This window comes from Nomascus leucogenys, chromosome 9, assembly GCF_006542625.1.
Source record: "Nomascus leucogenys isolate Asia chromosome 9, Asia_NLE_v1, whole genome shotgun sequence".
NCBI lineage: Eukaryota > Metazoa > Chordata > Mammalia > Primates > Hylobatidae > Nomascus > Nomascus leucogenys.
In genome coordinates this window covers 92,963,463-93,035,359 of record NC_044389.1, presented here as the reverse complement: position 1 = coordinate 93,035,359, position 71,897 = coordinate 92,963,463, and the positions used below count along the sequence as shown (strand labels likewise).

The window sequence follows — 71,897 nt, the reverse complement described above, 5'->3', positions numbered from 1 at the left end:
ACTTGATTTGCCATTCCCCGCTCAGGACCTACCTGGAGGCTCTCATGCCATTTCTCTACTCCAGGCTGGAGTGCAGGGGTGCAATCACGGCTCGCTGCAGCCTCGATCTCCTGGGCCCACACTGTCTTCCCAGTTCTGCTTCCTGAGTCACTGGGAACACAAGTGCACACCACCACACCTGGGCTGCTTTTTAAATTTTTTGTAGAGACAGGGTCTCACTATGTTGCTAGCCTGATCTCAAACTCCTGGGCTCAAGCGATCTGCCGGACTCAGCCTCCTGAGTAGCTGGGACTATAGGTGTGTGCCACCATGCCAGGCTTACCTCCTATCTTTCAAGTTTCACCTTCTGCTGAAGACTGCTTCATTCATGTAAGTTTTTTATATCAATTTTCTGACAGGGGGTGAGGAGAGGGATTTCAATGGCCCGTTTACCCTTCCAAGCCTACTCATGCCAACCTATGAATGTATTGTCCTTCCAGCTGGGGCTGGGACAGGGGATGACGAGGCCATGCAATATGTGTACCTAAAGGCTGCCCTTTCAGGAGGTACGGGGGGTGATGCATCTTCTTTAGAAGCAATTGTGGTTATAGCAGGCAATGTATTTGACATTCCTAGTTTATTTTCATCAACAAAAGTAAAGCCCTAGCAATGTAAGAATAGATACAAAATATATACAGTAATGTAGCTTTTTTACTTGATATTTTAAAATATCAAAGTGCTAGGATTATAGAATATATTATAGAATATATAGATATAGATAGATAGATGATAGATAGATAGATACATAGATAGATGGATATGGGCTAGATGCAGTGGCTCATGCTTATAATTTGAGCACTTTGGGAGACCAAGGAGGGAGGATGGCTTGAGGCCAGGAGTTCTAGACCATCCTGGGAAACACAGTGAGACCCCACCCCCACCACCATCTCTACAAAAATAAAATAAAATACCAAGCATGGTGAGGCACAGCTGTAGTCCCAACTACTCGGGAGGCTGAGGCAGGAGGATGGCTTCAGCCCAGGAGGTCGAGAGTGCCATGAGCTATGATTGCACCACTGCACTCCAGCCTGAGCTACAAGTGAGACCTTATCTCTAAAAAAAAATTTTCATTGAAAAAAGAAGATATTCTTTTTTAAAAAATAGCTCTGATTTGAAATGCTTATTTGATTCAGCTGTGGAGCATTATTTACTGACTCAAGAAGTTAATATATTCTTTAGAAGTATTAGTATTCTAATAGTCTATTCCTGCAAGCAGTAAAAACCAGAACATAATTGTTTAGTTTTGTACACCTGAACTTTGATGGAAAAGAGGCTTGGGAGACGAGAAGGCATGGAGAGGCTGCTATATGCTCCAGCTGCAGTGTCCAGAATAGATGTTAAGAATTTCCAACTGTCTTCTGCATTATTTAACATGAATCTAACACAACTTTTCCTTTGGCTCAATGGAAAACAGGTTTCAAGGGAGCAAAAAAAGTGTTTTTATCTTCCTTAGGTATTTCTGCGCAGTGAGAGTAGGAATTTTCCCACCTTCTGAATTAAAGCAAGATTACACATTTCCATCAGTCATATCTAGCAAAAAACATAGATGACATCCTTGATTTCTTCCATCCCCTTCTCTCCTGTTTTCAGCCAACCCATCATCAAGTCCTGATGGTTCTACTTCCAAAACATATCCTGAGTCTGACCGTGTCTCTGCATCTTCACAGCTATCACCTCTGTCCTAGCCTGGCTGCTGCAACAGACTCTAGATTAGGAATGCATCCAGCAGCAAACGGAAAGTTCAACTCTGGTTGTTTTAACAAATAAATGTTTATTTGTCTCAAATAAAAATAGTCCAAGGGAAGTCAATCCAGGTCTGGAGCAATGGCCCAACAATGCTATCAGGGACCCAGCTCTATCTTTCCTATTATCCTTAATGTGGTGACTTTTGTTCTCATACTTGTCACCTCACGGTCTCTATGTGGCTGCTACATAGCCAGGCATTGCATTTGGGCTCCACATAGGAAGAAGGGTAAGGGCAGAGAATGATTTCCTTCAGAAGTTATTTTCTGTCTATTCAGGAAGGGAAGCCCTTGCCAGAAGACACCGACTCCCATCTCATCAGCCAGAACTGGGTCCAAACCAATTCTTAGACCAACCAATATCCAAAGGACTAAAATTACTGGGGTGGTGATATGGTTTGGCTGTGTCCCCACCCAAATCTCATCTTGAATTGTAGCTCCCACAATTCCCACATGTCATGGGAGGTACCCAGTGGAAGGTAACTGAATCACAGGGTCAGATCTTTCTCATGCTGTTCTCGAGATAGTGAATAAGTCTTCTGAGATCTGATGGTTTATTTATAAAGAGAAGTTCCCCTGCAAAAGTTCTCTCTCTTTGCCTGTTGCCATCCATGTAAGATGTGACTTGCTCCTCCTTGCCTTCTGCCATGATTGTGAGGTCTCCCCAGCCATGCTGAACTGTGAGTCCATTAAACCTCTTTCCTTTATAAATTACCTAGTCTTGGTTATGTCTTTATCAGCAGCGTAACAACAGACTAATACAGGTGGGATATAGTAGACTCATTACACAATATCTCCCCCAGCCTTCTTCTACTGTGCCTTCCTGTATGAGAAGCTAAAAACTACCTTTCCCAGGCTCCCCTGCAGCTAGGGAATGGAGTGGAGTGGGGAGAAGGGTAGGGTACACCTGTCTATTTTGTTGATGTTAATTAGCAGAGGTAGGGTGGTTCTGAAGTGATTAAATAGGTGCTTCTTTACCTCTTCTTTGTAAAATGATTTGAGTCATTATTAACTCCATTAAGTTTGTCACGTTTTGGCTTTTGCCTCCTGCTATTTCAATAAAAACTGTTGCAAAATTAAGTAACCCACAATAGAGCACTTCATAGCATATATGGTTGACGAGTGGTGCCTGAAGCAAGATAAATTTCTCTGGTCTCAGAACCACAAATTACCAGGCTTCTTTCTCCAAGGGCACAGCTGCTGCTGCTGGTAATGGTGGTGGTGTGTGTGATTTCTCTAAATCATCTAGGCACTGAGAATTACGACTAATGGTGTTTTTTTCCCTCTTGACCCTCAAGTAGTTTTAAGGCAAATGCATGGCTTTTTTCCTGAAAGTATGGTCTTCTTTGTGTATATTTTGTGTGGTAACCTCTCTTCTGATTCTGTCTTTTCTACTCTTATTTCCCTTTTTCTTGGTTCCCTTACTTATTTTTATTTCACTTTGTTGCATATGTTTTTTCCACATGGCAGAAACCTTTTCTGGAAATAGATAGGATTATAAGACTATGGCTGCTAAAGGAGAAAACTATTAAGTAAAGACATCTGGCTTCCTTTCCAACTTGGGCCTGGCAGAATGGCTCCTGCAAAGAAGGGTGGAAAGAAGAAAGGTTGTTCTGCCATCAACAAGGTGGTGACCCAAGAATACACCATCAACATTCAGAAATGCATCCATGGAGTAGGCTTCAAGAAGTGTGTTCCTTGGGCATTCAAAGAGATCTGGAAATTTGCTGTGAAGGAGGTGGGAACTCCAGATGTGCGTGTTGATACCAGGCTTGACAAAGCTGTCTAGGCTAAAGGAATATGGGTGTCCCATACCCATCCATGTGTGGTTATCCAGAAAACGTAATGAGGATGAAGATTCACCAGATAAGTTCTATACTTTGGTTACCTATGCACCTGTAACCACTTTCAAAAATCTACAGACAGGTAGGATATGGTGGTCATGCCTATAATCCTAGCACTTTGGGAGGTTGAGGCAGGCGGATCACTTGAGCTCAAGAGTTTGAGACCAGCCTGGGCAACATGGTGAAACCTCACCTCTACAAAAAAACACAAAAAATGCCGGGCGCAGTGAAACCCCATCTCTACTAAAAATACAGAAAAATTAGCCAGGCGTGGTGGCCCACGCCTTTAATCCCAGCTACTTGGGAGACGGAGGCAGTAGAGTTGCTTGAACCTGGGAGGCGGAGGTTGCAGTGAGCCGAGATTGCACCACTGTGCTCCAGCCTGGGCAACAGAGTGAGACTCCATTTCAAAAAAAAAAAAAAAAAAAAGCCAGGTGTGGCGGCTCACACCTGTAATCCCAGCACTTTGGGAGGCCAAGGCGGGTGGATCACCTGAGGTCAGGAGTTCAAGACCAGCCTGGCCAACATGGTGAAAACCCATCTCTACTAAAAATACAGCTGGGTGTGGTGGCATGCATCTGTAATCCCAGCTACTCTGGAGGCTGAGGCAGAAGAATCGCTTTAACCCAGGAGATGGAGGTTGCAGTGAGCCAAGATCATACCACTGCACTCCAATCTGGGTGACAGAGCAAGACTCTGTCTCAAAAAAAAAAAAAACAAAAAAACACACACACACAAAATTAGCCGGGCATGGTGGCACATGCCTGTGATCCCAGCTACTTTGGAGGCTGAAGTGAGAGAATTGTTTGAGATTGGGAGGTCAAGCCTGCAGTGAGCCGAGATGGCACCACTGCACTCCAGCCTGGGCAACAGAGCCATATCCTGTCTCAAGAAAAAAAAAATTATAGTCAATATGGGTGAGAACTAAGCAATGATTGTTGAATACGTGAAATAAAATTATAAAACCACAAAAAAGTAAAGACATCTGAGCTCCCAAATTAGAAAAACTATCACTAATGCTACATATCATAAGTAAAAATTGGGGAATAAACACTTTATGGCTATAAAATAATGTTAGTAGAATATTTTAAGTTGGTCTCAAACACGAATCTCTACTTTCTTTCTCAAAAAAGAAAAAATACAGACTTTCCTCCATATGCTTGCCATAAACTATGAACAGGATGAGTGTAAAAGATGGTCAGTATTGGCCTTAAACCATATTACTATAGTGAGAATGACTCCACACATCACAGAATTTAACTGGACATGTTTGCACTAACACTTTAAAGAAGATAAATGCATATAGAAATGTTCCGAACACTGGTAGACAGCACTGCCAGGTGAGAAACCCACACCCAAATGACAGCAGTGACATCTGAGATGATTTAGAGTGGGACCACAAGCTAGACTGTGGAGCGATGTGTGGGCAGCAGGCAGTGGTTGCACACAGCCCTGCTCTGACTGCAGTGTCCTGGCCCCAACCAGAAGCTTCCCAGGCTGTCATTTTTTTTAAAACTAGATGAGATTCCTTTACAGCATTTGAAGGATTCTGCTGTTGTCAAGCCAGTTAAAAATGTGATTGGCCATCCAATTAACAAATTCAAAAGCACACAAATGTCTGTTTTATGAAATGCAGTAAGACGCAATGATTCAGCCTCATGGCTTTCTAATCAGAGCAAAATTTTTACCCCAAATAATAATTAACCTGCTTCATCAAGTTTGTTTACTAAACAGTTCCTCTAAAAGGTTTCTGTTTCCCATTCCACTCCCAGTTCAAGTTCACTCTCGAATGCATTTATTAGCATTGAGTCCATTCAGAAGAGTGAGCTGAAGGCCATTTAAGAGGCATTCTCTTAAATTGAGAAAATCTAAATTTTGAGTAAAGGAGAATTATTGAATAAGGGAGTAACCTGTTGGAGACTTCCCTCCTTAAAATCAGTCCTTGCTTCTCCACCGCATTCACAATAAATTCCCAAACCCGGCGGGCATGGTGGCTCACACCTGTAAACTCACCACTTTGGGAGGCCGAGGCAGGCAGATCATTAGGTCAGGAGTTCGAGACCAGCCAGTTTGAGACCAGCCTGGCCAACATGGTGAAACCCCATCTGTACTAAAAATACAAAAATTAGCCGGGCATGCCTGTAATCCCAGTTACTCGGGACGCTGAGACAGCAGAATCGTTTGAACCCAGGAGGTGGAGGTTGCAGTGGGCTGAGATCATGCCACTGCACTCCAGCCTGGATGACAGAGCAAGACTCCATCTCAAAAATAATAATAAAATAAAATCCAAAACACTTGGTATGGCATACATGATTTTTTATTATCTGAACCCTGTTCTTCTCCCTAGCTGCATCTCTGGTCACTCCTCACTGCCCTACAAGATGGGACCATACTGAATTACATGTGGCTCCATAAATACGCCTCACACTCTTTTGCCTCTAGGTATCTACACAGTAACCCCGGAACTGTAGCCTACCTCCTCTGTCCACTTTTCTTGCCTGACGACTGAGGCCCATGATCTTCACCTCCACCAGGGAACCTTCTTTCACCCCTATTTTTTTGGTACCTCATTGTATCCCATACTCGGTTGTACTCCTTAAGCTGTCCTGAAGTTGTCTGTGTACTCTTCTGGCTCCAACTGTAAGTTCCTTAAAAGCAAGGATTGTGTTATGTTTATCACTACATCTCTAGCACCCAAAAGAGTCCCTGGAACACAGGAGGTGCTACATACATATTTGTTGAATGAATGAAAGCTATTATTCTGAAGGAAACAAAATACTTGCATAAATAGTTTTGCTGTATTTGGGGAAGAAAGCATTAATTTATGGACACAATTTATGTCTTATCAATTTCAGGTTTCCTAAAAAGTACCTAAAAAGTATCATGCAAGTTGGTAATCCTACTACTTGCATTTTTATCCCATGCCAAATTTATGAAAACTTCATCATAGCTTAAATGAGAAATGTGTAAATCAAAATATTCTTTTAAAGAATAAAAGTGCTTTCTAAATAGAGCTCACTATTAAGTTAAAACTTGAAACAACTCTTAGTCATAGTTCCCTGTAGAATAGGAGACTAGCTGGGTGCAGTGGCTCACAGCTGTAATCCCAGCACTTTGGGAGGCCAAGGCAGGCAGATCTCTTGAGGTCAGGAGTTCAAGACCAGCTTGGCCAACATGGTGGAACCCCATCTCTACTAAAAATACAAAAATTAGTGGGGCATGGTGGCGCACTTCTGTAATTCCAGCTACTCGGGAGGCTGAGGCAGGAGAATCACTTGAACCCAGGAGGTGGAGGTTGCAGTGAGCCGAATTCGTACCACTTCACTCCAGCCTGGGTGACAGAGCAAGACTCCATCTCAAAAAAAAAAAAAAGCAAGCTAGTTGTATTTTTATTTTCTAAAGAGTGAAGGGCTCTTTTGCCAGCTGAGAAGAAAAATATCAAGAATAAAAGCTGTCAGTCTCTTCTCTGACCTGATGGTGATAATAATGATGATGATAATAATTTGTCATTGTTAAATGTGTACTAGATACCAGGCACTTTAAATGACTGAATTACTTCATTCAGTTCTTACAACAGTACTACGATTACCTTCATTTAAAGATGAAAAAATAAGTTTTGGAGAAAGATTCATGCACCTGTGAACACTCAGTAACTAGTAGACTCAAGACTGAAGCCCAGGCAGTCTGACATCAGAGCTTACTTAGATCTTTACTGACTTCTGGAAAATGAAATCTCACATTAAGAAACATAAGATGCTGGCTGGTGCAGTGGCTCATGCCTGTAATCCCAACACTTTGAGAGACCAAGGTGGGAGGATTCTTTGAGACCAGGAGTTTGAAACCAGCCTGGGCAACATAGCGAAACCCCATCTCTACCAAAAATAAAAATAAAAATGTTAGCCAGGCATGATGGCGTGCACACTTCTGTAGTCCCAACTACTTGAGAGGCTGAGGCAGAAGGATCACTTGAGCCCAGGAGTTAGAGGCTGCAGTGAGCCCTGATCGTGCCACTGCACTCCAGCAGCCTGGGTGACAGAGTAAGACCCTGTCTAAAAAAAAAAAAAAGAGCTACGTCTGAGTTTTGGTGAACTCCTACTCTATACATTATATAACATTACCAGTTATTGAGTAGAACATGGTCTAAAACTGGGTGTTCTGGGCTTCCATTCAATGGATTTTAGTTGTGAAAGTTTTAGAAATTATGTTCTATATTGTGTATCTACTGCTGCAAAACAAGTTACCTCCAAACTGTACCAGCTTAAAACGACATTCTTTATCTCCCAGCTTTTGAGACTGGGGACTCTGGGGGCTGCATAACCAGGAGGGCAGTTCTGGCCCAGAATCTTCCATGAGGTTACAGTCAAGCTGATGGCCAAGTCTATTTCAAGGGTCTACTGGTGCTTAATGACTCCCTCATGCAGGTGTTGGGAGGCCTCCATTACTTATGGGATGCTGGGTTGGGGCCCCAAACTCATCAAAGAGGAAGACTTCCTTGAGTTCCTTACAGCACAGGCCTCTCCATATGGCAGCTCACAACATGGAGGCTGGTTTTCCTCTGAGTGATCCTTGAGGCAGCCAGGGACGGGGCAGCCAGAGACTGGGCAGCCAAAGGGAAGGAAGCAGCAGTCTTGTAAACCAGTCTCTGAAGGGATGCTTCATGGCTTCTACTCTGTTTTAGTCATTAGAACTGAGTCACAAAGTCCTGCCCCGACTCAGGGGATTTTGCAAAGGCATGACTACCAGAGATGAGGGTTACAGGGAGCCATCCTAGAGGTTGCCTACCACATATGCTCTTTTTATTGAAACGGTCTCCCTCTGTCACCCAAGCTGGAGGGTGGTGGCTCAATCATAGCTCACTCACGGCAGCTTCCAACTCCTGGGCTCAAGTGATCCTCTTGCCTCAGCCTCCCAAAGTGCTGGGATTACAGGCATGAGAGACTACACCTGGCCCCCCACATGCTTTAATATGCTAAGAAGAGGGGAATGTCTTAGTTTCATCCTAGGTTTCCATTTGTTAGTGTTGGCTTTTTCTCTTTAATCAAATGATTAAAAGATTAGAGCCAGGCACGGTGGCTCACGCCTGTAATCCCAGCACTTTGGGAGGCCAAGGTGAGGTCAAGAGTTGGAGACCAGCCTGGCCACAAGGTGAAACCCCATCTCTACTAAAAATACAAAAATTAGCCAGGCGTGGTGGCACACGCCTGTAATCCCAGCTACTTGGGAGTCTGAGGTAGGAGAATCACTTGAACCTGGAGGCAGAGGTTGTAGCAAGCCAAGATTGCACCACTGCACTCTAGCCTGGGCGACAGAGTCTTACTAAAAATAAAATAAAATAAAAATTCGATAGACTTCAAAGATAAATCTTAGCTAACGAAAGAACCCTTTAACTAGAAGACAAGATTGGAAAGATAAGTAAAATTTAAAATATTTTCAATTCACAGTTACATCACAACACTAGTAAATTTCTTCACAAATATTACACTCTATCCCGCCTGCCCTCCTTTTTTTTTTTTTTTTTTTTTTTTGTTTGTTTCTGTAAAGACAGGATCTCACTATTTGCCCAGGCTGGTCTAGAACCCCTGGCCTTGAACTATTCTTCCGCCTTGGCCTCCCAAATCGCTGGGATTACAGATATGAGCCATTGCACCCAGCCCCATTCTCTCCTCATACAGTTCAAACGTAGGTCCAAGCTATATTGGGTCCCAATATAGTTTGCACTATATAAGAAATAAGCAAAGAGCACTTTAAAATAACTGTAGGGTGTCAATTCCTGAATACAATTGGGTGTCTCTCATACTTCTACTTTATGTCTGACTAATTTCTGAAATCAGTATGACAAGTATCAAGGCAGAGACTCCTTCAGAACAATCTCAGAAACATATATTTAAGATAAATTTGAGAATAGGAGTGTTATGGTCTTACATAATACTATTAATCCTTTTAAAGGTATTTTAAATTAGCTGTTTTAAAGATAAGAGAAATATACACTTTAAACCTAGTGGTTAAAATGAAATGGTGATGTTTCCAAATTTTAAATAATTTTGGAATGTCACATGTTTTCATGCTTGGAAACTCAGTCTCTATAACTTACAATGACATTATCAGAATAAGTAATCTTTTGTTCTGCAAGTTTATTAATGACCATGACCAAAAACCTTAAAATTCTGATCTGGAATAGCATGAGTCTCATTCATAAGTGTGGATGTATGAGTCCGTATAAGGGACTATAAGATGTTTGCCTTTGACATTTTTTTTTAATTGTGCCACTCATGCCAGGCTGGAGTGAGTGGCACGATCTCGGCTCACTGCAACCTCCAACTCCCTGGTTCAAGTGATTCTTCTGCCTCTGCCTCCCGAGTAGCTGGGATTACAGGCACGTGCCACCACGCCCAGCTAATTTTTGTATTTTTAGTAGAGACGGGGTTTCACCTTGTTGACCAGGATGGTCTCCATCTCCTGACCTCATGATCTGCCCGCCTTGGCCTTCCAAAGTGCTGGAATTACAGGCGTGAGCCACTGCACCCAGCCAGCTCTTGACTTATTATAAGGTGAAAATTATACATGCTTCTGAATTTTTTCTAATTAATCAGTTAGTCATTATTATCAACTGACATGTAAGTTTAACCCATGAACCCTAAAGTCAAAAAATAATTCTTTTCTTTTTCCTATTGCAGAAAATTTGTTAGCATAATTTTTTCCAATTGTGAAATTCTTAACAGTATTGTAAACGTTATAAACATGTTGCAACTGTAGTACCTAATGCTGCACCTAGAACACGGTAAAGCTTTTCCAGCTTCATCTGTGACCTCCAGAAATCAAACCTGAACTAAGGCTTTTCCAGGCTGATAAAAATTTGCCATTTTTATAATAATATTTTTATGATGATTGTAGAAATTTAGACTTAGTTTTGACTTTAGCAGGAAAAGAAAGTATCCTCTTCCTTATGTCACCTAATTAGATAGTCATCTTGTATAAAAGCTATGAAAGTTTTACAATACTATTTGGAAAAACAAAAAGAATTACATGTTGAACATTTTTATTGCCTTTAATATCCAGTCATGTGAAGCCTCATTAATTTACATCTTGTGAATTTTGAGTTTGCTATAATTGTTATTATAAACGTATTTTCACCTTTCTTTTTTTTTTTTTTTTTTGAGATAGATTCTCTATTGCCCAGGCTGGAGTGCAGTGTCATAATCTCGGCTCAATGCAGCCTCTGCCTCCCAGGTTCAAGCAATTCTCCTGCCTCAGCCTCCCAAGTAGCTGGGATTACAGGCACCCATCACCACACCCAGCTAATTTTTATATTTTTAGTAGAGATGAGGTTTCTGTCCAGGCTGTTTCATCTGGCCTACTTTCACCTTTCAATTATCTATTAAAAGGGCTTATAACTATTTCTTACATATAAATTAGATTCCACATAAAAATGTTTTTAGGCTGGGCATGGTGGCTCATGCCTGTAATCCCAGCACTTTGGGAGGCTGAGGCGGGTGGATGGCTTGAGCCTAGGAGTTCGAGACCAGCATGGGCAACATGGCCAAATCTCATCTCTAAAAAATAAAAAAATAAAAAAAAAAATAGCTGGACATGGTGGCACGTGCCTGTAGTCCCAGCTAGTGGGGAAGCTGAAATGGGAGGATCACTTGAGCCCCTGGAGGTCAAGGCTGCAGTGAGCTGTGATCATGCCATTGCACTCCAACCTGGGTGACAGGCGTGAGACCCTGCTCAAAAATAAATACATAAATAAATAAATAATGTTTTTATACTTCAGATAAACTTCTTAGGACTCTGTAAGTATTTTATTCAGGAGTACCTATGCTTGCAGCATACAATAGTCTCCAAAGGATTGCTACCCATCAGTATTTATCAACTTAGCACTGAGAGAAACTATCTTAGTGAAGATGCATTTCTTTACATTGTAATTGAGTCTTGCATAGCCTTCTTCATAATTTTTTCTTCATGATTTATCTGGTTTTATTTTCTAAAAAACTTTACATTATTATTCAATAAAATATGTTGACGAAATCTGTAATTCAAAAAAGGCTTCATTTCAGACAAAGGCAGATTACTAGGCTTTTCTAAATAGTGTAAAATTAAGTTTATCAAATGGTCTTCAATTTCTAATTTTAAGCTGATTTTGTATGTTAAGTGAATTTTCAAGAAAGAGTTACCAAAGTATGGTTTTGTTTTTATTTTCATTGTAGAGGGATCATATCCCCAGAAATCACTTTAAAATTGGCCAGGTGTGGTGGCTCACGCCTGTAATCCCAGCACTTTGGGAGGCCGACGCAGGGAGATAACCTGAGGTCCGGAGTTAGAGACCAGCCTGGCCAACATGGTGAAACCCCATTTCTACTAAAAACACAAAAATTAGCCGGGGTGGTGGCAGGCGCCTGTAAACCCAGCTACTCAGGAGGCTGAGGCACGAGAATCATTTGAACCCAGGAGGTGGAGGGTGCAGTGAGCCGAGATCGTGCCTCTGGACTCCAGCCTGGGTGACAGAGTGAGACTCTGTCTTAAAATAAATAAATAAATAAAAATAAAAATAAAATTGAGTGATATAGGTAGACAATAGGCATTCAGTTCATTTCAAAATGGTATGAAAAATAAAATTAGATGTATATGTTATGTAAACAAAATTTTAAAAAGAAATTAGTTTATATTTAACTCAGAGTTATAGAATATACCTCTGTACCCAACCAATCCATCCAACAATAAGTACCTATTGAATATCTATTATGTATCCAGCCCTTGACTAGGCTGCTATTTGGTGATTATGTAACTATAGCTAACCATAATTAAATATCACTATATAAATATATATTCCTGAATTCAAACAGCTTATAATTTAGTTAAGTACAATTAAACGTCAGAGATCATTTTAAATGAAATTAAATTAAGAAAAGCCTTGTAAATTATAAATGCAGTTTAAGAAAGAAAGCAGTTAATAAGTGCCAATGTTCTACCGTAAAATTACAAGGGGAGGGTGAATTTCAAGTAGGCAGTTAAGAGATGAATAGGATTTCCACAAGAAACTTAGAGCAAAAAGGTGGTATCAGCTGGAGGAAGAGAAAAAACAAAATAACAGGAGTCGGAGTTAACAGGGTTCACTCCCATGCAGTGAGGAGTTTACCCGGATAGGATTGAAGGTTCTTCTTGGGAGTGGTAGAAGTTACATTTCGATAGCCACAGGAGGATTTCACTGAAAAATGACGCAGAGGAATTCAGATTTGACACAGAAAGGAGTGGAGGCCCACTACAGGTTCTCAAGCAAAAGAGTAACAGTGAGAGTATATTTTAAGGAAGCTTTCCACCATTGTCTTAAATAGAAGTGTAATTAATGAAATAATTAAGAGCATCTTATTTGGCAAAGATATTAAAAGAAGATAGAAAAATAAAAGTAGAATCACTTAATTTCTGTTTGCTCAAGTTCAATTACATTGTCTTTATTCCTTCCAAAAGAATAAAGATGGCTGGGTGCGGTGGCTCACACCTGTAATCCTAGCACTTTGGGAGGCCGAGGTGGGCAGATCATATGAGGTCAGGAGTTCGAGACCAGCCTGGCCAACATGGTGAAACCCCATCTCTACTAAAAATACAAAAATTAGCCAGGCATGGTGGCGCAGGCCTGTAATCCCAGCTACTTTGGAGGCTGAGGCAGGAGAATCACTTGAACCCAGGAAGCAGAGGTTGTGGCGAGCAGAGATCATGTGACTGTGCAACAGAGCCAGACTCCATCTCAAAAAAAAAAAAAAAAAAGATTTGAAAATAAAACATTAGAAGGAGAGCAAAGTCCAAAACAAGTGGGAAGAGTGTAACAAAGGAGCTATTTCCACAATGCCGTACACAAAAAATATTGATTGAGTGCCTTCTACTTGCAAAGTACTTGATATGAGGCTATGGAACATAAACCACATCCAATTCATGTGTCCAAGGAGCTTACAAGATAGAAGTGTTAAGGAATGCGGCTTGGTGCAGTGGCTCAGGCCTGTAATCCCAGAACTTTGGGAGGCCAAAGTGAAGAAGGCCAGGAGTCTAAGATCAAACTGAGGAGCACAGAGAGATTCTAACTTTACAAAATTAAATTAAATAAAAATTAAAAATTAACTGGGTATGGGATTCCACGCCTGTAGTCCCAGCTACTCAGGCAGCTGAGACAGGAGGGTTACTTGAGCCCGGAGTTCAAGGCTGCAGTGAGCTATACGTACACCACTGCACTTGAGCCTCGGCGACAGGGCAAGGCTCTGTCTCAAAAAAAAGTATTAAGGAATGTATATCGGACATTTTTATAAATGTCATAACAGAGGTGCAGGTAAAATCCTGCGAGCATTCACAGAAGAATAAAATCACCTTTCAGGTACATGATTCGGATCAGGTTTCATGGAAGAGGCAAAACTTTTCGTAAATCTCAAAATGGGTATGTTGTCAGAATGGAATGGCAAAAGAGCCTGGTAAAAGTAATGTTTATTCTGTGTAGTCTGTGTCTGCTAAAATTCCAGAGTTACTGTAGAGAAAGGGAGAGAATGGATTTGGGAGCCAATAGCAGTGTCTGCCACACCTGGCTCATATGTATACAGACTGCAGCAGGAAGGCAACGTCTGGCTACGATGCACAATACATGTGTGTCCTTGGTATAGCTCCTTAGCAGGAATATTCTGGCTAGTAAAATAAAAGAGTTGCTCAGGTGGGATAGCATGGTTGTTAACGGTGGAGGGTGTCCAGGTTCTTGGCATCTTGAACAAAGAATTCGTCAAAACGCACAAACAAAACAAGGAAGGAACGAAGGGATTTACTGAAAACGAAAGTACACTCCGGCCGGGCGACGTGGCTCACGCCAGTAATCCCCGCACTTTGGGAGGCCGAGGTGGGCGGATCACGGGGTCAGGAGATCGAGACCATCCTGGCTAACACGGTGAAACCCCATCTCTACTAAAAATACAAAAAATTAGCCGGGCATGGTGGCGGGTGCCTGTAGTCCCAGCTACTCGGGAGGCTGAGGCAGGAGAATGGTGTAAACCCGAGAGGCGGAGCTTGCAGTGAGCCAAGATCGCGCCACTGCACTCCAGCCTGGGCGACAGAGCGAGACTCCATCTCAAACAAACAAAAAATACCAAACAAACAAAAAAAAAGAAAGTACACTCCACAGTGTTCGAGCGGGCAGCTGGCCTGAGCATAGGGGCACAAAGGCCCTGTTACAGTTTTTGTGAATTTAAATTCCCTCTACTTAGGGCACACCCTATGTAAATGAAGAGGATGAAGTGAAGTTACAAAGTCATTTCCTCAGTGTATGCCCTTTGGAGAGGGTATTTCCTGTTATAGCTGAAGTGTGAATCTGGCCTTAGGTTCCCCGCCTCCGGACCCTATTTTCCTGCCTCATGGTGAATGTGTTATGAGGTTACCAAGATGAGGAAGACAGGAAAACAGAAATGTATCTAGCAGAGGGGCAGACCTGAAGGAGTGGAGAATATCGTGTGAGATTTCCCCCACCTTTTTCATTCTTGGCTGTGCCCTGTCGCCTGCCGATCCTCTTTTCATATTCGGTCTGGAATGCTAAAACCTCCGTTTCCTCATTCCCTTTGTTATCTCTATATCTTTTTCCGTAGAAATAAAGATTTGAACTTTAGTATGAGCCGTACTTTTGCTACAGACCTTCTATTATCCAGCTACAGTGTTGACATACTTAATCTCCTTTAATGGGACAAGTAATGAACTCAATTAGCTGGAAAACCTCCATGCAAAGAGAACAGACAACTCTTACCATATAATTCAAAGACATTTCCCTTGATTCACATTATTCCTGCATTAAAGACCTTCTATGACCCCGAATATCAGTTGGTTACTCGCTAAAACTGACAGTAGAGCAATTTCACCTTAAGCAGATTTACTTTACGAAACACTAATATGTAATTAATTGGACTGAGAATTTGATTTTCATACTCTCAAGCAACAATTTTTTATTATTTAAAAACAAAACACTTGACATTCTAGAAGGGGCTACAAAGACCTCCCCAAAGGTCAATTAGTCCTACAACTGATTACCTAAATATTTAATAGCACTCAAACACAGTACTAAATGGGCTCTAATTTGTTTGTGAAAAGAAACAATGCCACTTTACACAGGGCTGCCAAGTTTTCAGTAAACAAACAGAATATGGTCTTGGGAAACTGATGAATCTAGTTTAAAAATGCGACAAGATCTTCCCGTGCTCCTTCCAAACATGGCAGTGATTTTCCACTAATTTTCTTCCTGATGCTTTTTTTCTTTAGGTCTACATGTTGATGCACCCCAAGGCTCAGTCTTTCAATCAGTCTCTTCCCTAAGTTGTTCTCAAGTAATCTCCAGGTTTGACAAACTTCCTTTATATTGACAACTCCCAATGTTATACTTATAGCTCACACTTCCTCTCTGAACCGCAGTCTCAAATATATCCCTGCCTATACAGCATGGCATGAATGTCTAGCAGGCATCTCAAATTTAATGTGTCATAAATGGAACTTCTGATTTTCTCCGTAGCTAAAAACTGTAAATCCCACTCTCTTCCCCATCTCAATAAATGGTAACTCCCTCCTTCCAAACTGCTCAGGTCCAAAGCCTTGGTGTCATCCTTGGCTCTTCTCTCTTCTCCTGCACCCCCACATGTAACCTGTGAGGAGGTCTTATTTGTTCTACCTTTATAACCTATCCAGACACCAGTCCCTTCTTACCACCTCCATCATGATGTATACACTGCCATAATCTCTCCCTTAGATTCTTGCAATAGTCTCCTAACTGGCTTTCCTACTTTAGCCGCTCCTCCAACCCTTACACCTAATGTCTACTTTGAATAGAGCATCCAAGAGGAGCCTTTGAAAATCTTCTCTGCTCAAACCCTTCCAGTGTATTCCCATCTGGGATAGAGTCAAAGTCTTCATGGCTGTCTCAAAAGTCCTGGATTGGTCTTCCGCTGTGCTCTGCCTGGTCCCCCGCTGTGCTCTGCCTGGTCCCCCGCTGTGCTGTGCCTCTGCTCTGGCCATAGGGGCTTCCTTGCTATTCTTCCAACACTCCAGGTGTACGCATTCCTGGAGATCTTTGCCATTGTTGCTCCTCTACCAGGAATACACTTTCTCCAGGTGTCTTCCTAGATATCTTCAGGTCTTGGACTAAAAGTCATCTTCTCAATGAGTCTTTACCTGACTAGCTTATTTAAAATTGCAACTCCCACCTTCACCCCAGCACTATCTTCCATCCCTTCTTTACTTTTATCTATCGCACTTCTCATCTTCCAATATATATTTTACTTATTTATTTGTTTATTGTCTGTCTCCCCTCACTAGCAGGTAAGTTCCATGAAGGCAGATAATTTTGTTGGCTTTAAACACCTAGAACAAAGCTTGGCATAAAGTAAGTACTCAATAGATTAATGTTAAATTGATAAATAAGTAAACAATGATTATTTATGACTAACTAGGGGAAAAATATAATTAACCAGGATGTTTTCATGAAGGATAGACTCCCTAAGAGCAGTCACTATACCTTTTCCTTGTTTCTTTTTTTTTTTTTTTTCGAGACAGGATCCCCCTCTGTCACCCAGGTTGGAGTGCAGTGGTACAATCACAGCTCATTGCAGCCTCAAACACCTGGGCTCAAGCGATCCTGCCTCCTCAGCCTCCAAAAGGGCTAGGATTATAGGGGTGGGCCACCATGCCTGGCCATTTTCCTTCTTTTTGGCCCCATCATCTAGCACAGTTGTGTCATATTGTAGATATTCAATAAATACTTATTGAATCTAGTTGAATATTTGTTGAAGAGCACAGACTGAAGCTTGTGTTCAAATCCCAGCTTCTCTGGTTATTGGCTGTGTAAGCTAAGGAAAAGCACTTAACTTCTCTGTGCCTAGAGTCTTCATAAAATAGGAATAATAATTATAATAGTAATGATATATGGGGTTGTGTGAGGATTAAATGAGTAAATATACTTAAACTACAGAATGGTGCTTGGCACAAAATAACAGATGATGATGATGATGATGACGATAGTCCTATGAAACTCATCATGAAATGGCAATTTCCTGGTTAAGCTTAAACCATTTATGTATTTTAAAAGTGAAAAGACTACATAAATTGAATGAAATAACCAAGTAGCATGTCACTCCCCAGCTGAAAATCTGTAAATAACTACTACTGCCACTGTGACAAAATCCAAACTTCCAATCTTGCATTCAAAGCTTTCTACAGGCTGGGCACAGTGGCTCACGCCTGTAATTCCAGCACTTTGAGAGGCTGAGGTGTGGATCGCTTGAGGTCAGGAGTTCAAGACCAGCCTGTCCAACATGGTGAAACCCCGTCTCTACTAAAAATACAAAAATTAGCCGGGCATGGCGGTGGGCGCCTGTAATCCCAGCTACTTGAAAAGCTGAGGCAGGAGAATCGCTTGAACCCAGGAGGTGGAGGTTGCAGTGAGCCAAGATCGCACCACTGCATTCCAGCCTGGGTGACAGAGTGAGACTCTGTCTCAAGAAAAAACAAAACAAAACAAAACAAAAAAACCTTCTACATTTGTACCCAACATTTAACTTAAAAGTTAGAGGAACAGAAAACCAAATGCTGCATGATCTCACTTATAAGTGGGAGCTAAACACTGAGTACATAGGGACACAAAGAAGGGAAAAACAGACACTGGGGTCTACTTGAGGATGGACGGAAGGAGGACAGTGAGGATCAAAAAACTACCCATCAGGTACTACGCTTATTACCTGGGTGATGAAATAATCTATACACCAAACCCCTGTGACATGCAATTTACCTATATGACAAGCCTACACATGTACCCCTGAACCTAAAATAAAAGTTAAAATAAAAAGATAACAAGATTTTTTCTTTTTCAAATACCAAGGAAAGTAATTCCCCACAAATGTATAAGGATGATTTTTTTCTAGGGATGTAAATAATGCCTCCTATTTTATAGCACAGTTTGATTTTCCTTCTTTCTTTTTTTTGAGACAGATTCTCACTCTGTCGCCCAGGCTGGAGCGCAGTGGCACGACCTCGGCTCACTGCAACCTCTGCTTCCTGGGTTCAAACAATTCTCCTTGCCTCAGCTTCCCAAGTAGCTGGGATTAGCCGCTTGCCACCACACACAGCTAATTTTTTGTATTTGTTTTAGTAGAAACGGGAGTTTCACCATGTTCACCATGTTAGCCAGGCTGGTTTCCTGACCTCCGGCGACCCGCCCACCTCAGCCTCCCAAGGTGCTGGGATTACAGGCATGAGCCACCGCGCCCGGCCAGCACAGTTTGATTTTCAAAGAACTTTTACATAGTCAACTTATTTACAACAGTGACCACACTAAAAAGAAACCAGAATAGGAGTTACCCTCATTAGGAAATATGAGGAAAGTAAGATTCAAAGAGAATAAACGATTTATTTGAGGTTTCATAGCTAGCAATTGGTGTATTCACGATCAGAAAACTGATTCTTGTGAGACTAAATTCAAGGATTCCTTTTTTTTTTTTTTTTGAAATGGAGTTTCGCTGTGTCACCCAGGCTGTAGTGCAGTGGCGCGATCTCGGCTCACTGCAACCTCTGCCTCCGGGGTTCAAGCAATTGTCCTTCCTCAGCCTCCTGAGTAACTGGGATTACAGGCACGCGCCACCACGCCCAGCTAATTTTGTGTGTGTGTGTGTGTGTGTGTGTGTGTGTGTGTGTGTTTTTAGTAGAAACGGGGTTTCACTATGTTGGTCAGGCTGGTCTCCAACTCCTGACCTCGTGATCCGCCTGCCTCAACCTTCCAAAGTGGTGGAATTACAGGCGTGAGCCACCACGCCCGGGCCAATTCAAGGACTCTTTTACCACAGCCTTCTATTGATAAATACTGAATTTAACAAGTAGGTTTCAAATTCCTTGTAGTGCTAGGCACATAATAGATGCATACTATGTGCTTACTAATTGTTTAAGGTAAAAAAAAAAAATGTATTCTTTTCCTCTGGCTTACCAGATTTGTCACAGAACAAAGATAATTCATATTATTTGGCAGAAAATAAATTCACCCCCGAATCTTGGTAACTATCCTACTCATTATTTCAGCACTTTTTTTTTTTTTGAGACTGAGTCTTGTATCCTTGCCCAGACTGGAGTGCAGTGGCACGATCTCAGCTCACTGCAACCTCCACCTCCCAGGTTCAAGCGATTCTCCTGACTCAGCCTCCTGAGTAGCTGGGACTACAGGCATGCACCACCATGCCCAGCTAATTTTTCTATTTTTTTTTTTAATAGAGATGGGGTTTCACCATGGTGGCCAGGCTGGTCTCCAACTCCTGACCTCGTGATCCACCCATCTCGTCCTCCCAAAGTGCTGGGAAATATGGCGCCCGGCCATATTTCAGCACTTTGTAAAGGTGTAAAAGCAATCGTAATGGGCCCATGATTTCTACTGATATTCTTATTTATCATTTGTCCTTCTAACAAAAAGTCACCTTATCTATCTCCCAGGAGTTCTGCAAGATCAATGCCTGGGTTTCATGACTTGAGACATTTTCTTCTGAACCAACGACTAAATCATCAGACCTTATAAGATTTTGTGTTTCCTTCTATATGTGTGATTCTAATCCCCCTCCTCCTGAATTTGAAGGATCAGAGATTTGACTGTAAATTGCCTTACACAAGGGTTTAAAACCTTACGTTTTAACATTCCATTGCATACTCCTAGGTATAATAAAATATAGAAAGTAGCATGATATTTATATTCAATGACATATGTTTAAAAAAAAAATCATGTTTGTGACTGAGCTGTGAACAACAGCCTTAGAAGAATTTGAAAGAGTCTATATAACAGATTTTTATCTTTTCTATTTCAATCACACTGAGATAAGTAGTTTCTCTAAAGCCTAGAAACATCCAGAAAACCTGTTAGTGTTTCTAAGCCTGATATGAAGAGACATCACAAGCTTTTTGGAAAAAAAGAACTTTAGCCTTTTGGCCCTTTGGGTCATTTAAAGGAATGGGTACAGTCTTTTAAAAGTGGCTCAATTGCCTGCTGTGATTGATCTCATAAAAAGGGTGATGTTGGGCTGGGCGCAGTGGCTCATGCCTGTAATCCCAGCACTTTGGGAGGCCAAGATGGGTGGATCAAGAGGTCAGGAGATCGAGACCATCCTGGCTAACATGGTGAAACCTCGTCTCTACTAAAAATACAAAAAAATTAGCCGGGCATGGTGGCGGGCGCCTGTAGTCCCAGCTACTCAGGAGGCTGAGGCAGGAGAATGGCGTGAACCCAGAAGGTGGAGCTTGCAGTGAGCCGAGATCGCACCACTGCATTCCAGCCTGGGTGACAGAGCGAGATTCTGTCTCAAAAAAAAAAAAAAAAAAAAAAGTGGGGGGTGATGTTTTCTCCTACGGGGTACTTATGATGATCTTCCTGGCTTTCCAAGGTAGCTACTCCAGCAAAATTAACCTACAGGGATTTCTTTTTATTTTCTTTTTTCTTGTTTGTTTGTTTGTTGAGACAGAGTCTCCCTCTGTCGCCCAGGCTAGAGTGCAGTGGTGTGATAGAGTGGAGGCTCATTGCAACCTCCACCTCCCCAGTTCAAGTAATCCTCGTGCTTCAGCCACCCAAGTAGCTGGGGTTACAGGCATGTGCCACCACGCCCAGCTAATTTTTGTATTTTTAGTAGAGACAGTGTTTCACCATGTTGGCCAGGCTGGTCTCAAGCTCCTGGCCTCAAGTGATCCACCTGCCTCAGCCTCCCAAAGTGCTATAATAGGCTGAGCCACTGCGTCTGGCACACCCTGCAGGTTTTAAAACATTAAAAACCAGGAAGCTCACTTCCCTCATCCTCTTCTCCCCAGACTCTACTATTGTTCTTTACATTTCATTTATCAAGAACGTATGACGAAAAATGTGATCCAATAAAGGGAAACACACAGCACCTAAGTTTAGTGGACACCATGTTGCAAAGTTGGACAGAGAATACATTGTCATTGTTGTACAGGCTGCCACTGTAAACTGTTACTCCCTGGCACCTCCACACTAGGGCGGGAGTCCAAACTTGTGAGTGGCAGCTAGCCATGCCAACAGATGGGCACAGGGATGATAGCCAAGGGACGATGTATGTGCATCAAGTATAGGTGTCCAGAACAGGAATTCCAACTGAGAAGATCAAAATGACTCTCAAACTTATGGTTAATAGCTTGTCAATTCATGACTGGTTTAATATAAATGAACTGGAATTGAAGAGAATTGACATATTTTGACAGAACCTCAAATTTATTTTTCATAAAAATATAAATTCAACTTAGACATTTGCAGTAAATGGCTTAGTGGCATTTTCTGAGAAGAAAATGCTTCCACTTTTCCATTTTTCATGATTGTTAACCTTCCCTTAAAGATATATAGCACTGGACTCTTTTCTAAAACTAGCTCATTACTTTCTCATTTGTTATTAACTCCTGAAATGCATTCAACTCTAGTACTTCAATGTCACCTATAATTCTTAAGGAAATTTGTCCTAGCAGATCAATTAAATTCAATTTCCTAACTTGATCTGTTAAATCTCAAAAATGCCGGAGATCTACTTTACATTTTTCTTAATGCAGGAAAGATAATCCTAAAGGGATACTTTATCAGTGCTTTAAATTTTTATTTCTAGTAATAATTTCAATATCTCAAATCCTAAAATTACATAATTTGAATTACACATGGGAGGAGGGACATGCAGGATTGAGATTTAGAATCCCTTAAGATCATTAATTTGAACAGAGAAGAGAATATATGGCTTATTTCACTTAAACTTATATTACTTAATGTCTCGTATTAATTATATTGCTTATATTACTTACATAATATTATATTATACTTGCTTGGATTACTTCTCTGTACTTTTTTCCTAATTAGTAGAATTAAGGAATTGGACTAGGCTACCTCTGAAGTCCTCTCTAGCTACAAATTCTCTATTTCTCATGCAAACAAATGAAATGATGCTCTCCTTTCAAGCTAGGAATAGAAATTCTGAGTGGAAGTCTCTGCATGGCTTATTGTAACCCCAAAAGAAGACAGAGCATGATGATGACTGCTATACAATCCAAACTGCTCTGGATGGCTAAGCTTTTTAGAAGTAGGGAAGTCAGGATTTATCCTGAGACTCTCAAAGATCTTCCAGAAACAGGTTTCCCCATCACCCAAAACTTCTCCATAATAATATTCTAAATTTTTTATTGAAGAATAATATAAGCAGAAAAGTGTATAGCTATAAACTTTCATAAATTGAATATATGCACAAAAACAGCAACAAATCAGAAAACAGGCCAGGTGCTGTGGCTCACACCTGTAATCCCAGCCCTTTGGGAGGCTGAGGCAGGAAGATCACTTGAGGCCAGGAATCTGAGGCCAGCCTGGGCAACATAGTGAGACCTTGTCTCTACTAAAAATTTTATAAAAGAGGGCCTTTCTGCTCCGAAGACCCCTCTCTCTCAATAGAGAGAGCTGTTTTTCTTTCTCTTTTCTTCTGCCTATTAATTCTCCGCTCCTAAACTCCTTGTGTGTGTCTGTGTCCTAAATTTTCCTGGCGCGAGACGACGAACCCTGGGTATATACCACTGACAATGTTACCGTATCATATTGGGGACCTTGTCTGGGATACCAGGGTACAGCATTTATCGAAATAGTGAGTAGAGGAGCAGATTCCAACTCTGTCCTTTCATTTGGGACTCTTGGCCTCCATTTTAAAACCAAATCAAACCAAATACTGGGCCCCCTTCAGCTATTTAAAAATGATTAGCCCAACTGCCAGCCTTGCAAGACTTGGGGGACAGGCTTACTGGGGAAAACATGGAGAATCCCCCAGCACCCACGGGTTGCTGGGCATGTTGGCCATATTTGAACCGGCTCCCTTTCACGGAGAACTTAGCCGTGGCGTGGGCTGGAAAACCAGGTCCTGGAACAACTGAGGATTTATGGCTGGGGCTACCCCCCGCCAACCCCAGTGTTATCCAAAGGTTTCTTTTTTTTTTTTTTTTTTTTTTTTTTGAGACGGAGTCTCACTCTGTCGCCCAGGCTGGAGTGCAGTGGCGCGATCTCAGCTCACCGCAAGCTCTGCCTCCCGGGTTGAGGCCATTCTCCTGCTTCAGCCTCCTGAGTAGCTGGAACTAGCGCCCGCCACCACGCCCGGCTAATTTTTTGTATTTTTAGTAGAGACGGGGTTTCACTGTGTTAGTCAGGATGGTCTCGATCTCCTGACCTCGTGATCCACCCGTCTTGGCCTCCCAAAGTGCTGGGATTACAGGCGTGAACCACCGTGCCTGGCCCCAAAGAGTTCTTGACTGACCCCAGCCTCCGACTGCCCGTCGCGGTGTCGGCAACAGGATCTCCAACTTTTCTATAGTAATTTCCTCCTTTCCTGCCGTATGTCTTATCCCTCTCTCTCAATAGAGAGAGGTGTTTTTCTTTCTCTTTTCTTCTGCCCATTAAACCTCAGCTCCTAAACAGAACAACAACAACAACAAAAAACTAGCCAGGCATGGTGATGCGCACCTGCGGTCCCAGCTGCTCGGAAGGCTGAGGCAGAAGGATCACTTGGGCCTGGAAGATGGAGGCTGCAGTGAGCTATGATGGTGCCACTACACTTCAGCCTGGGTAACAGAGGGAGACCCTGTCTCAAAAAAAATAAAAGAAAAAAAGAAAAAAAAACTAGCATATTATCTGCACCCAGAAGGCACTGTTTTCTTCCAGTGCCTCCTCAAAAACATCCATTATCCCAACTTCCAACAGCATAGATTCATCATAAACATGTACTCGTTTGTATCTGGTTTCTTTCACTCAACATTGTGTTCATGAGGTAGACCCATATTGTTGCGTGTAGTTTTAGAATGTTCATTTTCATTACTGTACAGTATTCCATTTGTTTATCTACTCTACTGTAGATGGGCATTTGGTTAATTTCCAGCTGTGGGCTATTACAAGTAGTATTCCTATGAACTGTGAACGTGTTTTTGATGAACATATTTATGCACTTATTTGTGTATACACTGAAGAGTAGATTTGCTGGGTCATAGGTTATGCATATGGTTTAGCTCTAGTAGATATTGCGAGTTTCCCCAAGTGATTGTAACCAATTTACACTTCCATCACCAGTTTTTGAAAGCTCCTCTTGCTCCACATCCCTGTCAAAACTTGGTATTGTATGTCTTTTTTCATTTTAACTCTTCTGGTGGATATTGCAATGTGTTTTTTATAATTTCTTTTTATTTTGATTATTGAGGTGAAAGTCACATAACAAAATTAACCTTTTTAAAGTGAGCAATTTAGTAGCAGTTAGGACGTTCACCATGTAGTACAACCTCCACCTCTATCTAGCTCCAGAACATTTCATTACTCCAAAAGGAAACTCTGTATCCATTAAGCAATGGCTCCACGTTTCCTGCCTTTTGACCCATCCCTTGGCACCCATGGATCTGCATTCATCTCTATAGATTTACCTATTCTGGATATTTCATATAAATGGAATCACACAATATGTGGCCTTTTGTATTTAATATCTTTCTCTTAGCATAGTGTTTTCAAGGTTCATTCATATTGTATCATGTATCAGTATTTCATTCCTTTTATAGCTGGTTAATATTTCCTGGTGTGTATGTACTACAGCTTTGTTTATCTGTGCATCCATTGATGGATATCTAGGCCATTTCCACCTTTTGGCTATTGTGAATAGTGCTGCTTGGAATCTGTGTGTGCATGTATTTGGTTGAGTACCTCTTTTCCATTCTTTTGGGTATTTACCTAGGAGTGGAATTCCTGGGTCATATGGTAATTCTATGTTTAACTTATTGAGGAACTGCCAAGCTTTCTTCCACAGTGGCTGAACAATTTTACATTATCACCATTGGCCAGGTGCGGTGGCTCACACCTGCAATCCCAGCACTTTGGAAGGCCAAGGAGGGTGGATCTCTTGAGGCCAGGAGTTCGAGACTAGCCTGGCCAACATGGCGGAACTCCAGCTCTACTAAAAATACAAAAAATTAGCTGAGCGTGGTGGCGCATGCCTGTAGGCCCTGTAGGCTGAGGCATGAGAATTGCTTGAACCCAGGAGGCGGAGGTTGCAGTGAGCCAAGTTCACACCACTGCTCTCCACCAGAGTGAGACTCTGCCTTAAAAAAAAAAAAAAAAAAAAAAAGAAAGAAAATAATATATTCTCACCATCACAGTACTAGGGTTCCGATTTCTCCACATCCTTAGCAGGAAATATACTTACCATTTTCAGGTTGTATTTCGTTTGCTTTTAAAATTATAGCCATAGCCATCCTAGCAGGTATGAATGTCATTGTGGTTTTGATTTGCATTTCTCTAATAACTAATGAAGTTGAGCATATTTTCATGTTTCCATTGCTCATTTGCCCATCTTCTTTGGAGAAATGGCTGTTCAAGTCCTTTGCCTATATTTTAATTGGAGTGTCTTTTTGTCATTGAGTTTTAAGAGTTCTTTGTATGTTCTAGATACCAGACACTTATTTGTGAATATTTTCTCCGGTTCTGTATACAGTCTTTTCACTTTCTTGACAATGTCTTTGACATTAACACAAAAGCTTGTAATTTTCATAAGTCATCCAATTTATTTTCTTCTTTTGTTGCTTTTGCTTTGGGTTGTCATATCTAAGAATCATTGTCAAATTCAAGGTCATGAAGATTTACACCTATGTTTTCTTCTAAGAATTTTATGCTCTTATGTTTAGATTATTGATCCATTTTGAATTGATTTTTACATATGGTAGAGGATAGCCTAACTGCTCTGGCTAGAACTTAAGGTGCACTGTTGAACAGGTATCCAACTTTATTATTTTGCACATGTATATCAAGTTGTCCCAGCATCATTTATTAAAGAGAGTGTCTTTTTCCCATTGAATGGTCTTGTTCAAAATCAAATTTTCATAGATTTATGTGTTTATTTCCATACTCTCAATTCTATTATGGTGGTCTACATGTCTATCTTATGTCAGTACCATATAGTTTTGATTACTGCAGGTTTGAAGTAAGTTTTGAAATTAGGAAGTGTGAGGTCTCCAACTTTGTTCTTTTTCAGTAGTTTTTCACTCTTCAGCGTCCTTTACAATCCACTTGAATTTGAGAATCGGCTTTTCCATTTCTACAATAATTATAATTGGAATGTTGATAGAGATCACATTGAATCTATAGACCACTCTGTGTAGTATTGTCATCTTAGCAGTATGAAGTTTTCTCTTCCATGAACACAGCATGTCTTGCCGCTTATTTAAATCTTCTTTAATTTCTTTCAGTAATGTTTTGTAGTTTCTAGTGTAATAATTTTTCATCTCCTTGGTTACATTTATTCCTAGGTATTTTATTCCTTTGGATGCTATGGAAAATGAAACTGTTTACTTAATTTCCTTATTGGTTGTTTCTTAGTGGTATATAGAAAAACCACTGTTGACCAGGCACGGTGGCTCACGCCTGTAATCCCAGCACTTTGGGAGGCTGAGGCAGGCGGATCACCTGAGGTCAGGAGTTGGAGACCAGCCTGGCCAACATGGCAAAGCCCTGTCTCTACTAAAAATACAAAAATTAGCCAGGTATGGTGGCACGCACCTGTAGTCCCAGCTACTCGGGAGGCTGAGGCAGAAGAATCACTTGAACCTGGGAGGCAGAGGTTGCAGTGAGCCGAGATCGCGCCACTGCACCCTAGCCTGGGCGACAAAGCAAGACTCTGTCTCAAAAAACAAAACAAAACAAAACTGTTTTTTCTGTGTGTTGATCTTGTACTTTGCAACTTCACTAAATTTGTTTTTACGTCTACTAAAATCTAATACTAAAGCAGATTTTAGTAGAGCTAAAAACAAATACTCTTGTTTGTTCTTGTAGAGTCTTTGAGAGTTTCTATATGTAGGATCATGTCCTCTGTGAGAATAGTTAAGTTTTGCCTCTTCCTTTCCAATTTGTATGTCCTTTATTTGTTTTTCTTGCCTAACTGCTCTGGCTAGAACTTAAGGTGCACTGTTGAACAGTGGTTATTAAAACAGACATCTTTGCCTTGTTGCTGATCTTAGCGGAAAAGTTTTTAGTTTTTCATCCCATTGAGCATAATGTTAATTATGAGTTTTTTACAAATGCCTTTTATCACATTGAAGAAAGTTCCTTCTATTTCTAGTTTTCCGAGTGTTTTCATCATGAAAAGGTGTTGGATTCTATCAGATGTACTTTCTACATCAATTGAGATAATCGTGTGGGTTTTCCCCCTCATCCTATTAATGTTCTGTATTACATTGATTAATTTTCTTATATTAACCACACTAGTATTCCCGATTTTTAAATTCCACTTAGTCATAGTTTTGAATCCTTTTAATATGCCATTTCATTTGATTTAAGAGTGTTTTTTGAGGATTCTTGCTTCTATATTCATAAGAAATATTGGTCTGTAGTTTTCTTGTGGTGTCTCTGGCTTTAGAATCACAGTAACACTGGCCTCATAAAATGAGTTAGTAAGTGTTTCCTTCTCTTCTCTTTTTTGGAAGAGTTTGAAACAAATTGGTGTTAATTCTTCTTTAGATGTTTGGTAGAGCCAATGTGGTTTTAATTTGCATGTCCCTATCGTCTAATGATGTTATCTTTTCATAGGTTTATTGGCCATTTTTACATAATGTTTTGTTAAAGTCTGTTCAAGGGCCAGTCATGGTGGCTTATACCTGTAATTCCAGTACTTTGGGAGGCCAAGGTGGGTGGATCACTTGAGGTCAGGAGTTCGAGACCAGCCTGGCCAACATGGTGAAACCCTGTGTCTACAAAAATACAGAAATTAGCTGGGTGCAGTGGCATTCGCCTGTAATCCCAGCTACCTGGGAGGCTGAGGCAGAGAATTGCTTGAACTCAGGAGGCAGAGGTTGCAGTGAGCTGAGCTTGCATCATTGCACTACAGCCTGGACAACAGAGCAAGACTCTATTTCAAGAACAAAAAGTCTGTTCAAGTCTTTTTTCCATTTCCTATTGGTAGTCTTTTTCTTGATTTGTAGAAATGTTTACATATTCTGGATGAGTGCTTTTCAGATATGTGTATTGTTATATATTCTCCCTTTTTTTTTTTTTTTTGAGACGGAGTCTTGCTCTGTTACCCAGGCTGGAGTGCAATGGCACTATCTTGGCTCACTGAAACCTCCACCTCCTGGGTTCAAGCAATTCTCCATCTCAGCCTCCTGAGTAACTAGGATTATAGGCACCTGCCACCACACCCAGCTATTTTTTTTTTTTTTTTTTGTATTTTTGGTAGAGACAGGGTTTCACCATCTTGGCCAGGCTGGTCTTGAACTTCTAACCTTGTGATCCACGCCCCTCGGCCTCCCAAAGTGATGACTGTAGTTTTAAGTCCTAGCATCTGAAAGTAAAAGTACAAAGTCCAAATTTGTTCTTCAAGATTGTGCTGGGTATTCTTCAGCCTTTGCATTTCCACATTAACTTTAGAATCAGCTTCTCAGTTGCTACTGAAGAAAAACAACCCTGCTGGAATTTTGATTGGAAGTTTGTTGTAGCATAAGGCTTTGGAAGCTGAAAAATAAATAAATAAATAAAGGATACCTCTAGCATTTGGAAGCACAATTTTATAAAATGTATTCAATAAATATCTTCTCAGTGCCGGATTTTTGTCATGTTCTCTATGAGTTGTGGCAGTGAGTAGGGACACAGTGGGAACGAGACTCAGTACCCGCACTTGAGGGCTCAGGGAGCAGCCTCGCTATTTTCTAAATTTGACACTGAGACTTTCCATAGAATTGATGCGGTCTGTGTTTTGCTTTTTAATCACAACAGTTTTATAGTGGGTGAGATTAGACACCTGCTGAGGCATTTTATGATCATTTGTAAGCGTCTTCCTGACGAGACTGAGTGCTTTACAAATCCTCATGAGGTTTCACTTAGGAAATAGAAGTTCAGAGGTTAAGTTCTTAATATCTACCCCTGAGCACTTTACAGATTATTTTATTTAATTCTCAATAACAACCTCATTGAACAATGAAATAAATATTATTGTCCCCATTTTTACAGTTGATGAAACTGAGGCTTAGAGAGGTCAAGTCATTTGCCTAGGATCATACACATAGGTTATGGATCTAGAATTTAAACCCAAGTCTTCCAAATTTCAAAGCCAATGCTCTTAGCCACTACAAATCAAAGACAGAAATAATGTAACATTCTCATCCGTATGACTTAATTACTTGCAATGTGAAATAATGTAACATTCTCATCCCTATAATTGAATTACTTGCAATGGATCTGCACATCCATTGTTGTAACAAAAGGGCCATGATATGAATGGAGTCTTAAAAACAGACACAGGTGAGTTTGTTCCTGTTTCTGCTGCACTCCATAGAGGGTGGTGGTGGTGGTGGTAGTGGTGGTGTTGGTGAGACAAAACAGCCAGAGTCTAGATGGGACTTCGTTATTATATGGTACTTTAACTACATTATCATCTGTGGCCACCAGGCATGTCAAGTGTAAATTCTCCTCCTGGGCTTTCCCAGAGGTGCCCATGGTCGTTAATCAGGGTAAATATACACTGTAAAGGCAAATACCTTGTTTGTAGAGATTATTGGAAACTGGCTTAGAGCCAGTTTAAATCTAATTCTTGAATGCAATGTGTTTTGTAGGAAAGAACAGAATCACTCCATTACTTCCTTTCATCTTAGCTCAAATGTTACCAGCTCAACAAGGCATTCCCTGACCACCCTTTTTAAAAGTGAAAACACCCCCCCATCAAGAATGCCCTATCCGCTTTCCTAGATTTTTTGCACTACAGAATGTGTTTCTTTCTTGTGTATCACATTACTTATTTATTTATTTCATTTATTGTCTGGTTTTGTTTGTGTTTTTTAAGATGAAGTCTTACTCTGTTGCCCAGGCTGGAATGCAGTGACATGATCTTGGCTCACTGCAATCTCCACCTCCCCAGTTCAAGTGATTCTCCTGCCTCAGCCTCCTGAGTAGCAGGGACTAAGGTGCACCCCACCATGCCTGGCTAATTTTTGTATTTTTAGAGGTTTCACCATGTTGGCCAGGTTGGTCTCGAACTCCTGACCTCAAATGATCCACCTGCCTCAGCCTCCCAAAGTGCTGAGATTACAGGTGTGAGCCACCGCACTTGGCCTATTGTCTGCTTTTCTTTCTTTTAAAACAAGCTCCATAAGGACAGAGATTTTGGTCTGTTTTGTTCCTTGCTGTATCTCAAGTAGCTAGAACAATGCCTTGTAAGTGGCTGATACACAAAAGTATTTATTGAATAAATGAAAATGTGAAATAAGTTTGTTTGGCTTTTTAATTTTTAGTTTTTTAGAGACCATAAAAAATATTGCTGTGTTGCCCAGGTTGGAGTGCAGATCATAGCTCACTGCAGCCTCCAGCCCCTAGGCTCAAGTGAGCCTCCGAACTCAGCCTCCTGAGTAGCTAGGACTACAGAAAAGTACTACCATGCCTGGCTAATTTTATTTTAATTTTTTGTAGAGACAGGGTGTCACTATGCTGCTTAGGCGGTCTTGAATTCCTGGCCTCAAGTGATCCTCCCACCTTAGCTTCCCAATGTGCTGGGATTGCAGGTGTGAGCCACCATGCCCACCTTGAAATAAAGTTCTGATACGAGTTTGTCTCGCCTAGACCTGGTAGGATTATACTGCATTTAGTTCCTCTGTGGCTAAGAGCATAATGCAAAGTAAATTTAGAAATGGAAGAAATCTTCATACTGACTATTGTAGTAAGAGCTATTATGATGGGAAGGGCCACATTCAGAGTCCTTAGAATGTCCCCTCTTCCCTCCCTCTATACTAACAAGTCACCCAAAAGCAATACCCTATCCCTAAGGGATGCAGGAATGGAGATTCTTTTCACATTGCTGTTTAACTCACCAGCATAGTAGATGAAGCTGACAGACATCTTGAAAAAGATGATTATCAAAAATTTATTCAAGACAGTGATCCTGCATTTATAAGATGCACTTATTGTGTATACATTACTCAGGGGTAGCTGGCCTTGTAGAATGGTGGAATGATTAACACGTAATCATCAAATTAAACCCTTAAGGATACATGGTGCCCTGTCTTCTAGAATGCAGCAAATATTCTTAACCAGCAAACAATTCTCCCACAGCTAGAACAGGTGGATTTGGAACCAAGAGGTAGAAGGAAAAGCGAAACTTTTCACTACCATCCCTAATGACCCGCCTGCAAAATGTTTGCTGACTATCCCTGTGACAGTGGGCTCTGGCATAGAGTTTTAGTACCCAAGGGAGGAATGCTTTTACTACAGATTATAAACTGAAAGTGTCACATGGCCAGTTCAGGTTTCTCATGGCAGCAGGTGACAGTTCAAGAAAGTTATTACATTGCTTTCCAGTGAATACTGCTGGCTATTAAGGAAAAGTAAGATTGTCACTAAATAAAGAGTAAGAAAAGAGTATGCACCAATTTTTTTTTTGTTTTTTTGAGACAGAATCCTGCTGTGTCACCCAGGCTGGCGTGCAGTGGTGCCATCTTAGCTCACTGCAGCCTCCGCCTCCCGGGTTTAAGCGATTCTCCCACCTCAGCCCCCTGAGTAGCTGAGACTACAAGTGTACACCACCACGCCTGGCTAATTTTTGTATTTTTAGTAGAGAAGGGGTTTCACCATATTAGCCAGGCAGGTCTTGAACTCCTGACTTCAAGTGATCCACCTTCCTGGGCCTCCCAAAGAGCTGGGATTACAGGCATGAGCCATTGCGTCCAGCTGCACAAATTCTTAAAGATCATCAGGCCACCTCTTAATACTATTTTGGTAGTGGTGAAATTATAGAAACTCCACATATACAGGCCATTAAGGGCTCCCATCTTTCAGGAATGATGGTATGAGTTATCCCTTTGGGTTCAGAATACCAACCAGCTGAAGTGCTAGGTGAAGGCAAAGAGAATATGGATTGTGTAGTAGAGGAGGAAATCATAACTTTCTACCCCAGCTGGTGATTCATAACGTAAATGAGAACTACTGGCCAGGCGCAGTGGGTAATCCCAGAACTTTGGAAGGCAAAGGTGGAAGGATTGTCTGAGGCCAGGAGTTTGAGACTACCCTGGGCAACCTAGCGAGACCACCAAAAAACAAAACAAAACAAAACAAAAAACACACACAGAAAAACTATTTTCTGGTTTCTTGAGACAGGTATTAGCTATACATTTTAACTAATTTCTCTTTTCTTCCTACTATTTTATATAAGCTCTAAATTAATCTAGTGATTAATTTTATAGCTTGGTCCATAGATTCCAGATTATTGAGATGGGATGGCGATGACACTAGAAGAGACGTATACAGCATCCTGAGACCCTGACTTGGAGCTGGATGAGTTCATGATGACACTGGGCTGACCATTTCTGGGAAGGAGGGGAGCACATTTTCCATTGGACTGGAGCTCACAAATTTTGTTAGAATCATTTATTTCCTTCCAAGATTATTTTTCTTTCTCTCCCTCCAAACCTCCCTCCTCCCTTTTATTTCTTTCTTATTTTTCTTCTATCTTCCTTCTAGTTTTAGAAGTTTAGGCGCAGGGAAAGACTGTATATTGATATAAGGCGATCACCAGGAGGAAATACAGAACTGGGCAGACACTTGTTCTTCTCCTGGCCACCCAATATCCCAATTCTTTTTCTGTATTTGGAGAATCCCTCTCATTATGAGGCAGAGTCTGCTACCTACTAAGTTGAAAGTGTGAAATACTTGTGTTTTCTTTTGCTTTTGTTGGTTTTTTGCAGATTCCGTGCCCCTGAGTGAGGGCTATCATCAGATATACCTACCAAATCAAAGTCTTGGGAGCTAGCAACACAAGGACACAGGTTCATGGTGTTCTGGTGACAGATGCCAACTATGGATGCCTCCTAAACTAGCAAGAGCATTGGCTGTAGCTGTACCCTCCTGTGCCCAAAGCCAATGCTAGTGGCAGGGTCAGTGTCTAGCTATGGTATGATGCTATCTTCTCTGAAGCATTGCTGTGGGTGACTTGGGGTGCTGTTTTCTGACTAGGTGGCCCCAAAGCAGTGGTGAGCTGGAGCCAGCTATACCAGCTTGCAAAAGATGACTGCTAAATTTTCAGAGAGGCTGTGAGCCAGTTTTTAAATGTAATACTGAAAATGAAGTTATATAAACATACAATTAAATAAATTATATTTTTAAAAGGTAGCAAACACTCAAAATCCATCATGTCCTAGTTATATTACCATTATATATGGATATAAGATTATTTACATCTATTGTATCTTTAATGGTACATCTCTTCCCAATTCCATGTTCAATGCCATCACATTGGGAGCTTGAGACTGGCTGCAGTGGCAATGTGTACACCATGAAAATTGGCAAATGCTACACAAATCAGGGCTTGATTTCTTACTTGGTTGATTGTCTAGACTTCAAGTGATGAAGAAATGTTAATAATAAAGATTAGGCCGGGTGTATTTGCTTACGCCTGTAATCCTATCACTTTGGGCGGCTGAGGTTGGGTGGAATACCTGCGGTTGGGAGTTCAAGACCAGCCTGGCCAACATGGTGAAACCCTGTCTAGTAAATACGAAAATTAGCCGGGCATGGTGGTGGGCGCCTGTAATCCCAGCTACTCAGGAGGCTGAGGCAGGAGAATCACTTGAACCATGGAGGCGGAGATTGTGGTGAGCCAAGATCGTGCCACTACACTCCAGCCTGAGCGACAGAGTGAGACTCTGCCTCAATAGTAACAATAATAATAATACAGATTAAACTTAAACGTGTGTCACGTCTACAGCCATTACTTGTAAATAGCATAAAATTTAAGGAATCACATTTTTCCTGGGGAGTTAGTTTCACTGCCCAAAAGTCTCATTCTCTGATCCAGAGATTCTGAGGCAACCTATTATCCTTCAAAAATATCTTCTTCTGATTGTCAGAGTATGTTTCTGAGGACCAAGAAAACTGATGGATGCACTGCTCTATTGGTAACAGGACAGGCATCTTTTCAGTAATTTGTGACAAAAATCTCCACAATATGCCTTAGATTAAGGGAGGGCAAGATTTTCTGTCATTGTAAAGCTTCCCAGCTTGTAACAAGAACATTTCAGCCCTTTGAACAGTAGTCCAATTCCTATTTAAAATTATTGGTCTATACATTACAATCACAACATCTTTTGTACATATTATGACATATGCCTTGTGCCCCTAAATTTAAGTTCATATTCTTATGTGGGAGTATTCTTCACATTTTTGAGGAATTGGACTGCTCATATTAAAAATAACAAACTTTATGTTTTGAGACAGGGTCTCACTCTGTTGTCCAGGTTAGAGTGCAGTAGCATGGTAATAGCTGACTGCAGCTGCAGCCTCAACCTCGCTGGCTCAAGCAATCCTCCCACCTCAGCCTCCCAAGTAGCTGGGACTACAGGTGCACACCACCACACCTGGCTAATTTTTAGATTTTTTGTAGAGACAGGGTCCCACACTATGTTGCCCAGGCTGGTCTCCAACTCCTGGGCTCAAATGATGCTCCCCACTCAGCCTCCCAAAGTGCTGGAATTACAAGTGTGAGCTACTGTGCCTAGCCAACAAATGTTTATTGAGCACCTATTATTTGCAAAAGACTATGGCAGAAGTCGTTGGAGAACAAATCTCAAAAGTTTTGTTTTGTTTTTGAAGAACTTTATTATTCAGTATGAGAGATGACATATACACAATGACTGAAGTTCAAAACAGCACATATTGGGAAACATGAAAGAGCTTCAAACTGCTATGAAACCTACCAATTTCAGCAAGATAACTAAGCAATATACCATTTATAACAATAAGCCAAGCTTGATAATAAGTGTTATTCAAATATCACAGTATATATATTTATATAAATATATTTATACACACACATAAATATGTATATATATTTATACACACATATAAATATGTATATATCTTAATACACATATAAACATGTATATGTTTATACACACACATATAAACATGTATATGTTTATACACACACATATAAACATGTATATGTTTATACACACACATAAACATGTATATGTTTATACACACACATATAAACATGTATATGTTTATACACACGCATATAAACATGTATATGTTTATGCACACACATATAAACATGTATATGTTTATGCACACACATATAAACATGTATATGTTTATGCACACACATATAAACATGTATATGTTTATACACACACATACAAATATGTATATGTTTATATATATATATATATATATTTTTGAGACATGGTCTCACTCTATCACCCAGGCTGGCTAGAGTACAGTGGCACGCTCACTGCAGTCTCAACCTCCTGGACTCAAGCCATCCTCCAACCTCAGCCTCCCAAGTACCTGGGACCACAGGCGTGTGCCAACACAACCAGCTAATTTTTTATTTTTTGTAGAGACAGGGTCTCCTTGTGTTGCCCAGTCTTGAACTCCTGGGGTCAAGGGATCCTTCGGCATCAGCCTCTCAAAAGTGCTGGGATTACAGGTGTGAGCCACCTTGCTGGGCCATAAAATCATCAATCTTAATTGTTTTTCTTCAATATAAGAGGAAGACTGATATAAGCCTCAGAGCCAGACAGACCTGGGCTTGGGAAGCTGCTCAGCAATTTGCTTGCTCTGGTTATCAGTCAAAATAGTTCAATCCAGGAAGCAGAACTCTTAGGAGTAATATGGAGTAAAGGATTCATCATAGGGATTAGATTTGTGCAACTGTGGGAGATAGGATAATAAAGGTCTGCAAAGGAGGGGATAGTTGGAGGAGCAGATAAAGCACTAATCTGGGAGCATGGATTGGAGCCTATATGGGGCTCAATATTGCCTCTGCTGGAGGGCCTGAAGCCACCGAAAATGACAAGCAGGACAGGCTGTTGGCAAGGAAAGCTGGACACAAAGTGGTGGAAAGTCAGAACACCTGCTTGCAGTAACACAGGATGGTGGCTTTGTACTATCTCTCATTGCACCTAACCTGGCCCAGGATTGAGAGCACCCGACGAAGATGGGCAGGAGCGAAGGGACCTGTGACTGCAGCTGCTGCCTCATGCCAACAAAGCGAGCCAGGAGATCAGCAACATTGCTCTGCGTGCAATGGCTGCTGCTTCGCTTCTGCATTCCGAATTATGCACAGAAAGCTCTTGTGGCCAACTCTAAACAGGAGCCATACAAGTTCAGGGAATTCCGGGAAACATAGTTTCAGCCTAGCTAAGCTGCCGCAATATGAAGCCACCATATTCTGTTACTTGAAGTAAGAAAACAAAATCCTCTTAGCCTCAGTTTTCTCATTTGTGAAAAAGGCATATTAGTACTTATTCTCAGAGAGTTGCTGAGAGGATGCATGTCTTAAGGCATAGCTCCCTAGTATGTAGTGTATTATTTATCTCAATTAATTTAATTATTTTTCTCAAATTAATTTAAAGCCTTTAATGCCAGTTTTATAATTTTTCTAATTACCCTCTTGAGAAGATTATCATTATAATTTGCTATTTTTAAAATAATTTAGGCCAGGTGTAGTGGCTTACATCTATAATCCTAGTATTCTGGGAGGCCAAGACAGGAGGCTCACTTGAGTCCAGGAGTTTGAGATCAGCCCGGCCAATACAGCATGATTCCATCTCTATAAAAAATTTTGAAAACGAGCCAGATATAGTGGCATGTGCCTGTAGTCCCAGCTATTTGGAAGGATGAGGTGGGAGGATCACCTGAGCCCAGGAGTTTGAAGCTGCAGTGAGCCATGATGGTGCCACTGCACTCCAGTCTGGGTGACAGAGCTAAACCCTGTCTCTAAAAAACTGAACTAAAATAACAGTATCTAATTTGCTTGAAATATGTTTTAATAATATGTTTAGTCTGTCAGTTCCTTGGGTCATAAGTGATTTTTAATATTATTCAGAGAGAAACTCAAATGCGGCTAACATTTGTATTTATGGACCCAAACTTGAAAATAGGCCTATGATTTGTATAGTATTAGTGCTCTTCTGTCATCAACAACCTGGTCCTCAACCTACACTGACTGGTATTTTTAAATTCCTCTGTAACTTTTGTGATCTCTTCTTATGATGTTTTCTCTTTCTTTGTGGTTCTTGAGATCAATTCACAAGGAAATCACAGTTCTCAGATCCTAGAGTTGCCAGGATTAGCAATAAAAATATAGGATGCTTAATGAAATTGGAATTTAAGATAAACAATGAATTAATTTTTAATATAAGTATGTCAAGTACAATATTTAGAACATTCTTATTTAAAATCATTCATTTTTCATTGGAAATTCTAATTTAATTAGGCATGCTATATCTCATGTGGAAATCCTACCTGATTCTCTTTTCCTTCTGGGGCACCCTGGCCTTGCTAATTCAGGAATCTCTTTTACTGTCATCCGTTCTAATGCTATTTTCACCAGCAATTCCCATAGCAACTCACTTAACACTCAACATATCCCAAGAGGAAGCATGACCCGGCCCTGTACAATGGCTACCTTTTCCATCCAACCACCTATGTCTGCAGTTTTGCCATTCTTCCCATCTCTCCTCAAAGAATCTTAGGTTCATTCTTGAGTGCCCCTACTTCCAGACAGTTACTGAGTCCTGTCAATTCTTTCTTTAAAGTGACTTCCAAGTGTTCACTTTCCTCCTTTTTGCTACCTTCACCTCTGCCCTGACCCCTATCTGCTAGATAGTCTCCTTAACTCCAGTCTCCTTCTTTGATCCTGTCTAAATCCTACTCATCTTCCTGAACACTACTGTTTCACTGTACTGTGCTGCTTAAGAACGTACAATTGTTTGCTATTGTCTATTGTATTAAGTACTATGACTAGTGTAAAATCTTTCACTCTTTGAATGACACCATCAAAGAAATGAAAAGACAAGTGGCAGTTCTCCCAAGAAAAAAAATAGATGACCTGAATTGTACTATATTCACTTCAAAAATAAATTCATAGTCTAAGACCTTGTAACAAAGAAAACTGCAGGCTCAGATGATCTCCCTGGTGAATTCTACTAAATATTTATAGAAAAAATGATACCAATTGTACACAAACTCTTCCAGAAATAAAAGAGGAAAGAGGTCAGCATTACCCTGATACCAAAAGCAGACAAAGTCATGAGAAAAAAAGAAAGTGATAGACCAATTTGCCTCATGAACACATACACACAAAACTGCAACAAAATATTAGCAAATCAAGGCCGGGCACGGTGGCTCATGCCTGTAATCTCAGCACTTTAGGAGGCTGAGGCAGGCGTATTGCTTGAGCCCAGGAGTTCCAAGACCAGTCTGGGCAACATGGTGAAACCTTGTTTTTACATATATATGTATGTATATATATTCACACATATATATATATATATGCAAATCACATCCAGCTATATATGAAAAGAATAAAACACCAAGACCAAGTGAGCTTTATCCTGGGAATGTAAGTTAGTTTCAAAATTTACAAAGCAACCAAAGTAATTCACCATATCAACAGATGTATGATCATCTCAGTAGATAAAGAATAGGGCTTTGACAAAATTCAACATTTACTCATAATTTTGAAAACCACTACCGGCAAACCAGAAATATAAGGAATATTCCCTATGTTGTTCAACCTAAGAAAAGGCATTTATGAAAAACCTATAACTAATATCATAATGCTCAAAGACCAAATGCTTTCCCTAAAGATGAGAAACAAGCCAAGGATGTCACTTTCACCTTCCTATTCAACATCATACTGGAAGCCATAGCCAGTGCAATAAGGCATGAAAAATAAATCAAAGATATGTAGATTGAAAAGGAAAAAATATTAAATAAAACTATCTCTATTCACAGAAGACATGATTGTCTATAAAGAAATTCCCAAAGAAGCTATAAAAAAGCTAGTGGAACTAATAAGTGAGTTTTAGTGAGGTCACAGGATATAAGGTCAACATACAAAATCAATTGTATTTGTATATACTTGTAATGAAGAAATTTTAAAATGAAAAATTTTAAAGTATCATTTCAAATAGCACCAAAAAGCATAAAATATTTAGGTATGCATCTAACAAAATATGAAATCTGCATGCTTAACTATAAAACATTGAAGAGAGAAATCAAAGAAGATGTAAATAAAAGTGGAAATATACCATGTTTACATATTTGAAGACCCAACAGTGTTGTCATTTCACCTCCAAAATGATTTATAGATTAAATGTGATTCCAATAAAAATCCCAGTAGGCTTTTTTTGGTAGAAATCAACAAGATGGGGCTAGGCATAGTGGCTCATGGCTATAATCCCGGCACTTTGAGAGGCCGAGGGAGGTAGATCATTTGCAGTCAGGAATTCAAGACCAGCCTGACCAATACGGTGAAACCACATCTATACTAAAAATATAAAAATTAGCCAGGCAGTAGTGGCACACGCCTGTAATCCAAGATACTTGGGAGGCTGAGGCAGGAGAATCGCTTGAGCCTGGGAGGCAGAGGTTGTGGTGAGCCAGTCTGGGTGACAGTGAGACTGTCTCAAAAAAAAAATCAACAAGATGATTCTAAAATTTACATGGAAAAGCAAACAAAATGGAATTGCCAAAACAACTTTGAAAAAGAAGTACAAAGAAGATTCACATTATCTAATTTTAAGACTTACTATAAATCTGCCATAATCAACACTGCGTGGTATTGGCAAAAGGACTGATGAATAGATAAATGAAACAGAATAGAAGATCCAGAAATAGACCCACAACATACGGTCAGTTGAAATTTGAAAAAAGTACAAAGGTAATTCAGTGGAGATGAGATAGTCTTTTCAAAAAATAGGGCAAAATAATTGAACATCCATATGCAAACACACAGAATAACAACTTAACTCATATTTCACACCATACATAAAAATTGACAAAATAAATCTAAAGTGTGAAACATAAAACTTCTAGAAGAAAACATAGGAGAAAATCTTTGTGACATTGGTTAGGGAATGATATTTTTAAATACAATACCAAAAGCATGATTCATTAAAAAAATAAAAAAGTCAGACTTAAAATTTCTGCTCTTTGAGTGACATTCAAATGAAAAGACAATCCATGAAAAACTACAAAAATATTTGCGAACAAATATCTGATAAAGGACTAGTCTCTAGAATACATAAAGGACTCTCAGAACTCAGTAATAAGAAAACAACCCAATTAAAAACTTGACAAAATATTTGAATAGACACTTAATTAGTGAACATATTTGGATGAGAAATAGGCACATAAAAAGATGCTCAACATATTAGTCATTAGGGGAATGCAAATTAAAACCACAGTAACATACTATATACCTATCAAAGTGTCTAAAATAAAAATAACCGATAACACCATATACGAAAGAGGATGTGAAGCAACTGAAAGTCCCATACAATACTGGTGGGAATGTATACAATGTAGCTACTATGGAAAATAGTTTGGCAGCTTCTCGTAAAGTTAAACATACATACATCATATAATCCAGCAATCCCACACTTTGGAATTTATTTAAGAGAAATAAAAACATTATGTCTACACAAAACTAGCACAGAAATCTTCATAGAAGCTTTATTCATAATTGCCAAAAAGCTGGAAACAATCCATATGTCCATCAACTGGTGAATGGAAAAACAAACTGGTATGTCCCCACAATGGAATACTATTCAGCAATAAGAAGAAATGAATTGCTGATATACCAACAGGGAGAATCTCAAAAATGTTATGCTAGGTAAAAAACCAGCTGAGTGTGGTGGCTCTCACCTGTAATCCCAGTACTTCGGGAGGCCGAGGCGGGCAGATCACCTGAGGTCGGGAGTTCGAGACCAGCCTGACCCATATGGAGAAACCCCGTCTCTACTAAATATACAAAATTAGCCAGGTGTGGCGGCACATGCCTGTAATCCCAGCTACTCGGGAGGCTGAGGCAGGAGAATCGCTTGAACCCAGGAGGCAGAGGTTGCGGTGAGCCGAGATCACACCATTGCACTCTAGCCTGGGCAACAAGAGCGAAACTTCGTCTCAGAAAACAAAACAAAACAAAAAAAACAGACACAAAAGACTACATACTGCATGATTCCATTTGTATGATGTTCTGGAAAAGGCAAAACTACAGTGAGATGAAGTAGATCAGTAGTCTCCTGGGGTCAGAGGTAGGGCAAGTATAATGACTGCAAATGGGAACAGGGAAATTTGCTGGGATTATGGTGACACTCTACATCTTGAGTGTAGCGCGGTTACACAACTGCATACCTTTCCCAGAACTCATTGAACTGTTCAATATTTTGGAGTTGTAGAATTTAAACCTCTACATTCCAAATCATGTGCCCTCCATTCCATGGTAAATGAGGGTTCTTACTGTTTTTTTTCAATTTGGCCAATCTTCTCAATGCCTTATGGACTTTGGGCTCTTTGTAGATAGATGTTTCAAGCAGAGTCAAAAGTACCACAAGTTATGGATCACTCAGACTAGAGTGTGAGACAGCAACTCCCTGAACCCAGGCAAAGGATGTTCCAGAGAAAAATACGAAGACATCTCGATTTTGCTCCCTGAGATTTTCTAAAGAGCTGCTTACCAAAGGAAATGATTCAAGAAAAACTGGAGGAAGAACCAGTGAAAAGAGAGGGAATGGAATGGCCCACTATGCTTTCTAAAGGGAGAGATGTTTACAAGCAGGCTGACCATAATGAACACTGGTGGGCTCTAAGATTCTTGGGGGATCAGGAGGTGAGAGGATAAGAGAATTATTGTCATCAAGGCCTTTGAGGGCATCCTATGACTGCTGTTATTGTAAGAGCTCTGTAAGGTTCACTTTACATTTCCTGATAGTGAAGAAGTGCCAGGCAGCCCCCAGAAGGTTTTCGTTTTCATTTTCTAAATAGGGGCTTATGTGCTTGGGGTCCTCAAATGGTTACATCACATGCGCACCTGCACCAGTAAAACCTCACAATTACAGAATTACACAATTTGGTTATAATTACCAAATAAATACCAATAATGGTGCATGTGCCTTAGGTCTTAATACTTTTCAAGAGCCCTGTGAAAGAGATGCCATTATTATTTCCACTGTACACTTTAGGAAAATTAGACTTAGAGAAAATAAGTCTTTAGTCCAAGGTCATAGAACTGGAATCAAGTGGGATATGGGAATGAGCCCCGTTTTCTGTACTCCATGCACTATACTGCCTTCATTCATTGAACAAATATTCTTGACTATCTATTATGTACCAGGTACTTGTCTAATAAAGGACTCTTTATAAGAACAGTAAAGTAATAAAGTAAAGAAGTTACAACCTATGGTGCTTTTTTTATAACCCATATTAAAAATCCTATCAACTTCAGTATACTTTAAGAAGGTATTATAACTTATTTATGTAACTTCATAGTAATCCTTACAGTTATTAAGATAAAAAACAGCTTGTTAAGCAAAGTTATTAAAATCTCCCTATTAAATAAAATTGAATACATTACTGGATAAATGCTCCCCAAAAAAGAGTTTTTTGATATTTCTTTTCAATAAATCTTGTTATAAATGAGTATGTTTTTAGAAAAATTGAGATTCCACTTGAAACAAAAGATAAACACTGATATTTAAATTTGCCACTTAAACCCTTATATTTTCCAAAATTATCATTCATATAATTATTGAGATATCTTAAAGAAAAAAGAATGACTATTTTTATTCAAAGAATGGCACAATATTCTTATAATACTCAAAGAAGTGCTGGCTACTCTCCTATTATTATATTTAGCTGGAATGATTTAAAATTTTTGGCTAACATATAACTATGCCTGAGAACCTGATGACATTTCTATGTAAAAGTTTTTTTTTTAAAAAAACCATCTTAGGAATCATATTGAATATGTTTAAATCTAGCCAAGTTTTTATCTTTATACTTTTCTTAAACTTGAATACCATAAAAGAAAGCTAAGAGAAAAAGCTTAAGCAAACACAATTAGATTGTCTCTATACTATTTATAGCAATGGACTGATACTTAAAGCTTACTTAGCTAAAGATTTAAGTCTGTTACTTTATGACATATGCTTTCCTCCAACCCGTTAACACGGCAGGATGTTTGCAAAATGACTACTCTCCTGTAGTGACTCTTGATTCTAACATAACAGACTATCATTATGACTCAGTTTGAACATTTGTCATCATAGATGTCATAGTTTCTACAAACAGACAAATATTGATCATAGCAACTTTTAGAAACAGAATAAAACCAAAATGAAATTAAAATTAATTTAAAAGTATTCGTTTGAAAATGCTCTTTTAGGTTTCTAGAAGCACTTTAATTATTGATTGGTTAAACTGACTTCTAAACATCTGTATTTTACATTTTTATTTATGTTCACCTTGTTACAAAAATAATTTAAGGCAACTTTCAAAAGTATATAAAAACATATATGTAAGAATATTATTTTCCTTCTATTATAATCGACAAGTGCAAAATCAATTTTTTCCCAACATTTCCAGTACACACTGTTGAAAGTTCTTTATAAAGAAGAATGTATATTGCTATTGAAACTTAAAAAACAAAATATGTATGTCTTTATTGATACTTTTGGTCTTATAAAACTATTTTTTATTTCAATTCATACACTTTAACTATTGTTTAGGCAAAAATAAAAGTTTTCTTATAGTTCTATCAACTACTCACCTATATATCATAGGCCTAATTTAAAATCTTCTGTCATTTTCAAATTCTAAGAAAACCATTTGAAAATTCAGTTTTCTTAGGGCCTTGTTTACCCACATATTTCCATCTATGTTGTTAGTCTTTACCAAATTTCTCCTGTTTTTGGTCTGTAATTTATAGAGCACTAACAGTCAAATAAAAGTTGCCAATTATCTGATTAATTTTGATTTAGAATACTGCTGCTCTAAATGATCCGGCCTATTTCTGTTACCATTAAAAAAAAAAGAAAAAAAGAAAAGAAAGTCAAGTAATTACGCCAGTAATTCAGGTCCAAGTTTCTAATTACATGGACAAAACTGACTACATAAATACAATTCTCCCTTTCACCTGTTGCTAGTCATTATTTTCTTGGTGTTTTGTTACATTAACAAGATTTTATAAGACTTGCCTCCCCATGCCCTTTCATAAAATATAGATTAAAATGCTTACACAAAGAAAATTAATTTTGAACATTTGAGAGAGTTAGAAAAACATTTGTTTTAACCTTTAATAAAACAATGAAACAAAAGCTCAGGGAAAAAAAACTGAGTACATGGGAAGAAACACAGTGGAAAAGTTTAATCTATTCTTTTAGGTGCTTGTTTTCTCAAAATTCTGTAAAATTACTTTCTAAACATTCACCACGGTGTAAAAATCAGCTATGTATAAACAATTCAAAGTATTTTCTGAATAGTTCTAGCTATGTAACAAATGTGAAAAAGCTGAACACAATTATTCTACTAGGATTTTGCAAAATGTAGTTTTTAGACTGACTTATCCATAAAATGGCTTCAAGTCTATATTTAATCTGAAAAGGGGGATAAAATCAGTATTCTGTGGAATATAACAACCATAATAGAAAAGTTAAATTCTTTTTTTTTTTTTTTTTTTTTTTTTTTTTTTTTTTTTTTTTTTTTGAGACGGAGTCTCACTGTGTTGCCAGGCTGGAGTGCAATGGCACGATCTTGGCTCACTGCAACCTCCAACTCCCAGGTTCAAGCAATTCTCCTGCCTTAGCCTCCCTAGTAGCTGGATTACAGGTGCATGCCACCACGCCTGGCTAATTTTTGTATTTTTGGTAGAGACAGGGTTTCACCATGTTGGCCAGGATGGCCGCGATCTCTTGACCTCGTGATCCACCCCCCTCGGCCTCCCAAAGTGCTAGGATTACAGGCGTGAGCCACTGCGCCCGGCCCAAAATGTTAAATTCTTAACCAGTATTATTTTAAATATTGTACACAATTAAAAATATTCAAACTCTTATCTTGGCTTTCATTGCCATGTAAGCTCTTTTGAAATATTAATTTTGGTTTAAATGCTTACTTTAAATGAGTTAAAAGTACTTTAGCTGTATAGTCTCCTTAACTGTTTATAATGTATTTAATGCAAATCATCCCTTCTTATACACATAACTTCCATTCTAAAATGCTTCATTTGACAAGTGAATATAGTTACATTTTTCAGTTTATAAGCAAGTATACTGATGAGTTTTAATCTACAAAAACCTTTATTTTTGTTTTAATTTTTCTTTGTAAAATTATAGTTTCTTAAACAAAATATAGTTATTTGTACACATTTTAACATGTAAAAAGCATGTTCTCAAAATATAAACTTAAAAAGTTACTGGCTTTCAACAATAATATCCCACAGCATAGGCCCGTTTGTTCCATTTTTTGCTGGAATTCGTGAAACTAACCCAAACTCCAATTTCTAAGGTATGAAAAAACACAGAGATTCCAAATCCAGACCTAAAAAACGAAGAGACTCTGTTAGACATTCTCTGCTGTTGTAGTCTAAATGTAGGACATTGTGAAACTGATTAGATTCTGGACATAACAGATGATCTTTGTCTTTTTCAAGCCTTACTATGAAGCTTAGTTGAATTCATTGTAGCTAAAAGAATCTTGGATTGCGTCACAGAAAATAAACACTAAATAAGCTTTCTGTGACACTTCTCAGGTCCTTTCTCTCTTCCTTCCTCTTCCTCTTCCCCCCCTTCTCTCTCTTCTTCCCTCCTTCCCTCCCTCTCTCTTTTTAAAGATATAAAACAATTTAAAGGACTGTCTGTGTACACATGGAAGAATTAGATATATTCATCAATGTAAACTTGTTTCATGTCTCTTCTTCACTTTACCCTCCTACAGCTAAGCCGTGGGTCATCCTGGCTGATACCAGATCAATGATACAGGAAACTGAAGTGGTGATGTTCATAATTTTAGTAGGGAAAAAAAAAATCAACCTGCTGTTGAGGAGGTAACTGTGCTTATTATCTAAATGGTCTATTTGATGGAATTTCTTAGATGATTGGCCAGTTCCTAATTTTCATATAAATTAACTGGTGAAGATAGAAATTATGTGATTTAAGAATTGAACTTGCTTTTTATAATCCATACAAAAGATAAGTGAATCATTTAAATCACTTACTGAATTTAAAGGAAAATTATTTTTTATTTGTGCAGAGAAATTCTAAGACACATAATACAATCTGTTCATTTCTCATTAAATGTTATATGGAGTATGATTGCTTTCTTTCATTTCTTCCTAACTTCCTTCCTTTAACTAAAAATTTGCCTTCATCTTTTGCCAAATTACATTTGTTTATTTTCATTTCTTTTTTACAAATCAATTTCTCATTTCTTCTTAGATGAAGACTTCACAGTTTTGGTCTTTACAACTCAGAAATTCCCCATGTGACATTAACTGCTTTGCTTAAAAATAAGGGATCAAACTTCCTAAACATTTCAACTTGCTACGCCGAAGTCCTAAAGAGTAGACATGACTTTTCTAATATCCATGAAATCCTTTTAAAACTACGGACTGGTTAGATACAAAGATTTGATATTTAAAGTTATAATTTCATTGTTAAGTCTGCCCCTTTAATTTTGCCATTATCTTATACTCACTCAAGTAGCTAACAAAATCATGGCATGACAACACTGATGACAGCTCCCAAATTTCACTTTAGAAATTAAATAGTATTTTCTTTGCCAAGATTTTGACTACAGAGTTTCTTATTTGCAAAGTTTAACAAAATTATGGTTTTCTAGGCTAAGGTGGGCAGATTACTTGAGGTCAGGAGTTTGAGACCAGCCTGGCCAACATGGCAGAATCCTGTCTCTACTGAAAATACAAAAATTAGCTGGGTGTGGTTGCACACACCTGTAATCCCAGCTACTTGAGAGGCTGAGGCATGAGAATTGCTTGAACCCAAGAGACGAAGGTTGCGTGAGCTGAGATCATGCCGCTACACTCCAACACGAGCAATAGAGTGAGACTATCTCAAAAAAAAAAAAGAAAAAAGAAAAAATTATGGTTTTCTAATTTCAGGAAATGTTGTGAGATCTTATATAATAAACTCAATTTCTTAGTAGCATGATAATTTGACTTTTTAAAACTTAGATTTAAAATATTTAATTTTTCTTATATTTTGAAGTTTTATGTTTTATATTTCCCAGATACAACTTATGAAAATGAAATATTTAAAATGGTACCGGTCGGGCGCAGTGGCTCACGCCTGTAATCCCAGCACTTTGGGAGGCCAAGGCGGGCAGATCACCTGAGGTCAGGAGTTCGAGAGCAGCCTGGCCAACATGGAAAAACCCCCATCTCTACTAAAATAAATAAATAAATAAATAAATAAATAAAATAAAATGGTACTAAATGATGACAATATTAAACAGAAATTGTACTATTTACTATTTAATATAAATGTATTCAAAAAAGTTTTAGGGGAAAAATACAAAACACTTGTGCCAAATCATAAGTTATCTGTTTTAGAGAACATTGTATCATTAATTTTAATCCCTGTGGTTCCAGTTTATTTAATGTAATTAGTATTTCATTTCCCTCACACATTTTTAAATCCACATATACAAATTAAGCTATACAATGTGAGAAAAGGTTATATTTGTCCATATCAATTATTGCAGCAATGACCATTTAGAAATAATTAGGGATTGGATTACATGTTTAAATTGAAAATAAAAGCTTTGCTGTCCCCTCTGAATACTCAATTTGGTGTCTGACAGTGTGATATAAGATGCAATTTGAGACCACTGAACTCTGTGATCATGAATGTGCAAAAACTTGACCATTCAAATTCCAAGTCACAATCTACGCCTTGCCAAGTTATATAATAAAAGAATGTAGATAGGTTTTATAAACTTCACTGAAATAGTTTTTGACTTATACTCTCAAGTGTCATATATAACTCAGTTAAATACTCCTTCCAACTGTCCATTTGTGGTTAAAATAGCTTTAAAACAGTAAAGCCTATTTTCATTAACAAATATCTCAAAGTTTAAAGTAACCATCAAAGCACTGGTGTCAGGGAACACAGAGAGAATGGTTTCTTACTTAGAGGTAGTTTTTAAAGTGTTCTAAACTTTCTTCTCTGTAGCATATGAGCAGGCAGGGATAAAACAGATCCCCACTAGAATATATAATAAATATATAAGCCAGTTAAAACTAGTCTTTGTCTCGATGGCACTTAAACTTACTAAATTTTTTTTTTTCTCCCCATGGAGTTTCATGAACTCTTCAATCTAAAGGAATATCTTCCTTCAGCGTTCTTTGCACAAAAGCAAAAGTACTTATACAATCTGAAAAAGAAAATATTGTAATTCATAACACTAACAAATGCAGCAATGAGGCCTGTGGGAAAAGCTGACCACACAGATCCTGTAAAAGCCCTAGCCTATTTAATTGTAATCACAATAAAGGGACCAATATTGTTTGTTTCTAAAAAAGTTAACCAGTTCAAAGGATACAATGTAATTGAAACTCTAAAACATTGTTTAAAAAGGTAACTTCTAGTTCTTCAAATGATTTCTAGAGTCTCAAAAAGAAAAATAAATTTATCAGCATTGTCTACCTAATATTTGCAGTTTAGGAGGCAAGATATATTGTTAATGTGAAGATGGTTCCATCTGTATTTTGTTGTTTTCAGCTGCACATAATTGTTCTTTTAAAAGGGTTTTGGGGGCCAAATTTAGTTTACTGGCTTTGAGCCTGCAGAATTTTTTAAAGTTTAATCAAAGTTCCAATGCTGTTTTGAGTAAAGCAAAATTTCAAACAGTATTTTTCATACTTTCAGAATATGTTCATATGTAGTTTTTCTAATATAAAATGCATTGATTTTTATGGCTGCAACCAAGAGAGTCTACATCTGGGTAGTCATGCCTTTTGACGATCATACTTCCATGTATTTTAATGGCTTGTCAAAGACACACGTTTGAAACACTCAATCCTGTGCCTCCTTCAAAGGAAGTTTAAATAAATATACCTGTAGCAGGAAAATTCCGTTTTTCTAGCATTAGAACACATTATGGTGAAAATTTTTGTGTGAGCTTAAAATGCGTGCATCACTTAGGCCTAACACATGAATATACTTAGGCCTAAGAGGACAAAACATCCTAAGAGAAAGTACTTATACATGGGCAACAGAGTAACACGACAGCTGTTATGGAAACAATCCTTGTGAATTTCCTAACTTTTATGCCCACAAATTCACAACCACTTGTGCTTATTTTTCTTTTAAAATAGTATTTTAAAATCTATGTCCATTATTAATACTCTCTTTTTTTGACACTAAATTGAGTATTAGAGTTATCAACTCAAATTCTATTAGAGTATTAATAATCAATGTTACACTAGGTCATAAAATACATGTGTAATAAACATAATAAGCTTGGGTATTGTTAATATTGTTGAACATTTACACAACTCTGTCCTATTTATTCTCTATGTAATCAGATATCATGAAGTTTTTCAACTGACATTTTACTACTGATGAGAAACAAATTAGGAAGAAGATGAGTGATGGGAAGAAAAGATGAACATGATTAGTAGGTGTTTGTTTCATACTCTACGGAGACTTTTAATTCCTTCACTGCTACTATATTCTCACCGAGTGAAGAGCCACTGCACGTGCCTTTTAAAGCTTTCAAAGCAGGGCTGAGTAGTTACTCAATCTGTTACTGATGCTGTTACTCCATTTGCATCCTGTTGTGAAATGAGGTACTCTTTATGTATTGGTGCCAAGGTAAATGTCGACTGTATCCATCAAAAATTTTTAAAATAGACATCTAAGTTAGAAAAAGAAAAGAATGTTTCACTTTGGGTCTAATGTTGCAAATAATCGCTCCTGAAGACTAAAACATCTTTGTTGTTCCGCATCCCTTCCCTCCACCCTTTAAGAACTTGCATTTTTTAACTTTTCAAGTGCTTTTGATTAAAGATACCTAATCTACTTTGCTTCACGGGTTTTTTAAAGAATCATTCTTGTTCTCTAAACCAACTTCGTAGAAATAGAGAGGAAGTTAAACTTTATACAGTATTTGAATCTTTAAAGGTATGAGCATCCTAAATAGTAACTCACCTCTAATAAAGATCTTGCCATTCCTAAATGTACTTTACTAAGGTAGCTGTTTAATAAAAACATATTTATGCAGATTCTATAGAGCGACTAAAACTGGACCCATAGGTGTGGTGAGTAGCACAAAATGTGTATGGCATTTGGCATTTATTTGCAGCGGCATATAAAATTGTTAATAATCCTGTCAAATCCGTTCATGAATAATTTATTAATCCGATTGCTGGAGTGCAGTGTATACAATACAGGAACTCTATGTATGAGTGCATGTGTACACACCCCCGATGCAGGAAGGACTCTACTGCCGTATTCCAGAAATGACAAAGAAAAAGTAAAAATAAGCAAGAATCACATAATTAGATGTCTTACAGTCTCATAAAAGGGCAGTGCTGCAAGGTTAAGCTGGTGAGCTAAAAAACAAACAAGACAAACAAAAAACCACAAACACAAACAAAATCCAGTCGCCTGAGATCGGAGCTCCCCGCAGGATTTGCGCAGAGCGAGGAGCGGGGAGGACGCCGTTTGCGGGAGGCGGGGGCCGGGATCCCGACACCGTCCGCTGTCTCCCCGGGGTCTCTCAGGGAACCGAGCTGGTGACCGTCCGAGGTAAGCGCCGAGCCAAGGAGAAAGCGCCGAGCGCGTCCACAAAGCGCCCGAGGCCGCCCTTCTCGCCAAGGCTCGGCAGCTCCAGCGGCCTGCGCTGGACAAGGAAGAGCTGGACGGAAACGGTGGGAGGCGATAGGCGGCGGCTGGGGGCGCGGGACCCGCGCGCGGGCGCGGAGGCGGGCGGGGAGGTCCCGCAGCCCGCGCCGCCGCCAGCCGCCCCGAGCCGCGTGCGCGCGCGGCCGCATCAGCTGAACGCGCGGCGCGTGTCACGTGGTGTGCGTGTCGAAGGTCACGGCGCGCTCACAATGGAGCTCTCAGAGTCTGTGCAGAAAGGCTTCCAGATGCTGGCGGATCCCGGCTCCTTCGACTCCAACGCCTTCACGCTTCTCCTCCGGGCGGCATTCCAGAGTCTGCTGGACGCCCAGGCGGACGAGGCCGTGTTAGGTAAGCCGCTCGGCTCGGCTCGGAGCTGGATCCGCCGGGGTGGAGGGGCGCTCGAAGAGGAGCCGGCGGAGCGAGAAGGGGAAAGCCCCGGGAAGAGGAAGTCTCCGGGCTTTGCCCTTCGCTCCGGACGGAGTGTTGGGGACGTGGCTTTGCCAGGACTCGGAGCAGACTCTGAGCATTGTTTTGGCCCCACTTGGCACCTGCATAGAGCCAACTCCACATTCCTGGCCCGGTTTCCCTCCCAGTCTCTTTGTTCTTTTGTAAAGCCGGTGTTCAAGTCTTGTTTGTGGCCTAAACATCTAAGGTGTTTAGCCTTGTCTGAGGCTGCGGCTGTTTTGACAGTTGGACTTCATCTGGGGAGCTCCCTGCAATTCAAGCTTCTAGGGCTAGGCTAGCAAAGGTTTAAAAGGGTCTGTTTCCGAAGTAATTACTAGGTCAGATAGTGTTGACATTTGCCAACTTAGAGCATACCTCAAGTTACTGTGATCACTCCAGCGCTCTAGTTCAGCATGTTTTACACAGGTTCTACGCCTAGAACCTTAAACTATGATGCACAATACTTTGTTCCGCCCCAGTTACCAGGATGCGAGTGTCTTTTAAGCGATCCGGTCAGTGACTGCGGAGGTGCAGTGTCAGTATGGATTGAAGACATATTTTAAGAGAGATCGCTTTTAGATGATTTTCTTAAATATAAATATCCCAACAATTCAAATTTTCTTTTTCTGTAGTTTCATAAACTAAACACTTGTACAAAAAGTATGAAAGTGGAAGTTCTTTAAACGAAAATAGTAACCACCACCTGGGTTAATCTCAAAAAAAAAAAAAAAGATGACTGTCAAACCCTGAAAGTACTAATATAATTTTGAAATTTGTATCTTATATTCTGAACTCATGCCCTACCTTCTACCCCCCTGATGTATTGTTCATGGAGCCAGTTACCCTAAACTCATCATTTTTAGGATGGAAGTTTATTCTAAAATTGACACCATGTAAAATATTTATCTTGTTTTTCCTTTGAATTTACTCCAGTGTCAGAATGACCATTGCATTGTTATATTTTCTTTGGGGGCTATAATATTTTTTAATAGTAAAAATATTAAGGCAAAATAAGTTAATTGAAACTGGTAATAGTAGAGTTCTTGTGTTCTTTTTATTGTTTTTCACTTGACCTTGTTGCTCATCTCATTTACTTATAATTGACTGTCCTTATAGTTGAATTTTTTTTTTATTTTGTTAAAGGGTTTTTAAACCCAAATTAAAATATCCTTTTTAGGAACATGACTATAAAGAATTTATTATCATAGGCATCACTGGAAGTTAATTTATTTTAGATCATCCAGACTTGAAACATATCGACCCAGTGGTTTTAAAACATTGTCATGCAGCAGCTGCAACTTACATACTAGAGGCAGGAAAGCACCGAGCTGACAAGTCAACTCTAAGGTACAGGATTTATTTAAATATCCATTTATTTTCAAATACTACCTTAATGATTTCAATTTCAGTTTTAAAAATGGAGACAGAACTTTGGCTTTTTTTTTTCTTTCTTTCTTTCTTCTAGCACTTATCTAGAAGACTGTAAATTTGACAGAGAGCGAATAGAAGTGTTTTGCACGGAATATCAGGTTACTTACTTTAAAATTTTTAATTAACAGTACTATTTTTCTTTTACTCTGTTGTAAAGATCTGGTTTTTTTTTTTTCTTTCTTTCTTTCTTTTTCCTCTCCAGAATAATAAGAATTCCCTAGAAATCCTACTGGGAAGGTAGGTACTGTATAAGGTGTCAAGCTGAGGCACTTTTCACTTGCAGGTATGAATGGAGAGTGTTGGTGTGAAACAAGATCTTCGGGATCTTGACCCAAAGAAAAGGAGCCAAAGGGCATGTCAAACAATTGAAGTTAAGCTAATGTTTTTAAAGATAGTTTATTGAGATGATTTTCAAATGCTCTTTTACCGTTCAGAATTTAAAAATAAAGTTTAACAATGGTTTAAATTCAGAATGGATTAAAATGGAGTTGGGGGTGGAAAGTAGAGCCATTCTTAGTAAATATAAATAACTGAAAAGTTCTGAGGAGACTATGTACATTGCATCTTTCAGTATAGGCAGATCTCTCCCTCATATAATGGATGTTTCTTGGCGCTTGGAATATCAGATAAAGGTAAAGTTTAAGAAACTTCTCTGGGGGGGATTTAGGGAACGTCTTAAAACCTAGAGTTTAAGGCTGTTACGTGTTTGTTGTGTTATTTTAGACCAATCAACTTCATAAGATGTACAGACCTGCATATTTGGTGACCTTAAGTGTACAGGTATTTATAGATAAGTCTTATCCAATAGTGAAATTTATAATTTCATTGATTTAAATAAACAGCGTTTTTTGTTGTGTGTTTTTTTTCCTGCCCTAGAACACTGATTCCCCATCCTATCCAGAGATTAGTTTTAGTTGCAGCATGGAACAATTACAGGTACAGTATTAGGATCTATAAATATGCCTGTCTTTTTATAAATGTTTACTTGAGAGTTATACTCTTGGAAAGTTCAAAAGAAAATTAATCTAACCATTTGTCAGCAGATAACGAAGATTGGTTAAGGATTTAATGGGAAAGGGGTATCAAAAGTAGTATTTTAAGATAGGCTTCACTTGAAATTAAGATGTTATTAATAGAGAATTGGTCTGTATTTGCTGTTCTTGCGGATTAAAATAAACTTCTGTAGTGTTTAGTGTAAATTTCTTCTATTCATGATGAGTTTGATCCAATAAGATAAAGCAAAATTAAGAGCATGGCTTTGAAAATGTCTTTGCTTTCAGAAATTGTAAACTGTCAAAACTGGATTTTGAAACAGTGTTTTTTAATGACTTTTTATAAAGGGGGAAGTATACATAACATTCTAAAACTGTTTATATTGCCCATTTAAGACGGGAAATTCAAAACTACATTGATTAGTGGATATGACAACGAATTTATTTCATAGCTTTTAAAAAATGAAGATCATTACTGGAAATTTAGGTGAAATTGAATTTTTCAAAGGCATCTTCTGTAGAGTCGTTTTAATGTAACCATGAATCAAACTTTCAACTTTCAGAAAATGTGTATACAGCATCTTTGTTAGATAACTTGAGAAAATTCAGATGTATCTGGGCGGTTAAGGATCCAGTTAGAAATCATGTTTCAGTGTGAGGGCAAATAACTGTTTTGAACATGAGGTATTTCTGAGGAAACGCTTCTTTTGCCCGATAGTAGTTTGTCAAAGGTTAAAATCTTGTTGAATTTTAAACTTGTTTGGAAGGTGTGTCCTGACTTTTTTTCTTGCATCTTTCTTGAGCTTGGATACTTCTTTCCATGTTTTATCCTAAAAACGTGGTATTGTATACACGTCTTTTAGGACTTGGTGGGGAAACTTAAAGATGCTTCGAAAAGCCTGGAAAGAGCAACTCAGTTGTAACTTGGTGAAGTTAACGATCCGCCCGAGTGCAGAGGAAAACCAGAAACGCCTTGCCTTCAGCTGAACCACCGTTTGTGCGAGCTGGATGTCCTTTTCAGTAGAAAAGAATTTTCCTTTTGAATTTATACCATTCATCAATTTTGACACTTTAGAAACGTGTGAAAGGGTTAAGAGGGAAAGATACTGCCCAAGTATTTGAATCGTTTAGTAGTAACTGTCCATTTATCCTATTTTGATCTTTTTCAAGTCTAATGAAAGGAAGTAGACAGTATTACACCCTGAATAAATAAGGTGGTGTTTTCCACAAAGACTGATGATATTTTGTTTGGATCTGAGTTCGTGTGTTAATTATTACTTTGTGTGAAGCTAGATAGTAGTGTGAACTTTTAACGATAGCCTTTTCTCAGGATTGAAGTTAAACACGGAGGAAACGACGCGATCTCCTGGGTCTCTCGCAGACCCCTGCTTCGGGGCTCCAGGGGCGGGCGCGGGCGGCCGCCCGGCCCGTTACCTGCGCCCGAGGGCTCGCCCAGAGCCCGACCCTCGGCCGCCGGGTCCCGGCCCAGCGCGGAGCCCCTGCCCGGCGCCAGCCGTCGCCCGCGCGCGCCCCGCCTCGGCCGCCCGCGGGCGGGGAAAAGGCCGGCGCGGCCGCGGGCTGGCGGGCAGGGGCGGGCGCTGTTGTTTCCGCGAGCCCAACTCGGGCGCAGGTTCCGCGCCGCGGCGCCGGAGCCTGGGCCGCAGCCCGCGGGGCCGGCCGGGGGGCGGCGGCCGGGGGACGTATGCGCCCCGGGAGGAGGCGGGCGGGCGGGAGAAAGAAAGAACGGGGGGGCGGGGTGGGCTGCGCGGCGTGCGGGGCCGGAGCGGCGGCCGCGCGGAGCAGGGCGGCGCGTGTGGCGCTGTGGAGAAATGTCTCCGCCGCCGCGGCGCGGGGCGAGGGAGGGGGCCGGGCGCGCGGCGCAGAGGGGAGGGGGCGGCCACGGGCCTGACTACACCGACACTAATTCCCAGGCCGCCCTTAAGGAATGAGGGGAGCACGTGACCCGCTGGGGGGGCGGCGGGGGGAGGGGGCGGGCGGACTCCGAGCCATTTTGGAGCCGGTGTCAGTTTCCACTCTGCCTTCAGCGGTGCATTTTTTTCCACTCTCCCCTCCCCCTCCTCCCCTCCCCCCGCTCGCACGCACACACACGGCGCCCCCCGCCCGCTCGCCTCCCCCACAGCAACTATGAAATAATCGTAGAATGAGAGGCAGAGATCGGGGCGAGACAATGGGGATGTGGGCGCGGGAGCCCCGCTCCGGCTTAGCAGCACCTCCCAGCCCCGCAGAATAAAACCGATCGCGCCCCCTCCGCGCGCGCCCTCCCCCGAGTGCGGAGCGGGAGGAGGCGGCGGCGGCCGAGGAGGAGGAGGAGGAGGAGGCCCCGGAGGAGGAGGCGTTGGAGGTCGAGGCGGAGGCGGAGGAGGAGGAGGCCGAGGCGCCGGAGGAGGCCGAGGCGCCGGAGCAGGAGGAGGCCGGCCGGAGGCGGCATGAGACGAGCGCGGCGGCCGCGGCTGCTCGGGGCCGCGCTGGTTGCCCATTGACAGCGGCGTCTGCAGCTCGCTTCAAGATGGCCGCTTGGCTCGCATTCATTTTATGCTGAACGACTTTTAACTTTCATTGTCTTTTCCGCTCGCTTCGATCGCCTCGCGCCGGCTGCTCTTTCCGGGTACGTAGGAGGCGAGGCGCCCCCGGGACGGGGCTGGGGGCCGGCGGGGGCCGCGCGGGGCTCGGGGCGGCCGCGGGTGGAAGGGGAGCCCCCCCCGCGCTCCGGCCGCGCCGCCGGGAGGGCGCTGACAGCGTGGGCGCCCGGCCCCGCGCCCCGCGCCGCCCGCCCCGCGCCCGCCGGCCCCGCGCGCCGCCCGCCCCGCGCCCGCGAGCGCGCGCCCGCCGCCGCCCGCCGACTCCCGCGGCGCCGGGACCGACCCGCAGCCCGCGCCGCGCCGCGCCGCCGTCGCCAGCAGGGCTCGGCGCCGCTCCAGCCGCCGCCGCCCGCTCAGCCCCGGCGCGCCGCGCGCGGCCCCACGTTTTAGTTCCCCGCTCCCCCGGGCGCCCCTCCGCACCCTCGCGACGCACATGGCCCCCGAGAGGAGCACTGGTATTTGCAGCCTCGGCGGCTCTCCCGGCCGCAGCGCCCTTTGTTGAGAGGTAGATTTGGATGAAACGGGGACGGGTTCCTGAAATCGGGAGCTGCTTGGGTCAAGTGGCTTCCCTCCTCTCCCGAAGAAAGGGCTCTGGAGGGGCTCCAGCAGCCAGAGAACACCCCCATTTTATAGGGACGGGTTGCGTAGGGGGCGGCCATCCCGCCAAGGTGGGTGTTAGGCTGGAGAGAGCCCCGACAAAAATGTTATTAACTTAAGTTGGGGGGACACTTGTGTGAGATTGGATGGCTGGTAAGATGGCGGTTCCCAGTTGTTTCCAAGGTCTCCTGCATTTGTGTTTAAAATGCTAAAGTTTTCAAGGTGGTGTGTGTTGGGAGTCTTGGATAAGTGCTCTAAACATCACTTGGGAGGTGCTCCCTGGGAAGTGGGCATTTCAAATTTGGAGCTTTTTGTGGAGTGAAGATGGTGACTGGACGTTAGCTTTGCTGGAGGCTTCCTTTCTCACTACTACTTTTTCACCTTTTTCTTTTTTCCCCTTTTGGAGACTGCAACTTTTCTCTCGACTTCTACTAAGGGATGCACTCAGCATCATGACTCCAGTCCACTACCTTTTACAGGTTTTGCTAAATGTCTGCATAGGTCATTTGGCAAAGGGATGCTTTAGAAGGGAGCACTAAAAAGTTGATTGCATATGTTTACGCAGTCACTTGGGCTTGACAGTGATATGGCATGATCTTTTTTCCCAGAGATTTACAGTTAATAATTGGAAGTAAACAAGTAGAGAGACTTTGATCATTACCAATTGCAATAAAAGGATTTAGTGGGCTTAGTGGTCACGGTTCAATATATGAAAGAGAAGCATGTATTAACCCCTTCTCTTAATGTGGGCAAAATTCCGAGCGTATTTATCCAAATGGAAGTGTAGGTTGGTGGTGTGTACAACGTTATGAGTAGTTCAACCTATATTTTATAGGAACCTTAACTCCCATGTTCTGGAAACACATTATAGGCTACAGTAAGCAGTTGATACTTAAGGATGCAAATTATTGACAGTATATAACAAGTTATGAGACTCTATATGTTAACATTTGAGTTTTAAGTAGACCGATCAGAAATCCCTGGGGTTGATTTTATGAACAAAATTATAATTTTTTAGATTTGAGTTAATTCCATACATCTACCCCAAAGTGTAGTTAGAAGTGTTTGAAATAACCTACTTGTGAGTCTTATGCCTAGTAAAAGTATCTTTAAAGCCATATACAAGTCATTGTGTATGCATGTATACACATAAAGCTTTTGTAAGAAAATTAAGCATTTAATTGTACATGATAAATCCATTAATACTCTATCACTAACTTCTTGGATGTATCTTAAGTGTGCAGATAGGCTTTCTCCCCAGGAGTCAAATTAACCCCAACTTTACCCATGCTTATGTTGGGCTGTGAACCCCAACTGGGGCTATGGAGTTCATTTGCATTTCTTAGATTGCAGTAGGCAAGCTGATGGTTAACATAAGAACTTGCTTCTGTTTTCCTTCATTTTGACATTCCTGGTGTTAGGCCTCCACCTAAAAACTGACAGCCCCAATTGAGTGTGTTACAATGGCAAGTTTTAACGGTTGAGTATTTTTATCGTAGTATGTTTGATGCATTTTTGTTTGCTTAACTGGCAGTTTCTGGGTTGGAACCTGGAAGGTTTTCACTTCTGAGGTGGAAGAGATTGTTTCTCAAATCTTATCAAGCATGTCAAACACTTTGGAAGTCTTCATTAGGTTGCCACTACTTTCAAAGGGCATAAAAACATAAAGAACTGATTTTTATATAAGTAACAGTGGTATTTGTTAGCATTATAAATGGTCACAGGATTGTGGCCAAATTCTTCTGAACTGAGGTGGAGGAATTGTGTGAATTAAGACAAGATGAATTTGAAAGACTTTTGGTCAAGTACATGTGACTTAAATGCTCAAAGCCAACCGGTAGATAACCCTCCACTGAGGTTTGATTGTTCTCCTTGTTAATACTTGTGTTTGTGTGGTGTTGGTTTTCTGCAAGGTAGAGGAGAAATAAAGGCAGCTATTTTTATTGGAGCCTCTTTATGAACTTCGTGATCGGTGGTTTTTTAGTGCAGTATGCTTTCACAGGCAAACAGAAATATCACCTTGCTATCTTTCTAGGAAAGATCCTATGGTTTCACAAGGAGAATTTTGAATTTTCTTTAAGCACCAAGAAGGCTGTTCTTTAATTTACCAAGTATAATTTGATTTAAATATTGCTACTCTTTAGGGTCATTGCTCGACCTACAACTCCTCTGTGCCCCGCTTAGATTTATGTTAACATGTTGACAATATTCTCCAAAACAAGTAATCCAGAGATAACTGAGGAGTCACACAAGAAGTTTTCTGGTAGAGGTCGCCAGTTGCCACTGTGGTCACTTTCATAAGAGAGGCTTTGTTTTGTTTTTTACCATTTTCTAGAGGTTAGCTCTTAATTTCAGCCATTGAGCTGTGTTGATTGGTGTTTCCCTTTACTGCATTAATACACCTTAGGAATTAAAACCGCAGGTACATCTTACTGCAAGTTTCAAAAGGTTCTGGATTTCCATTCAAGGAAGATTTGAGAATGCACTTCAGTGAGGTCTGAAAGCTTAGTCTTATATCAGGTTCTGAAATGAATGAAGGAGGGGGGTTGAAGTTTATTTTTTAAGAATGCTACACGAAGTAATTGACTTCCCTGACTGTCGGCTGGTGTATGGTTGCTGACAGTTCCCCATTGTGACTTTCCTGTAATAGAGGTATCTGTTGGGAATATCATTTCATCGTATGGGGGGTTTTACATTTGTTTTTCTCTCCTGTCGCTGCTCTGGGTTGACAAGCTGTTGATTTAGCGTTGGAAATGGGCTGGTCACATGGTTCTGTACATATTGTCACTATCGTACCGATTAAAGTACTTTTTCTTGCCCCCAGCATAGTTTGTTCAAATAAAACACTGGGCTTTGCCCTCTCCTCCTCTTGTAAAACAGATTTCAGTCTTCAGCCTTTCCAAAACTTTGTATCGCTCATTTAATCTACAGGAGAGCGTCACATTAGAGAAGGAAGTTTTAAAGAGGTTCGGTTCAATAAACATCTCTGCAATTTGAGCCCTGACGGTTTCGGGCTAAGTGCACAGTTGGCAATTCTCAAAAAAATCCCTTCGTGAAATTTCTGACCCAGTGATTGCAGACAGGACAGACCGAGAGAGTCGAGATCTGAAACCAGCTCTGCGCACCAAGTCGACGTGGAAAGAGGCCCCCGGAGTGTCCGAAATGGCCGGGAGTGCGGTTTGCATTTTCCTTTCGCGGGCGCTGCCGCAGGCTCCGGGGTCCCCGCCGCCCCGGACTTGGTCACCAGTCCCCGCTCCCCAGCGCCCTGGCCTCGTGGGGCTGCCCCGCCCCCCCCGGCGTCGCCGCACCCACCCCGCCCCCGCGCCGGCCCCGCCCCCGCGGCACGCCGCCCCTCCCCCGCCCGCCCGCCGTCCCGCATGCCCGCCGAGGCTCGGGGCTCGGGCCGGGCTCCGCGCGGAGTTGCAGAGGTGGCCGGATGCCAAGTGTAAGTGTAAGTTGCTATGGAAACCCCGACCGAGGCGAGTTCCGAATCCGGAGCGAGACGGAGCCCCGGGCGCCGCCGGATCCGCCCCTCGCATCCCGGCCCCCGGGCGTCCGCCGCGCTCAGGCCCCGGCCCAGGCCGACTGGAGGTGCTCCTCCTGCGGCCCCAGCACCCGGCTCCGGAAATGCCAGGGATGCAGGGAGGGCAGAATTGTTTTCCCTGCGCGTCGCGTAAAAACGTGCCAGGTTCTGCTTGCTGGAACCGTCTAAAGCAACCGGAACCCCAGATTTTCGCTTGCAGATTCTTGAGGAAGTTTTATAATAAATTCGGAGACCTGGAACAATCCCTAGTGGTTGGTAAATATCCGCGAGGATTGTGTGGCGTCTGCAGCAGCCTTGGGGCTGCTGGGCTGGAGGACAAATGGAAGAAAGAGACCCTAATGCGCTCAGCTCCCAGCCCCCACCCTAGACTTTCTTCTTCCTACAGGAATGATCTGAGAGACCAGAAGTAATGTTAGTTGGATCCTTTTGCATCAGTTTGGTAGAACTGATTCCGATCTGATGAGTAAATTCCTTCTGTAGAAACGTTGGGACAGCCCAGCTGTACAATGTTAAATGAGTTTTATAAATTCAGTGTTTCAGGGTTTGTGATTTCTAGATGATCTCCATTCTTGTTCTGTGAATTATGGCCATTATTTCTGTGTCTTGCAGGATTTTTTATCAAGCAGAAATGCATCGAACAACGAGAATCAAGATCACTGAGCTAAATCCCCACCTGATGTGTGTGCTTTGTGGAGGTTACTTCATTGATGCCACAACCATAATAGAATGTCTACATTCCTGTTAGTACCGAGCTTTAGCTCTCTTTTGTATCATGTGTATTTCACAGTTTGACCTGGAATTTGAAAACTATTAATGCTTCCTGCAATCTGTGGGAATGTTGGTACAAAGTGGTGAAGTCATTTTCTTTTCTTGCATTTAATGACTTTTTGTTAATATGTATTGATTGTATTACAAGCATGCAATGTATGTGTTCTCAGGATACGAATTAGTTTATTTAGTTGGAAATGCCTTTCAGCATTTACCATCTTGTTTCTACTAGTTCTGGGTTTCTAACACCAATGCTTTATCCACTCATTCCTAAACATAAAAAAACTTTACATGTTCTACTTCTAGTCTGTAAAACGTGTATTGTTCGTTACCTGGAGACCAGCAAGTATTGTCCTATTTGTGATGTCCAAGTTCACAAAACCAGACCACTACTGAATATAAGGTAGGAAACTGTTTAAATTCCTTGTTTGTAATTATTATTGGAGTTGTATAATTTACTGAAGGCTACCCTCTTTATTTCTTCACAGAAAATTTACTCTTGAATACGTAACTAATATGTGTGTGCTTTGTGGAGGGTGGCCGTTTAATTTCTTGCCATATTAATGGTGACCAAGTTTAGACAAAGTTTAGTAGTATTAAAGTGATTTTAAGATTTTTTTTTCCTAACTGTCCTTTAAAAACTGAGTTATTTCACCTTTTTTGCATTGCTTTATGGACTTCATGACAGGCAAGAATAAATATTTGAAAGGGCTTCCATTCTTCTTTATTCTCTATTCATATGAGCTAATTTAGTAACTTGAAAGGCACACTTCTCTTGACTGAGCAAATGTGAAGAATTTATTAGTGAATATAAAATACTTTTCTACTGATTTAAAAAGTGCTATATACAGACAACTTTTATTCTCATAGATTTTATCTTACCAATATAGTTATAGACAGCATCACAATCAAGTAAAATATTGTAGCACAAAAAAAGACTAGAAACTTATGAACACTTTTAGTTCTTGCCATCTTAATTCGTAGTTTTCTATTTTTAATTATTTTTCAGGTCAGATAAAACTCTCCAAGATATTGTATACAAATTAGTTCCAGGGCTTTTCAAAAGTGAGTAACTTGCTTAGAAAATGAATTTAAAGAGATTATTCATTAGTTCTTTGTGTTATGCCAAATGTTTACATCTTTTTTTCCCCATTCAGATGAAATGAAGAGAAGAAGGGATTTTTATGCAGCTCATCCTTCTGCTGATGGTAAACCTTTTAGGGGAGGGAAGACATTTTATTTGGGGGGAGAGCTTATCTAGGAATTAAAATGTATTAAAATTGACTTTACCACTTCCATTCTCTTATATATAAAATTTATTAGGCATCTAATTTTTAAAAATTACATTTCACTGTATCGTTATAGCTGCAAATGGCTCTAATGAAGATAGAGGAGAGGTTGCAGATGAAGATAAGAGAATTATAACTGATGATGAGATAATAAGCTTATCCATTGAATTCTTTGACCAGAACAGGTAAAATCTTTAGGCAATCTATTTTATGCTAATGTTTTTATTAGATTGTTTCACTCATAAATTTTCTTTTTCTTAGATTGGATCGGAAAGTAAACAAAGACAAAGAGAAATCTAAGGAGGAGGTATGTTTCATGTTAAAAAAACATATAGAAGAAACATTGTTTGGATTCCAGATTTTGTCAGGGATTGTGTTGCCCTTTAGAATATTCGGCTGTTAAATAGAAGAAAATGGTCATGTTTAATGTTTAAGAAAGGTCTACATGTGATATTTAATAATTAGAATTTATTTTATATATGATTGTTAGTCTTACAAAATATTTTCAGTAGTTCACAGTTAATACTTTGGTGTGCTTGAAGCTTATTATATTAGGAATCTGTTCATTTAGTATTTGTAATGATAGTAAACTCAAAGTGTAATTAGTTGAGGTTGGTCACCTCCAATTTTGTTTGATACTAGTTTCTTTTATATTCAAGCAATCAAATTGAAACTTTCTTCATATCTTAAAGTAACTGAGAAAGTTACTTTTCTAAATGTACTTTTAGGTGAATGATAAAAGATACTTACGATGCCCAGCAGCAATGACTGTGATGCACTTAAGAAAGTTTCTCAGAAGTAAAATGGACATACCTAATACTTTCCAGGTATCTACTTTTATATTCTTCTTGCATTTTATATAGATTTTACAATTTTAATTACATTTTTCACTTTGGATTTTGAACCCAAAAAAGCAATAGAAAAAAAATTTAAAGTTAGTGCCAAAGTTGAAATTTATCTTAAAACATTTGATATACATTCTCTTTTATGCTATGAAAACAAATCCCTTAACACTCTCTAGAAATAATTTTTTCCTCATTTGAAGTTTCAGGAGTCTTTCTTTGTTAAAATGTTTGGAGAATATGTTTTTTAAAGCATTTTTGGATTATATTTAAATGACAAAAAATGTAGATTTACCTTTGTTCTTTTGTTACTTAATAAAAATATTTTTCACTAGATTGATGTCATGTATGAGGAGGAACCTTTAAAGGATTATTATACACTAATGGATATTGCCTACATTTATACCTGGAGAAGGGTAAGTAGCATATCTGTTGTTAGATTATGATGGTAAACTATATTTAAAGAATTAAGAGTAATTTTTTTCCTTTTAACTTTGTAGAATGGTCCACTTCCATTGAAATACAGAGTTCGACCTACTTGTAAAAGAATGAAGATCAGTCACCAGAGAGATGGACTGACAAATGCTGGAGAACTGGAAAGTGACTCTGGGAGTGACAAGGCCAACAGCCCAGCAGGAGGTATTCCCTCCACCTCTTCTTGTTTGCCTAGCCCCAGTACTCCAGTGCAGTCTCCTCATCCACAGTTTCCTCACATTTCCAGTACTATGAATGGAACCAGCAACAGCCCCAGCGGTAACCACCAATCTTCTTTTGCCAATAGACCTCGAAAATCATCAGTAAATGGGTCATCAGCAACTTCTTCTGGTTGATACCTGAGACTGTTAAGGAAAAAAATTTTAAACCCCTGATTTATATAGATATCTTCATGCCATTACAGCTTTATAGATGCTAATACATGTGACTATCGTCCAATTTGCTTTCTTTTGTAGTGACATTAAATTTGGCTATAAAAGATGGACTACCTGTGATACTCCTATGGACGTTAATTGAAAAGAAAGATTGTTCTAAAGAATTGGTTTCTTGGAAAGCAGGCAAGACTTTTTCTCTGTGTTAGGAAAGATGGGAAATGGTTTCTGTAACCATTGTTTGGATTTGGAAATACTCTGCAGTGGACATAAGCATTGGGCCATAGTTTGTTAATCTCAACTAACGCCTACATTACATTCTCCTTGATTGTTCTTGTTATTATGCTGTTTTGTGAACCTGTAGAAAACAAGTGCTTTTTATCTTGAAATTCAACCAACGGAAAGAATATGCATAGAATAATGCATTCTATGTAGCCATGTCACTGTGAATAACGATTTCTTGCATATTTAGCCATTTTGATTCCTGTTTGATTTATACTCCTCTGTTGCTACGCAAAACCGATCAAAGAAAAGTGAACTTCAGTTTTACAATCTGTATGCCTAAAAGCGGGTACTACCGTTTATTTTACTGACTTGTTTAAATGATTCGCTTTTGTAAGAATCAGATGGCATTATGCTTGTTGTACAATGCCATATTGGTATATGACATAACAGGAAACAGTATTGTATGATATATTTATAAATGCTATAAAGAAATATTGTGTTTCATGCATTCAGAAATGATTGTTAAAATTCTCCCAACTGGTTCGACCTTTGCAAGATACCCATAACCTATGTTGAGCCTTGCTTACCAGCAAAGAATATTTTTAATGTGGATATCTAATTCTAAAGTCTGTTCCATTAGAAGCAATTGGCACATCTTTCTATACTTTATATACTTTTCTTTATATACTTTTCTCCAATAATACATGTTTACTTTAAAAATTGTTGCAGTAAAGAAAAACCTTTAACTGAGAAATATGGAAATAGCGTGTTAATTTTCCATTGGCTATGATGGAATTAATATTGTATTTTAAAAATGCATATTGATCACTGTAATTCTAAAACAATTTTTTAAATAAACCAGCAGGTTGCTGAAAGAAGGCATTTTATCTAAAGTTATTTTAATAGGTGGTATAGCAGTAATTTCAAATTTAAGATTTGCTTTTACAATTAACAATGGAATATGCCTTCTCTGCTATGTCTGGAAATAGAAGCTATTTATTATGAGCTTCTACAGGTATTTTTAAATAGAGCAAGCATGTTGAATTTAAAATATGAATAACCCCACCCAACAATTTTCAGTTTGTTTTTTGCTTTGGTCGAACTTGGTGTGTGTTTATCACCCATCAGTTATTTGTGAGGGTGTTTATTCTATATGAATATTGTTTCATGTTTGTATGGGAAAATTGTAGCTAAACATTTCATTGTCCCCAGTCTGCAAAAGAAGCACAATTCTATTGCTTTGTCTTGCTTATAGTCATTAAATCATTACTTTTACATATATTGCTGTTACTTCTGCTTTCTTTAAAGATATAGTAAAGGATGTTTTATGAAGTCACAAGATACATATATTTTTATTTTGACCTAAATTTGTACAGTCCCATTGTAAGTGTTGTTTCTAATTATAGATGTAAAATGAAATTTCATTTGTAATTGGAAAAAATCCAATAAAAAGGATATTCATTTAGAAAATAGCTAAGATCTTTAATAAAAATTTGATATGAAAAGCACAATGTGAAGAAGTTTTGGAAACCCTATAGAGGATTACAACAGGTAAACGTTAAAGAGAATACATTGCTGTCTTAAAGTGATGTGGCTAAGAAGTACGTGCTTTGTTGTAGAATTGCTTGAAAGCCCGTTGAACGATGTATCTGTTTATTTACAGTCTTTGAAGTAAAAGTTACCAATGTTTGCCAATTTTGGTGAATTTAACTCATTTTCTAGGCTTAAGTTTTTCATGATGTTTAAGACAAAAGTTAATGGAAGTGTCAAGTGATATTTTTACCTTGGATGATCATTTGTATAAAGAATGAAAAAATATTTTTAAAAGGCTAAAAACTTAAAATGCTAGTGGACTGTCATTTGACTTACATAAAACCAAGTTATAAGATCAACATGGAATTCAAACTTTACATCTCAACCTCTTTATGATGGATTTATTTTTGAAATTGCTTATTAATCAGATACTGCAGTTATGGCTTACTTGGCACTAACCATACCTGAAAATGTTTCCATTGATTTGAAAAATGATTTTTTTCTCCTCAATTAGAAAATGGCATAAGCTTAAAACCATATTTCAGCCAAAATTTTTTCTATTAATGAAAGATTATAATGTTTTGTATTCTTAAGCAGCTATTACAGTTTGACAATTAAGATTAAAAACCTTTGCTAAATTACCATGTTAGAAATTTTCAACCTTATGAAAACCCGTATCAAAAGCTGCTAACTTTGTAACTTCTAGTAGTCAAAGCAGGGTACAGGAAAAGTCAGCTTTAAGTTTGACTTTTGCTTCTGAAAATATTCTAGAACACAAAGTTAGTGCTAACAAAATATTTCAGAGAAAATGCCTAAATTGATTTTACAGATTTTTAGCTTAAATGCAAAGAGAAAAATGAGGCTGGTTGCTGTTGTGTAAATAGTCATCTATCTTGCTTTACACATGCCTACCATTTTACAAGTACTTTTTGCTTTTAAAATTGCCGGCCGTTAATTGCACTGCATTGAAAAAACAACTGCCCTTCAGTTGTCTTAACCTGCCAACCATATTGCTATTTCCATATCCATACGTGATAATATTTGGACCTCTGGAGGGAAAATGCAACAGGCAGAGTAAGCTGGTAGGAACTTTCCTTCATCCTTTCCTCTTTTCCGAATATTTTGAAGGTGCAGTTAATTTGTGAAGTCTTGTTACACTCATTGTATGGGCCTATTAAGGTTTTGTTATGAAAACAATAGGAATTTAAGTACCCATGTGAAATGTGCCTTGCATTGACCAACACGAAAGGAGGACGTTTGGTATTTTAAAATAGTTTATTTTATGGTATCTTTTGAGGAGATAGGATTTACTTTTAGAAACAATCTACGCATGGAATCCAGTCTCAAAATCCTGGGGTGAAGCAATTGTTAATTTTTCCATTTCTCTTTGTATTTTAAAGGTTTGATAAATGTTTTAGGTCTTTTTCTTCCTAATACACAAGGAATGATAGTTGGAAATTCTGATTTAGTTTAGTACTTAGTTGGAATGGAGGCTCCATACGATTTTTTAAATACTTTGGCTGTTTTCCCCACACAGTCTTCATTGCATTTTATCCAAAACAAAAAGGTCTTGATCAAATTATATGAAAAACGACTAGACATCATTTTGGATCTGTGCTGCATCTAACTGTATACTAATCAAAACCTTTCAAAAACCGTCTGTGCCTTTAAGACACTAATTTGGTGCAAAGATCACTGAACCCAGCTCCAACTTAAAGCTCTTGACATACATCATTTCACTTGAGGATGTTTCTTCATGTACAAAATGAACACTAACACAGGTGATAATTTCTAAGGTTGCTCTAAAAAAATTCTGACTCCTCAAAAAAAAAAAAAAAAGCCCTCGAACTAAATTAGGACCACAGACTTCAGAGCGACGAGACGAGTTCTTTACAAGGAATAGGAGATATCCATATATTCCAGCCTTGCAGCGAATCAGATTTGCAAGTACCCACCGCGAAGACCTTGAGCCAGCCGATCTCCCTGCAAATCTCAAGATCGCCCAGCTGTGATTATGAAAGTCTCCGAAAATGTTTACACAGTTGAGTGTTTCCTGTTTCCGCAGTTAATTTTTTTTAACGTTTTTTTCTTCTTTTGGTTCTTGAAACGGATTTCCTTTATTTGCACCAGTTTCTTTTTCTTAGTGTGCAATTTCTAGAGGTATCACATGAAGAACTTCACTGTCAACTCTGTCTTCATCAAGTCGACGACATCAGAAGTCATGTCATATTTATCACTGGAAAGGCTCCTCTGTAGGACTCTTGTGAGAAGTGTTCTGGAGAAGTTCAAGTGGAAAACTCATTCGGAAGTCGCTTTAGCCCTCCAAATAAATAGTAAGCGCTCAATAAAAACTTCCAACAAAGGAGTTAGAACTACTCTCACTCTTCTGCCCCTAGCCTTTAAAAATGTCCCTTCCGAGACTATCCGAAGTCACTTTCATAAATAGCAGGTGTTGTTCCCTACACTTCAGTAAAATGCTACTTCTTGCTCTGATTGTCGGGTCATCATGGAATGCAAACTTCACCGTGGACGTGATTTCAACGTTGGTGCGGATTTGGAGATGTCCAATTCTCTGTCCTAAATTAGCCAGAACTCAAGTTGAGACAAGAGACTTGGGAGGCTGCAGATCCGGGTGATAGGGAAGCGCGTCGGAAAGTGGGATGCCAGGAACGGGATGGTGGCCGAGACCCACACCGAGGTTAGTGCAGGTGGAGAAGTCGGTCCAGGAGCCCAAGTCACAGGTCCGAAGTCCTCAGGAGCGGAAGATCTTCCAACTAAGCCGGAGAGCGGGGCGCACCGCACGGCGTGGAGCATAAAGCCTGGGCGAGGGTGATTAGGGTGGGAAACTCCACTGCTTTCCAAAAAAACAGGTTTCTTAGGTTCTAGTGCCCGGTGGAAAGGGCACAGTACACCGGCCTGGAGGAAATCACCTGACTTCTCCTTTGGTAAAGGCCCCCCTTACCAGCGCTGCCTCTCTGGTAAGGGGGGCCTTTACCAAAAGACAGCTTAAAGAAGAAACAGCCTCTCTCTTTTTCCTTATTTTCTAATTAGCATCTCACAGAGGAGTGGAAAGAGCTACAGCCCAGTCCCCGGCTTGCAACTGCGCCACCCCAGTTCGGCCCTGCTGGGCGCGCGAGCCAAGGCCGCCGGGCACCGGGAGGCCATTTTGCGCGTGCGCTGCTCGCCTCGCGCTGCCCTCGGCCCTGCGGACTCGGATCCCGCCAAATTTGAAAGCGAGATTGTCAGGCCCTGAGGGCCTTGAGGGGCGGGGGAACGACGTCGCTCTCCAAAGTTGGACCCCGTGGCGAGCGGCGGCGACAGCCGGGTGCGCGCCGCCTCCCGAGGTGCTCCCTCTTCCCGCCGAAGCCCTCCACAGCGGCAGGCCGAGGCGCAGCGACGGGTCCCTGTCCCCCGAGCTCAGCGCGGGCGGGAAAACGACCTGCACCCGGGGACGCAGCGGCTTCGCGGGCAGAGCCTACGGGAGCGCGCCCTACCAGGAGCCAGGACCGATAATCGCCTTTCTTTGTCCTCCTCCCTCTTCGAGTCCAATCAATGCCCTTTCTCCTTCAGGAGCGAGGTGTCCTTGGAGTTTGGGGTTTTGTTGGATGATTTTAAATAAAATTATTAAGTTATAAAGTGGACGCCCTGAAGGTTCCCGAAGGTGACTTCATGTCTGTGACTGGAAAGGCCTAGAGGAGAGGGTCCTCCCGCTGGGCTCGTTTAATAGAAAGAACGCGCTCGAATCCCCTGGGAAAGAGCCTTGACCGGGTGACAGGGCTGAGGAGGGGTGGCTGCGCGGCGGGAATCTCAAGATCTGGGCAAAGGCTCGCGTCTCCGGACGCGAAGGCGACGCCAAAATGGGTCCCCGGACAAAGCGACCCTGGGAGTGCCGGCGCCCCCGGCCGGGCAGAGGAGCGGGTGGGCCGAGGCTGGGACATCGCCTCCGAAAGCTGCCGGGACGCGGCGGCTTCCTGCAGAGCCCGAGCCTGCCGGATCCCCAGAGCACAGAAGCTTCTCGGACACGGGAGCTCCCCGTGCGCCCTAAAACCGGGAGAGGAAGGGACGACTTGGGGAAAGGGATTGGGGAAACAGCGGAGAAGTGAAAGCGGCCTAAAATGGGCGACGGCGGGCGAGTCCTCTTTTATCAATGCAGCAGGCTGCCGGAGCCGCCATTTGGTGGCGGATCTCGGTAGTTCAGTAGCACGTTGTGCTGAACGTCACAACTGGCTTGTCTACGTGGCATCGTCATTTCTTAACCGCGGTTTTACGAAATGCAAATTTCCCCCTGGCCTTCCTCCTCCGCGGGCGTCGACCCCCCCTCGGCGCTCCGGGTGGACGGCTCCGGGGCGCGGCTCGTCCCTCGGGTGGTGCAGCCCCCGCGGCCCAAGACCCGGGGAGAGCCGGGGGTACTTTCTGCGAGGCGCCTTCCCCCGGCTTCTGCCCGCGCCAAAGCCTGGTGGAATCCAGCGCAGCCCTGAAGGCGCGCTTGGCACCCCGATTTTTCGAGACTAGGACGACTCTGAGCCAGCAGCTTTCCTCTCCCTCTCGGGGAGAATCTCATTTCCTTGGGGTGGTGAGGGTGACGGGCATTGTCTTTTGGCCCCGCGTGTCCCTTCCCCGGTCTCCCGCCTCACCCCTCTCCGAGGTGAGGAGGGGAAACGGCGAGCTCAGGCCTGGCGGGAAGGAACCAACCCGACGAGAGGCGGCTCCGCGGGGAGGGTCGGTTGGGATCCCGCCGTAGCGCCTCCTGCTCTGCCCGGTACCCCCCAGGGTCGGGGAATGCCAGTCATTTCTGTTGAGTGCTAGCAGGGCCGGTGTCACCACCTCGGGTGGTCGAGGCTTCGAGGTTTTCATGAAAAGCCCCCGAAGCGTGAGGCGCCCGCCCAGTGGAGAACAAAGGGCCGAGGGGCGAAGGCGAGGCGAGGCAGCGCGCGCGGCTCCCTTGGCTCGACCTAGCTGGGAGTCGGCGGCGCGGGCAGGGCTCACTCCCGGCCTAGAAACGGGATCCCGCCGCCCCCGCCCCGCAGGCGACCGCAGGGATCCCATTCTTGGAGCCCAAGCTGCCATGTTGCCTTCGCGGAGGGCGCCAGTCACTTGACGCTTCCGAGACAGCGAGGCCCCCAACCCGAGAGCCCTTCGGCCGTCTTTGCCGCACAGCTGCGGTCAAAGCCCGGAGGGACTGCGGGACGCGGGCGGGAGCGAGAGCCCTGTGGGCGGCCAAGCCGGCGCGGCCGCGGCGCTGCAGCCGCTTCCCTTGCCACCTTCGTTCCAGGGGCTGCGGGGCTGCGCGCTCGGCAGAGGCTCGGTTGCCAGTAGCAACCACACGACGGCGATTTGCAGCCAGGGCCGCCGCCGCAGCCGCTGGTACCTCTGCCTCCTCCTACACCTCGGGCTCGAGCATTTGAAACCCTGGGGGTTGCCTTCGGTGACATCTCTCGCCCCCA

General features: G+C 40.8%; 2 protein-coding genes across 4 annotated transcripts; both read left to right on the top strand.

Moving 5' to 3' along the window:
• The first annotated feature begins 51,452 nt into the window (after positions 1-51,452).
• COMMD3 (COMM domain containing 3) lies at positions 51,453-55,420 on the top strand. The gene is made up of 8 exons (XM_030819214.1): positions 51,453-51,670; positions 53,002-53,113; positions 53,232-53,295; positions 53,400-53,434; positions 53,769-53,829; positions 53,921-53,977; positions 54,074-54,133; positions 55,053-55,420. Exons 1-8 carry the CDS (start codon positions 51,532-51,534, stop codon positions 55,110-55,112), a joined length of 588 nt encoding a protein of 195 aa, XP_030675074.1. The 5' UTR covers positions 51,453-51,531; the 3' UTR covers positions 55,113-55,420.
• A 794-nt stretch (positions 55,421-56,214) lies between these two features.
• Positions 56,215-66,612, top strand: BMI1 (BMI1 proto-oncogene, polycomb ring finger). 3 transcript variants are annotated; one of them, XM_030819211.1, is made up of 10 exons: positions 56,215-56,815; positions 61,540-61,670; positions 62,005-62,101; positions 62,708-62,763; positions 62,856-62,906; positions 63,064-63,172; positions 63,249-63,294; positions 63,716-63,814; positions 64,165-64,245; positions 64,330-66,612. In XM_030819211.1, exons 2-10 carry the CDS (start codon positions 61,559-61,561, stop codon positions 64,657-64,659), a joined length of 981 nt encoding a protein of 326 aa, XP_030675071.1. In that variant the 5' UTR covers positions 56,215-56,815; positions 61,540-61,558; the 3' UTR covers positions 64,660-66,612. The 3 variants fall into 3 exon arrangements, with proteins under 3 accessions (XP_030675071.1, XP_030675073.1, XP_030675072.1); XM_030819213.1 differs by lacking the exon at positions 56,215-56,815 and adding an exon at positions 57,236-57,294 and having other exon boundaries at positions 64,330-64,894; XM_030819212.1 differs by lacking the exon at positions 56,215-56,815 and adding an exon at positions 60,765-60,837 and having other exon boundaries at positions 64,330-64,894.
• The last annotated feature ends 5,285 nt before the right edge of the window (positions 66,613-71,897 follow it).

What these genes read in the sequence shown, in the direction of transcription:
- COMMD3 (XM_030819214.1), top strand. Translation starts at nt 51,532, where the DNA reads ATGGAGCTCTCAGAGTCTGTGCAGAAAGGCTTCCAGATGCTGGCGGAT. An exon ending in GCTGACAAGTCAACTCTAAG is followed by an intron (nt 53,114 to 53,231) that starts GTACAGGATTTA and finishes TCTTTCTTCTAG; the next exon opens with CACTTATCTAGAAGACTGTA. An exon ending in TGGTGACCTTAAGTGTACAG is followed by an intron (nt 53,978 to 54,073) that starts GTATTTATAGAT and finishes TTCCTGCCCTAG; the next exon opens with AACACTGATTCCCCATCCTA.
- BMI1 (XM_030819211.1), top strand. Translation starts at nt 61,559, where the DNA reads ATGCATCGAACAACGAGAATCAAGATCACTGAGCTAAATCCCCACCTG. An exon ending in AGACCACTACTGAATATAAG is followed by an intron (nt 62,102 to 62,707) that starts GTAGGAAACTGT and finishes ATTATTTTTCAG; the next exon opens with GTCAGATAAAACTCTCCAAG. An exon ending in GAATTCTTTGACCAGAACAG is followed by an intron (nt 63,173 to 63,248) that starts GTAAAATCTTTA and finishes TCTTTTTCTTAG; the next exon opens with ATTGGATCGGAAAGTAAACA.